This window comes from Ooceraea biroi, chromosome 6 (genome assembly GCF_003672135.1).
Source record: "Ooceraea biroi isolate clonal line C1 chromosome 6, Obir_v5.4, whole genome shotgun sequence".
NCBI lineage: Eukaryota > Metazoa > Arthropoda > Insecta > Hymenoptera > Formicidae > Ooceraea > Ooceraea biroi.
In genome coordinates, this window is record NC_039511.1 from 8,269,603 (window position 1) to 8,341,691 (window position 72,089).

Here is a 72,089-nt window from a genome sequence, read left to right on the forward strand (position 1 = left end):
TTCGGCAGGCAAGTTCGCGCTTTTTTACAACGAGTTTTTGGAACTCGATGGATCGGTCGTAATTCTGCGCCACACTTATGGCCCGCCCGTTCACCTGACCTGAACCCTCTGGACTTTTATTTCTGGGAAGCTCTGAAAGCCATTGTTTATGAGTCAAGCAGAGCTTTAAGGACAGCTTAGGATTTACGAGATCGCATTGAAGAGGCGGTTGCTACTTTAGCACGAAATCGAGCTGTGCTCCGTAGAGTGCGAGATAATTTGGTGGAGAGACTCCAAGCTTGCATTGATAACGGTGGTGGTCACATTGAAGCTGGCAGACAAGCACAACTGCTCAGAGCTATTGGGGCCGATGGGTCAGTCCTGTTTGTTCGTAGGTAGCGTCGACGACGATAAAGTGAGAGGCAAGGGGAACTCACTGTAATCAAGTCACCCCGAGGTGAGAGGCGAGGGGAACTCACTGTAATCAAGTCACCCCGAAGGGAACAGAAATCTACCACGTCCACGTCGTTGTTCCTGGGTAGCGCTAAGAGTAGATTAAGCAGATTTTTGACCTTGAAACCGAATTTTTCAGGGTCATTTTTGGGGGGTGATTTTCGCTAATCATGATCAGGATATTCAGAACATGATTTTAAGAAGAACTTTATAAGCATCAGATTTATTTTCTGACTTCATAAAAATCGATTTTTTTGAAATTTCAGGCAAAGAAACTTCAAACGAAGATTTGTCTATGAAATATTGATTTCCGGCATATGGTCCCTTTGAGACTTTCGTTCAGCTCGACGAGTAGAATCGACTAAGCCAATAAAAAAATTTGACATTGAAAATGACCTTGAAAGTTAATTTTGCGGCACCATGTTTATGATGCAATGTTGGCGATCTCGACGAGTAGAATCGACTGGCGAAAGCTTGACCAATAATTTTTCCCCACCCTGTACAAAAGCAGTCGTTTTTTTGGTATTGTTAAAATATTTACTTGTTTGTCTTGTGGTATACGTTCTCTTAATTGTTCAGGGCAATGTCCCGTCCTTGAATCTAATAGCAACAAGCTAGTTGCTTCAGTATTTCGTAGATATACCTCTTGAAACCAAGTTTTGAAATGTTGAGTTGTCAAATTTCCAGATTTCGAAACTGCTATGTACATAGAAGGACAAAAGAGATTTTTTTCTACTTCTGGTCCAAATGTGCCGGTTGATTCTTTTAAGACTATATATAGAGGTGAAAGAAGATTTCCATCCGCCGATATAATTGGCATAATGGTATAACTGTGAGTCATAGAAGATAAGGATTGGATAGTAGCTTCGACTCTCTTTGCTCCCATATTAGTTAATGTTCTTCCGGAATGTATTTCTAGATTAAAACCGCTTTCATCTGCGTTATAAGGTGAGCCTTCACCGATTACATTAATATGTGATTTTACTTGATTTACAAATTCTTCTGCACTTTGACGTATTAGTGGATCGGCTTGTACATGAGATTGCATTTTAAATGCTGTTATTTTACGCGACGTAATGCGGTGCGCTTTTTTAAAATTCCATATCCACCACTGTCCTGCTTTAAATGAAGTAAAGTTCACTTCCTCTTTAGCTTCTAGCGCTCTCCTTCGTAAATTTATGTCGTGAACGATAGATCCTTTGTCAATAGCTTCTTGGAATTTTATCAGTACATATTCAGCGATATATATAAGTTTATCTCTATTTGTACCTCCACGCATTGCATATCTTTCCCATCTATACAATTGCGTAGAAGATTTTACCTAAAAAGTAAAAACGATTCAATATACTAAAAATTAAATTGAAAAATATTAAAATTGTATGCGAAACGAATTGTTACGTCCAAACCACGTATCTCTCGCGTATGAACGTGAGTCGAGCCGACCGAGTTATCGAGAAGAAGGTCAGCAGCTGAAAGCCACTGTTACGTCCAGAGCTCCGTGAGCTCGAGGAAGGGCGCAACCAGACGCCTCTCGAGGTACGTAGGCACACAACCGCCGTACCTCGTGTGTTCGAGCCGACCGATACGTTTCGATTTTCGGGTCAACGACCAAAGTTGATTTTACCCTTTTATTCGAAACGGTCCCTCGATTTTCGGGTCAACGACCGAAGTCGACTTTACCCTATTATTCGAGATGGTCAACTCGATGGTCCTTTTTAGGTAAGGGAAATGAATCCCTATTACCAAGGATAGGACCTGTACAATCTGTCAAAGAAAGGGATGTTATACGAGGGTAGTTAGAAATAAATGAAACTTGGTTTTGTCTCTTAAAACATTTCCACTAATATATTCTGTCTAATAGTTACATAAATGAAATTAATGAATCGCTACTGATACGTTTGACTATAATTTAGAATTTGGACTACAAATTTATTCATGATTCTATTTCTTATAAATAGCGCAACTGTAATTTTGACTAACTTATAAAATCAAGACAAAAAGATTTGAGATAGTTCTAATTAGAGGGATGATAAATTTCCGAACATCGTTGGTAAGAATACATATATATATATATATATATATATATAACATAATTTAAAGTAACGGATAGAAAACAATAACTTCGAAACGCATAATGGAGGTAATATTAGTTTGTCTATATAATTTTAAAATTCTCAAAATTTAAACTCGCATTTAAACTCTCTATACCATCGATACATATTCGATATTTCAAACTATAATGATAAATAAAATTAATTTACCATATTCATACTTAAATGTCCAAATTAAAAATAAATTCTTTAATATAAATCGCAGGGATTAATACAGGATGAACGTGGTGATGGGTTATGAAGGGTATAAATGTATCGGGACCAGCGTTCTCGACTGCGATCCTGAGAGCAGGAATATTTATAGGTCCTGGTCCGCAGGTTATAGTGTTAGGAGGGAGTGGAAGAGAATAGGTGGGAAAGAAATCTAGGAAGTACTCTGATACTAGGTGGAAAGCGCCCAGCGAAAACTCCCTTAATGTTGGAATGGTAGGGATGGGCAGGCCGGAAAAATCGGGGTTCTCAGGGACTGAAGTTGGTGAGGGAAGGTAGGTACTTAGTTCGGGTGTAGAGGGAGGGATGGCCGAGTTTGGGGTCCACCCGAACTCAGGAGAGGAGATGGGTGAATACCACCGCGGAGACAACTCAGGGAGGGAAAGGGGGGAGTGGCCGGGAGAAGAAGATGGATTCCCGATAACGCTAGATCCAGGTGACGGAATATTTACAAAAAGGGGTGAGTAACGCTCGGTGTTATCGGTTAATTGTGCTGAATTGTTGGTAATTGTCGGTTCGGAGTAAGATGCTCCTTGGCTGCACGTCACAGTTTCTGCCAATGTTTCTGCCGGCGTATTACTGCGTCCGCGATTGAAATTTGACACTTAAATAAAATAAAACGGAATTGATTCTTTGTGCCAGAAACCGAAATGAAACCACGAAGACGGTTGGAGGGGAGTAAAATGAAATTAATAATGAACTTAGACTTACTTTTCTGGTACCGCTTCTTGAATGGAGTTGATCGTCAATGCGTTTGAGGAGGGAGCTAACCTGACCAGAGGTCCCTCGGGTGGAGTCCAACACTGACTCTAAGATTTAAGCTCGATGTTCCGATCACGGGAACGAAACAGTACGATATGCGTTGTAAGCCAACTGAAGATTGAAGAGGACCTCTGACCAAATTGTTCCCTTTATATAGGGCTAAAAGAGTGTAGGTGGGGGTTATTCGTTTCCCAGAAGAAAAGAAAAGTAAAACAAATTCGTTTCTATTGGAGCACTTGTTTTTCCCGAATTGCAGCTGGTATCCGATAGATTTATGATTTTGTTCTTAAAAGTTAAAGTGCGGCACTTGTGAAGACCCCTCCGTTTACCATATTGCAATCCATGCTCATGTTTCCATTAGTCCATTTGCGTCGTATCTTTAGTTTGAATCTCCCCATGTATGGCAGATTTCTCAGTATTTAATTGTGGTGGATTACTTTTATTGCCGTCAGCGGGTACCGCTCCGCTTTTCCAGGTTCTGGAACTGTCTTCGCTAAGTGATTTTAGCTCTTAATTCTGGTTGTTTATTGCCTATCGGACGTTCCGGCCGAGCGCAGTTGGGGTTGGAAAAACTGCGAGCCTTATGGTTGGCGTAACGCTTGTCCACCTGGCCCCCCTGCGCTCGTTCGGTCGTTTTTTCGTTGGTGAGGTTTAGTTCTTATTTGTTACTTTTCCCTATTTCCAAATTTAATATTTTTCCTATGGAAGCGAGGAACCGTGGAGTCTCCTGGACGTAACACCACTATTACGCTTCTTCTGAATGAAGGTCTGCTCGTTGGTCCTTTTTATGTAAAGAAAACAAATCCTTATTACACGGGACAGGACCTCGTGCGATAATTGAGGAAGGGAAGGGGTGAATAAATTAAGTTTACATGAATAAATACGAAATAATTTTATTACAATAATTAAAAGAAAAACTTAATCATTTGAAAGTAAACAGGATTACAACCAACTGACTCAAAATTTAAATGATAATGTAAATGTGGATTTAAATTAACATTAATCGGTCAATCGCTGAGAGTCTTCGGTATCCGTATTGTTGTTCAGAGGTGGAGGAAGGTTTGGTGGTGGATTAGGAAAGAAAGGTGGAAGATGCGAGAATTGTGGGAAGTCAGCAGGGGAAAGATTATGGCTGGGATGATCAGCGAAAATTTCTATTTCCTCCAACAGGATTGGAGAAGGAGTCCGTGAATTAGTACGCACAGGGGAGAGTGGAACTAATTGATCTGATGGGATAGGTGAATATGATGGAAATGAAGGTGGAGGGAAAATGTCGGTATCGGTCAAGAATGCCTCTATTTCTTGCAGAAAATCCTCAACTTCTTCATCGAGGGTCACCTCTGGTTTTAGTTGAGGGGGTGATAAGCAATGCAGCGGAATGTTAGTTTCGCAGGGTGGCACTAAATGAGTCAAAGAGTGGCAATGTGTAAAAAAAAGGAAAGACAAAAGAAGAGGCACAAATAAAAACAATGTCAACCAGTCGCAAAACGAAGGAAACCAATAATATAGATAAAAAAAAACTTACTGCTGAATTTACTGCTGAGTTCGACACCAAGAAATGAATTAGCAGTGCTCGGAAGCTGCTCCAATTCGGGGTGCAACAGGAGTGGTAGTTAGCTAAATCGCACTGACTCGAATTGTTTAACTATGAAGGAGATGCTGATGTATAATCAACGAAATTTCGACTTGCAACTAGTACGTCCGGACGATTAGACTGAAGAATAACGAATGCCCCAGGGCGATTTCTCTGCCCTTTTTATAAGATGTGGAAAATTCGTGTAGGAGGGGATTCTTTTAGAACATTCGATGAGGAAAAACGCCTAAAGTTAGGTAACGGGAAAACACGTATAACTGAAATCGAAGGGCCACCTTTGGACCTTGATAAGTGGTCGAGAGCGTGATCATGGTCATGGTGACGAAATGCACGTGTTCACAGCCAAGGTGACCCAACAGTCGTGGTGATAAGGTAGATGATGCGTTAACGTTCAGGGTTGCTGCAAGAAATGTTTGTTTAATGATCACGCGACGGGCACATGTACTGCGTGCCTTACGGTCCCCGTGAGGTTCTCGCTTGATATCGTGTGTTAAAAAAAATAAAATTCAATTGAAATTGTGCAACAACCGTGTCTTGGCTCAATAATGCATGAATAATAAATAGCACGCGGTAATTGCTAAACGAATATAATTCTATTATCAATTTCTTACGAAAGCAAGGGACCGTGGAGTCTGGACGTAACAGAATGCAAATGAATGTATGATATAAAAAATTGAAACAGTCTAATTTCTTTTCATTATCTCCTATGGATATTTATACATATTTTACATTCATCTGCTTTCGGTTCGTACTATGCTTATTTTTGAATCACAATTTACCTTTTTAAAACGATTCTGTACAGTAGCAACAGATAAACGTCCTCTTTTTCCAAAATTCAACCGCTCTTTTTTTATAATTTAGACCTATACTTCCACCTTCGTTATCTATAATGCAAACTTCATCGTCATCGTAATTATCTTCTTCAGCATCAAAATCATATGAGTCTATAAGTTGTACGTCGTGTGGTTCTGCTGGATTGTTAAAATCAAGTCCCCAGTTGTATTCGATCATAACATCCTCATTTATAGTACTTCTGATTAGATCAGAAATTGTATCGTGAAGCTCTACTTCACGATGATTAACAGGAGTGATAGCGAGATTTGCAATGTGAAATGCCGTGATTAACATATTTATAACGTTTGCCGCATTTATAGATGTTGAGGAGGTTCGCTGTATTTCACATGCGCGACACAAGTAGATCTACCGGATCTAATCGTGTACTATCATAAGCTTTATGATGATTAGCGTTCGCGATTTCCGGAAGAGCGACACGAGGGTTCGCTGCCTGCGAGACAATGCGTGCGTTCCGCGAAGTCGTTCAGTCTTTGTCCAGTCTTTGTCCAGTCTTTGTCTGGTCTTTGTCTGGCCTTGATCGATTACTAAGCTACTCTTGATCGATTGCGTAAGATCGTGGTCCTTTGTTCGTAGATCTCGATTCGGCAATCAAGTGCGGAAGTCGGACATTTATACGTGTGTGTTACGAGGAAAGATAAATAAAAGCTGTGTACTCTTATCGATAATTTCGCTGTGCTATATTTAATAACCATCCCGTCAACAATAGGCAACATTTTAACACAAATACTTCAATAATTACTATTCGGAAACTGTCCACAGAAAGTATTACTGTATGTATATCAAAATAGTGTTCTGTTAAATAATATACGTAAGATTCCGTACGATATTTCGCCACATGAAATATATATATCAAAGAAAGGTAACGATTAAATGTCCTTCTGTCCAAATGACGACTGGTATATAAAATAACCACACACCAACCTACGTGATAATATAAAGGTTTATTTAATTGATACTGTCTTTTCGGATTGAATATACAATCAAACAATATTGTCAAACTAACACAACACAAATCAATAGTCGACTTCTTATTCCGAAGCACTAATGCCGACTGACTGCTTTGATATCCTCACCGTCTTATATCCTCCCCCATTCGTGACGGTGGGAGATGTGCTCTATAAGTCTTTGGAACTTGGAGTTTGGAACCGGACTTGGAAAACTACGCACTTCTAACTTGTTTGTTATGTAATGTTAATTATGTACACGCTTATTACGTAATAAGGCGATAAGTGTGTACGACGATCGGTGAGCAACGTATATTTTATTATCGCACTATTTCGAGTAATGTTTATTTTCGCGCTATTTATATCGCGCTGTTTCATTCTATTATTACAGATGATAATTTATTTTTTGCCTATTTGTGTTTTTGCTATGTACATTAACTATTATTATGTATAAAATGAATGAAACAATATGAAACAATTCTTTAGTTATTTAATTAGATTTACTACGAATACTCGTTTCTTCGTTATCTCCTACTGTGGAAAATCATAATGAAAAAAAGAGACTGTTGCCAAGTAACCAAGTAGCCAAGTAACGAGCCGATAAGATTGGTGCGGACAGCATACGTATATAAGGGTGTCTCCAATTATTTCTCAAAAATATATTTTCGGAAGTTTATAACTTTGTTATATATGGTTGAATTTGGCGTAAAATAAGTTTTACTTTAGTTGCAAAAAGATTTTAAAATTTCCAAAAAAAGGGTGAGTGGTAGGGGTATTTTGAAAAATTTTAAATTTTTGGAAAATCTATATACACAGATATAAAGCGCTTTTGAAGCCATGCAACTTTTATTCGAAACATTTTTTCGTATCTCTCATCCTTTTGACGATTTTCACTTAGAAAGAAAAAAACCGCAATTTTTCGAGGGGGTGTTTCCACCCCTAAAAGTGAATATTAGCCTCAATAGAAAATTGTTTCCCTATGAGGTTCATCTACTCTATATTTATGCAAAGTTTCAGATTTTTTTAATTTCACAGTTGCCGATGTTCCCTTGTTAGTTAATGACCTAATAATTATAATTAATTATAACCAGTAATTCTTTGCATTATTCTTAAATGTAAAAAATGATTATCTATTGAAATTACTTAACTCAATTTAAGTATTGAGTAATTATTGATAGAATATGAAATTCCCAAATTAAAATACTAATATATTTTCATAAAATATAAATATTAAGCGTTCAATATAATATTAGGTGGTTGCATTGAAACCCGCTGTCCGGCTGTAGGTGTCTCTAGATGTTTTATACTTTAGTACGGACAGATGTCGCTTATGTCACCTAGAAAGGTGACCCTGTACCACTAACTTCCAGCCAAAAGATGTCATATTTAGTTGAGACACGTACCTCGAACGAGCAAGGTAAAAATGGATCGTGACAAGTTGTTTTTCCGATGTGTACTTCTACACTACTTCGATTTGAAAAAAAGTGCAGCCGAAATTCACCGATTGCTTACACAGACTTATGGTGAGTCTGCACCATCCGAAACTATGTGTAGAGAATGGTTTCGCCGATTCAAAAGTGGCGATTATGACCCTTATGACAAGCAACGATCAGGTCAGTCGAAAAATTTGAAGATTCCGAATTGCAACGTTTGCTGGATGAAAACTCTTCTCAAACACTTAAAGAATTGGCTGAACAGCTCAATGTTGACAAGTCAACAGTATCCCGACGTTTGCATGCCATGGGGAAGATACAGAAAGAAGGAAAATGGCTGCCACACGAGCTGAGCGAGAACGCTACGAATCAACTAAACATCACCATTTCTTTGCTTGCGAGGCACAGAAAAAAGTTTCTTGTGGCGTATTGTAACTGGGGATGAAAAATAGATTTATTTCAACAACCCTAAACGTAGAAAATCATGGGTTGATCCTGGTCAACCATCAACATCGACGTCAAAACGGAATATCCATAGTCACAAAGCCATGTTGTCTGGTGGGATATGGAGGGGGTAGTGCTTTATGAGTTCTTGAAACCGAAGGAAACGGTCACTGCCGAACGTTACCAACAGCAACTGGAGCATTTGAACGATAATTTAATAGAAAAAAGGCCGTCAGTAGCATCAAATCGCCGAAAGGTGATTCTGCTGCACGACAACGCTCGGCCCCACGTTGCATTGGCGGTGAAAAAAACACTGATGGAACTGGAATGGGAGGAAGGTCCTCCCTCACCCAGCGTATTTTCCGGACCTTGCCTCGAGTGATTATCACTTGTTCCGGTGGTCGATGCAACATGCCTTAGAAGATACACACTTCCGTAATTACGAGGAAGTCCAAAAATGGGTAGATGAGTGGATAGCGTTAAAAGACAGGGCATTCTTTCGGTGTGGGATTCAACTTTTGCCAGAGAGGTGGAAGAAAGTAGTAACATCCGAGGGGAAATACTTTGATTAATGTAACCCAACAAGTGTTTACAAAATAAATGCTTAAAAACGAAAAAAAACAGCGGGTTTCAATGCAACTACCTAATAATATTACTATTTTGGCTGTATTTTATGCTGACATTATACAAATGTGTATCATTATTTAAGAAAAATACATTACAATAAAAAAATGTTCTTTCCTCAAATTTAATGTATTAAATTCGAATTTTTTAACATTTAATACTTTTTTAAAGAATTTGTAACTATCATGGCTTATAAATATAGGAAATTAAGTTAAAAACTTTATATCTAAATATATATAATAAAATTTCACTTTTTATGGCAACGTACAATAAACTAAAAATATACAATTAATTTTACAATAATATTGTAAAAGACAATGTTATACATTTTTATGTTAAAACGAAACTTTGTTATAAATAAATTATTATCGCATTGATAATTCTAATTTCCATCGTACAAACTATTAAATCCTATTTTTCTCACTTATACATAATCGAGTGAAGTTTGCATATTTTGGTGAACTTATTGTGAATTACCTAAGAGTAATATTTATATGATTGAATAAAGTTTGTACACTGTTGACTAAAATTTGCAAAGAAGGTATGAAGGGAAATTTCAGCATTACAACAATATTTGACCTACAAAACTAGAAAATATTTATTACATAAATCATATAACTATATATTTATGATTATAAATATATAGTTTATTTTAGTTTGTTATTATGATTATAAATCACAATGACAAACTAAAATCAACTAAGATTATAATGAATTTTCTTCAAACACATCTTCAAAAAAACTAAAAGTTTAAATTTTTCGTCATAAAAGAAGAATAATACCTGAGTATGTTATATCAGCACCATACATTATTTTCGTTTTAAACTTTCTTGCAAATGAGCGCTAATGTAGAGTATAATTAATAATTTAAATTTTACGCACGCATTACAAAATACTTAAAAAATCCTAAATTTTGTATAAACGTAGACACACAAAATGAGAATATTCAAACATATTCCTTATACACATTATTTAAAACGAATCGTCCATAACTAAGCTAACTGATGAATTTTTACTGTCAGGAGATTGCATAGCTATATAGCGTCTTCGCAAGATCTCCTGCAAATCGTTGCATGGACTATTTTCACGCTTTACCCTTATAGGATGTCCACCTGGAGACCTGTACATCGATACAATAGATATATCAATGATAGATAGATAGATAGATAGATAGATACACATACACATACACATACATACACAAAAGTTGCTTTATATTAAATCACAAATCCTTAACGAATTAAAATAAAAAGAAAAATAAATAGTATTTTGGAATGTCTTGACATTACCTAGGAAATGGAAACAAACATGTATCATCCCATTTAAAAAAATTATGATGACCTTCATGGTGCCACTCAAGGTCAAACTACTTATACACAGTCTTTCCATACCCTGATGCAACTAATACCGAAGAAAATATAATACGTCAATTATTTTTTTTATTTGTTTTTATTCAAAATAGATGCCTGAATCCAAAATCGCGGCTTGGAAGCCCTTTGGATATCTTGAATGAAAACGTAACGCTTTCCTTTCATCGCCAATTAAAGTTTTAGAAATAGCCAAAAGTCACATACGAGAAGCCTAATCAGAGAGATATTCGAGCATTGTGATGCCTTTTTCTGGCCAAGAAATACAATCTTGGAATTTGTGTGAAAGGAGTTAATCGCTTCAACGCGTCAGAGGGAAAGCAGATTGTAGTTATAAGAATAAATTAACAAAGAATAAAGTCTACGTTTTGCATATACGAAAATAACAGTTTATTTGAACTCACAAAAAAGTCACACACAAAAGAACGCTATGCTATGTACAAATTCCGACGTATACGACACGAATGAAAATGGCAATATCGCACTGCGCGGAATGCACTGAGGCGATTACAAGAGAATGAGATGCGACCGAATCATTATAGCTCGAATACTCGCGATACTCTTTGCAAAACAATGATAAAAAAATATCTGAATGTTATGGACTCCGAATGTTACAGACTTTACTATACTGAAGCATGCTAAACTCGAGATGAAACGAGGCGCTTTTGCGCTTCGGGTTTTATAGACTGGCTCTACTAAAAAGTTTCAGTCCACTCGAGAGCAAATGGTAATAACATCGCAATTAAACAACAATCGTTAAAGAATTTTCTAATAAATAGATCTAAAACTTTGTGTTTATTTGTTGCAAACAGCCGTTGCCTCTCTTAATTCAAAAAGATAACGCAAAGCTCGCGTGTTTCAATTCGCTGCCAGTCAAATTCCGGCCGGTGCAGCCTAGAGCTCTCGATTGTTTACGTGTTTTAATATTCACGTGTACACGTAACTCGTGTACATGGATTTCGAAATCTTCATTCACGTGTACCCGTGTATACACGTGTACACGTGTACCCGTGTATACACGAGGACACGTATATACGTGTACACGTGTACCCATGTATACGTGTATGTGAAGTGACACATCGGTTGCCAGGTTCACACCGGTGAGTCTTCAGTCAGACGTAAATAACCTGTGTTACATTCACAATAAATATGAAACATCGCAAAAGTTGGGTTTGGCAATACGCTACCTGTAAAGGAGATAAAGCATATTGCGAGCTATGCGATAACACAGCAACAATGAATTCTCCTGTACTGGCGGTACTACCGGATCTTTGGGAAGACATCTGATGACAGTACATGATGTTCATAGGGAAAGTAACACAACGCCCAGTGAACAACAGTATGTTCCTTCCTAAATAATTATTATCATTTTATACCGTAAAAGAAAAATGAAAATTTGCTACTTGATGAAGAAACACACACACATACATATACACTGCAGGTTAAAAGTTTTCGGACACTTTCAAAATTAACTTATTAATATTAATTAAAATAAATGTGTAATTGTTTAAATTAAAAATACGAATATTCAATGTATTTTAATAAAAATTAACTTAATACAGCGATATTAAGCAGCGATAAATTACAGGCACGATCTATCAGATCATGAAGAAAACGCGAGCGTTGAAGAAGAACAAAATAATATTGGAGAAATTGAACAAAATTAGATAGCTGTTCTGTCCCAATCAAGTTCTTCAAGATCTTCTGAATCTAATTCGAAACGCCGACGGAAGCGCAATATACAAACCAACATTGTTTGCAGTGTAGAGCGGAAGGAATTAATACACCAAGCATTGGCTAAAATGATTGCAATTAACCAAATGCCAATCTCTTTCTGCTCTAGCGAGGGCTTCCGGCAATTTATGATCGCGGTGGAGCCAGGCTATTCTCCATGTAAAGACGAAGCTCTAAAGAAAAGATTGCATTTATTTAAGAACAATATTGAAGAGACAATTAAAATCGCGCTGAAAGATTCTGTCGCTGTTTCATGCACTACCGATTGCTGGTCTTCTTTATCACAGGATTCTTACGTCACTCTCCCCGTTCAACCGCTCACATGTTGGATGAGAATTGGATTCCTAAATGCTTTACTCTTGGAGTATACGAAATGGAAGAACGTCACACAGCAGCCAATTTAGCCAGTCGAATGGAGAAATTATTCATGAATTGGAACATTAACGAGAAAGTTATGGCAGTAGTCACTGATAATGCTACAAATATTGTAAACGCCATTCATTTACTCCAGCAAATTACAGAAAAGTCTGGTCTCACTTGTGCTGCCCATAGTCTCCAGCTAGCGGTTAACAAAGCTCTCGTTGGAGATAATATTGAAAAATTGCTTGTGAAATCCGGCAAAATTGTTTCACATTTTAAACATTCCAATGTGGCGAAATATGCGCTTCAAGAGAAACAAGAACAACTTGGTCTACCTACGATGAGTCTTTTACAGAGTTGCAAGACAAGATGGAACTCATCATACTTAATGCTCGAGCGACTTCTTCAAAATCGAATCTCTGTCATGAATGTATTGACAGATCGTCGTAGTACTACAACTTCTGTAGCCGAAAGCTTAGAAATAAGTGAGAGAGAATGGTCACTCATAGAAGCGCTTGTGACATTGTTGAAACCTCTGCAAATGGCAACTACAGTTCTATGTGGCGACAATAGTTCTCCTACATCCATGGTTCGTCCTGTCCTACAAAAGGCACTTCAGAATCACATGCAAATTCGCAATGAGGATGACATAATGATACAAAACGCCAAGAAAATAATCGCAAATGAGATTACACAACGTGTCGATTTAACGCGGACCTCCAACATTACGGCGAGACAGATTGCTTCAATGTTGGATCCAAGGTTTAAAGACTTAGATCATGAACCTTTTGAGGCGAGGTTTGAAATTAGAGCTCACGTGAAACATATGCTAGAGGCAGTAGCTCCTTCCGAAAGCACGAGCTCCAAAGTTACCACGAGAAATAGTGCTTTGGAGTTCCTTTATCAGCAAGAGATCAATAGTAATGACATTGACACGCAGTAGCAACGCTATTTGTCTGAGCCGCAACTTAGATTTGATTTGGATCCATTTGAATGGTGGAATGTTCGGAAGGATAAATTTTCTGCTATTGCATACCTTGCTAGAAAATATTTGAGTATACCGGCATCTTCTGCAAGCTCAGAGCGATGTTTCTCAACGGCTGGTAACATAATTACTTCAAAAAGAAGCTCTTTGCTGCCAGAAAATGTCGACATGTTAGTTTTCTTATATCAAAATAGAAGTCTACTTTCTTAGATGCAATCTTCTACATTTTCTAAATTTATAACGAGTTAATAAAGGAAAATATGAATAAACATTAACCGAATTTGTTATTTGTTTATTAATAAACATAATATTTTCGTAATACACGCGCGCGCACATACGCGACTTCACATACACGTATACGTTCACATACATTTTTATTATAATATGTGATATAGATTACGAAAATATTATGCAGTGCTTTATTTTGGCGTCTGTTTGATATTCCATCAATATATGCGCTACGAAGCATGTTTTTTCGATGAGCATCAATAAGATATTATCTCTTTTAATATAAAAACTAATAACGCAGGCATGATAGTGCCTCGAAATTTTGAGTAATCATAGCTAATGTCAAGCTTCATGATGGAACCACTCATCAAAAGATGGCACTACAGAAAAAATTTAAAAAGATTAATCGTGAGTAGACGAATAGAAGAGAATACGTAACAAAGAGAAAGGGGTTAATTATTCATATTTTCTGTGCTATTATATGGACTTTCACAGAAAAAAAGTTATCAGCTTAATATCAAGGTTAAAAAGGGACTGAAATTTTAGTTGTCAGCTCTTTATAAATGTTTAGCGTGAGACATTAATATGTATATACCGAGCCTTACATGAGAAGCCTTACCGGTTGGAGGCCATGTACTCTCGCCGGCTTATGAGAATACAAGAGACAATATACGTGACTTCATTTTGAGTAAGTTTGAGAGGTCAATTGTTCCGATTTCCCCGAAAATCTGCAATGGATATCAAAACAGAGTTTAGTGGATTGGAAAGGAAAAGAAGCCATTCAACTACGGACGAAGAAACTCCTAAGAAATCACTAAAAGAAAAGACTCAAAGCAGGAAGAAGAGAATACATTCGTTAAGTAAAAAAGTGGAAGGGAACCTAGCAGCCGATCACATTCAAAGGTTCATGACAAGGAAAATCAAATAAAACCAAGTAACCGACACAGAGGACAAAAGAAATATGATGCGTTCACACGAGCTCCATACGTTTTACATGTTGACTACAAACGGATACAACAAATATTGGGTCGTCCGGAAAGTTCGTGCCGATTTTTAATAGATGGCATTGGAACATGTCTGAATATATCAATGTTATTGAAAACATACGATTTATATACATATGCTTAAAGGTGACATTTCAACGCATCTTTAGGAAAAAAGTTGTTTGAGATAAATTGATTCGTGTCAGTTTTGTACTCTTTTGAAGATGGAAGAAAACAAAGAACATTTTAGACACTTGATGCTTTTCTATTACCGGAAAGGCAAAACTGCCTCACAAGCAACAAATTCGATATGTTCTGTTTACGGAGAAGGCGCTTTAGCTGAAAGAACCGTACGTAAGTGGTTCGCTAAGTTTAGAGCTGGTGATTTTAACCTTAAAGACCAAGAACGCTCGGGTAGACCCTCTACTACTGATGATGACCAAATCAAGATACTGATCGAGAATAACCCGCGCTACACGACACGTGAATTAGCAGAGATACTGAAAATTATCGAAAACCACTGTCCGCGATCATGTAGTGAAGCTTGGTTACGTAAGTCGCTATGATGTATGGGTTCCGCATAATTTGGCCGAAAAAATTTAATGGATCGCATTTCCATCTGCGACTCGCTGTACAAACGCAACGAAAACGTACCATTTTTTAAGCAATTAGTGACGGGTGACGAAAAATGGATCATTTACAACAATGTAGAACGAAAAAGATCCTGGGGTAAGCGAAATGAACCAGCATTAACCACTCCGAAAGCCGGCCTTCATCCAAAAAAAGTCATGCTCTGTATCTGGTGGGATTGGAAAGGAATCTTATATTATGAGCTCCTACCACACAACCAAACGATAAATGCAGATAAGTACTGCTCGTAACTGGACGAATTAAAGATAGCGATTCAGGAAAAACGTCCAGAATTAGCCAATAGGAAGGGCGTCGTGTTCCATCAGGACAATGCCAGACCTCATGTTTCTTTGACTACCCGACAAAAATTGTTGGAGTTTGGCTGGGATGTGCTACCTCACCCACCGTATTCACCAGACATTGCACCTTCAGACTTTCACTTATTTAGGTCTTTGCAAAATTCTCTTAGCAGCAACAACTTCAACTCTTTGATCGACATAAAAAACCACCTTGAGGAGTTTTTCGCCGAGAAACCTAAGTTCTGGGAGAATGGAATCTTCCAGTTGCGTGAAAGATGGACAAAGGTTGTGAAACAAAACGGTGCATACATAAGTCAATAAATATTTATCGACATAAAAACATGTTGCCTTTGAATTTTCCTTCAAAATCAGCACGAACTTTTCGGACGACCCAATAGTAATAAAAGAAGTACTTCTTATTGTAACGGCGAAGAAATTAAACTCAGCTAATGTCAATTATACACATATTACGAGAAATACATTTGATACGGAGAGTAACTTTATAGTCGAAAATATTGACAAATGCAGCTTTGTCTAACGATATGCTACAAATTTGATTGCATTCATCCCACGCTTTAAATTAAGGAAGGGCGTGATTAATGAAATCCCTGAAGCTATATCATTGGAGGAACTTAGAGGCCAAATTGAAGCCAAAAACTTCAATTTGTTGGTTATGAAAATTTATCAATTAAAAAGAAATAACAAAGGAAATGACAAAAAAAGATAGATTTGCAGAGTATTTGTCTGGAGTTTCGTGAAGAAGCCTTACTAGATTCAATATCTATCCTAAGGACAATTAATCCAGTGAAATTTTATATTCCTGCAGTACATCTGTGTTACAGATGTGGATAGATAAGATATACAGGGTGTCCCATTTTAAAGTTTCCCCTAAAATATTTCAGAAACACTGCGTTAAATCGAAAAATGTTTCAAACAAAAGTTTTGTGACTTCGAGGGGGACATAAGACGGTACTATTGGTTTGACCTTGGCGTTGTCAAGGTCATATGGAGTTCAACTTTGTTTTTTTAAACGGAACTCCATACTTTTTATTGCAGATTCTGATTCTTCGTCGAAAAGTAAGTAACTTTTGTCCGAAACAGTTTTTTAAAAACGCCCTCCTTATCCCGAAAACTCAGGTTCAACCTTTAGCGGACCAATGATAATACTCGCTTTATAACAGACACTAAAATTTTTTTTAGTATTTTACTGTTTACCATCAGCATGTGCGTGCGTGCGTATGCGTGTGTTTATATCCAGCCAACTAAGGCAAGATCGATCACAGATCCGGCCAGTTAAGGCAAGATCGATCACTGATCCAGCCAGTTAGGGCAAGATCGTGCTTTGATCCAGCCAGTTAAGGCAAGGTCGTGGTCTGATCCAGCCAGTTAAGGCAAGATCATGCCGTTATGTAGTCAATTAAGGCCAAGTAAGGTAATCGTAAATTAGATTTGTAGGTCGTCTCTCTGCTCATCTGATGAGATGTTCAAACGTAGCTCCGTTGACTTATTGACAATATTGAATCCGTGTCTCGAAGTTTGTAACAGTACGTAAGAGAACATCACGTGGAATAATGTTACACGCTGCTCGGATCCTCTCCATTGTGTTTTCTCTTGTCGTTGGTCTCTCCCGATAGATTACATCTTTCAGGTAACCCCATAAATAAAAATCTGGAGAAGTTAAATCTGGTGATCTTGCTGGCCACCTTACTCGACTACCTCTTCCAATCCATACATCACGGAAGGTTTCGTTCAGATAATCTCTGACGATATTGGCATAGTGAGGACCTGCACCATCATGTTGGAACCACATTCTTCTCCGTGTATTAAGGTCAATATCTTCAAGAAGTATTGGAAGAATATCTCTTAGAAATTGTAAATAGTTCTGAGCATTAACCATACCATCACAAAAGTAGGGGCCAATTACATTGCCATTGACGATTCCGCACCAGACAGTGAGACTCCATCGATGCTGATTGTCTATTTGTTGCATCCAACGAGGATTAACTGGAGCCCAATAGTGTCAATTATGACGATTCAACGTTCCATGACTATGAAAAGTAGCTTCATCGCTGAACAAAACGTACTTAAAAAAAATCGCCATCGTGCAGAAGTTGCTGTGTTGCCCAACGACAAAATAATAACCGTTCTCGATGATCATTCTCAGTCAAGGCTTGATTTAGTGTAATTTGATAAGGGTGGTACTTTGCAGCCTTCAAGTATCTAGAAGCAGTCGATCTTGAAATCCCCACTGTACGCTCAATTTCACGTAATGATACATGAGGGTTCAAATGAACCATCGCCAGAGTTACGAGGAAACGAGCATTCAGCGCGTAATCATCTACGTTGTAACATCTTCGTCGACAGAGATTCCCTCTCCGAATCCTTATTTCAATTTTACGTATTGCAGTATGACTCGGATGTTGTCGTAGAGGAAATCTTCTTTGGTACAATGCTGCTGCTCTTTTGTAATTACGTCGACATTTTCTTAGGATGAGAAGAATGTCGGTCAACTCGTTCGATGTGTAATCGGGCATTGTTTTTGCTTGGACAACAATGGAATTTTAGAAACAAAAAAAATTTGAAAATCATTCACGACTGACGTGACGAGTTAAAGAGGAAGTGTCGAGAACAGAAAACTTTATGCTAATTGCTCAAGGACTCATACAAATTGAGAAAGACACCAGCTGTCAATCGATAAGTCAACTTTCAATGAGATGTATCGAATCCTGCAGTAAATAAGAATAACCAATAGTGTTTAATATTGAGATGGGAAAGTAATAGTACAATAATTCTCAAACTCTCAAGTCGATTAAAGCAAAGACCATTTCTGAATGTTCCACTCTTGGCTTTGAAATAATAATTCGGAACTACTTACTGTTTGACCTTGAAATTATGTAACCAACAACATGGAGTCTGAAAATTTGTCGATCTTTCCTATTCTACAGTCAAAGTTAATTTCACCATTGAGAATATTCACATGACCTTAGAAATTGATGCCAAGGAAATTGATCCGCGTGGTACAACTTGAGTAATGGGTATTGTAACTTTCAAGCCTTATAACTCGAAAAGTACTTAATGAAAAAATACTTCATTATAGTGTTTTGAAAAGCTCTCGAGGTAAGCTATGAGAATATGCAATGAAAAATTGGGGGTTCCATTTAAAAAATTCGAAGTGACCTTGCCCTGACCTTAACAACGTCACCCAAGGTCAAACCAATAGTACCGTCTTAACTGGCTGGATCAGAGCACGATCTTGCCTTAACTGGCTGGATCAGTGATCAATCTTGCCTTAACTGGCCGGATCTGTGATCGATCTTGCCTTAACTGGCCGGATCTGTGATTGATCTTGCCTTAGTTGGCTGGATATAAACACACGCATACGCACGAACGCACATGCTGATGGTAAACAGTAAAATACTAAAAAAAACTTTAGTGTCTGTTATAAAGCGAGTATTATCATTGGTCCGCTAAAGGTTGAACCTGAGTTTTCGGGATAAGGAGGGCGTTTTTAAAAAACTGTTTCGGACAAAAGTTACTTACTTTTCGACGAAGAATCAGAATCTGCAATAAAAAGTATGGAGTTCTGTTTAAAAAAATAAAGTTGAACTCCAAATGACCTTGACAACGCCACACAAGGTCAAACCAATAGTACCGTCTTATGTCCCCCTCGAAGTCACAAAACTTTTGTTTGAAACATTTTTCGATTTAACGCAGTGTTTCTAAAATATTTTAGGGGAAACTTTAAAATGGGACACCCTGTATAAGTAAATTCTGCGAGAAACAAAAGAGATGTTTGATTTATGCAGATGTTTAGCAAAGATGTTTAGAGAATCTACAGAGCGGCGCAGAAATGTATGAACTCTAGTGAGAACCATTAAACGATTGAGAGAAAATGCTCCATCTTCACAAAGTTTGTGGAAATTCCGAAGATGGCATTTGATAATCTTCTGTTCTTGGGAACACGTCGCCAGATGGAAAAAAAATGAAAGGATAGAAACACGGATTCTGTATAAGACGAAAAATAATTTCTTAAGCAGGAAAGAGGAGTAATCAGGATTTGGAGAAAGACGGGAGAGAGTTCTCTCGAATCGCTCGATACCCCATGAACAAAAGAAGGGACAACAAAATTCAGAAAGAACCAATTCCAAGATATCTTAGAAACTGCATTAACAGCTCTTGAGACACTTCTGACGAGAATTAGAAGAACGATCGTGCTTTTACACTTAGCAAATCTCTCCAAAAAACTGAATAACAATAATAAGAAAACGAAATCTTTTTGTATACTTCAATGGAGTGCGAAGACTATTAACCATAAGGTAGTTGAATTATCAAATCACTGTTCTAATGCGATATTAATTTCAGAGACATGAGTCTCGCCAAATTATTCATTTATAGTAAAAGGATTTGACCCATTGAGGAAAGATCGGATAAACCGGAAGATCATAATCCTAATAAATTCATCTTGTAAATATAGAAAAATGGATATGAAAGAGGATTGTGAAAGAAAAATTAAAGCATAAAGGTAACTACGCGAAGTAAACCTGATATCTTGGTAGCTCGTTACCGTCCTCCTAATTCAATGACAGTTACTAGGAATGAATGAAGCAACTTTCTAGCTCAATTTAAAACTAAAACTACATTTTATGGCGGTTTTAATATTCACTAGTACAACACAGGCGCGCGCTATTTTATTTTTCAATACTAATAATGTTTTCGAATAATAATATTCATCTCTTATTTATTATATGCACAATTATCACACTCTATCAAATTGTTAACCTCCACGCGAAGACATTTAACACGGATTTTTAAGAGTGAATTTGGCATATTGCGAAGAGTTTTCGACGATTGAAAATCCTTTAAATACACAAATGAAAAAGTTCTAGCTATATAAATTTTTTCTTTTTCCGAGGAGTTCTGGGGCATCTATATTATTATTTGGCATATTGCCTAGAGTTCTCGAAAATTTAAAGTTTGTTAAATCAATAAATGAAAAAGTTATAGCCCTAAAAATTTTTTCTTTTTCTGAGCAGTTCTGGCATGATAATATTATTAATTGGCATATTGCCTAGAGTTCTCAACCAATGAAAATCCTTTAAATACACAAATGAAAACGTTCTAGCCGTTGAAAATTTTTTCTTTTTCCGAGCAGTTCTGCCATGATAATATTATTAATTGACATATTGCCTAGAGTTCTCGACTATTGAAAATCCTTTAAATACACAAATGAAAAAGTTCTAGCTGTTGAAAATTTTTTCTTTTTCCGAACAGTTCTGCCATGATAATATTATTAATTGGAATATTGCCTAGAGTTCTTGACTATTGAAAATCTTTTAAATACACAAATGAAAAAGTTCTAGCCATAAACATTTTTTTCTTTTTCCAAGGAGTTCTGTGCTATTTATATTGTTATTTGGCATATTGCCTAGAGTTCTCGATGATTTAAAATTCGTTAAAACAATAAATGAAAAAGTTCTAGGTATTAAAATTTTTTTCTTTTTCCGAGGAGTTCTGGGATATTTATGTTGTTACCAGTACAACACAGGCGCGCGCTATTTTATCTTTCAATATTAATAATGTTTTCGAATAATAATATTCATCTATTATTTATTATATGCACAATTATCACACTCTACCAAATTGTTAACCTCCACGCGAATACAGCCGCGTGATGGTAATCTAAACTGAACATAACGCACAACGCGAATCGAGATAACCAATCAGCATCGCGGAAAAGAGGCAACAATGATTTCGATTTTATTTAACACGGCTTTTTTTAAAGTGGATAATACCAGTTGGAATTCGGTTCATACATACATGTCAGTCAAGAGAGAATCTTTTGGAAGACTGAACGATGGTCGTCCACTTTTCACAGTACAATTTATCATTTTAACTCAGTGATGGACCTGTCGCTTGTCCACAGATCGTTGACGCTGGATCTCAACTGAAGGATAGGTGATGACTCATAGAGAAGATCATTTCCCAATATCTATTCAAACGTACACATGTAGACTTGAGACAGACTTGAGAAAAGCGAATAGATTTATTAATAGGTATATTCTATTTAAACAGATTGAAACAGATTTTTCGGTCCACTATAGAGTCTGAAATCAAAAGATCTTCAGAGTTATGGGAAGTTCGTATGGAGATGGAAATGTTCTATATTTTCTTCATAGGTATTATTGAAGAAGCCCTAGTTAAAACCAACTCCAGAATTCAATAAAGAGAAACGGGAATCTCTTGTAATAAAATATTTCAACCACCCTGTTTGTGGTGGACAGAAGAATGCAACAGATTACGTTTCAGAAAGGCAACTCTCTTGAAATTTAAGCAGAGGGAATTATCAAAATTTTATAGAATATAAAAAAGCGGTAACCAATGTGATGTGAACTTAAACGGATCAAGAGAATTTTCAAACCTTTTTTTCTAGCCTTCGTAGAGAATCTAGTTTTTCTTATGTTTGAAATACTGTTAAAAGAGTTAAAGTCAAATGGAACAGATCTAACAACAACAATGAGTTTAATGCATTAAGAAGGTAAAATTCGAGACTGTCGAAACTGTATTCTCTTTAGGCCGAGATAGAAGAGCCTCGTTTTGAAAAGTTGAATCTTGGAGAATGAGGAGAGATGAATCTTAAATACCTCTTTTTCATAATTAGAATTGAACAAAGTCTTAGAATCTACTAAAATGAAATCACGTTCAGGTTTAGACAATATCGACTACCATCTAATTAAAATTTTTTCTCAAGTTTGGAAAATATTACTAAGAACTTACAATTTGGTGTTACAGATGGGCTCTTTTCCAAGTCATATTCAATGATTTTTATTCCAAAAGATGAAAACATAAAATTTAGACCGATTTCATTAACGTCATATATGTATGTGCAAAATCATGGAGTATATGATAATGAAAAGAAAGATCATGACAATGACAACCTTGAAGTTTCATGCATTGTAATAAAATTATAGTGACTGCCGTGTTCTGAGAAAAACTCGAAGAACAATACACGATCTTCTTAAATATACAGACAGCGTGTGACAATGTATTATGTGATCAATTATAGTACAAATTGATGGCGTTGAAAATTCTCATGAGGACACGTCGATTCATATATAATTTAATTGTTATAATTTAGACAGATACATGTAGACAAGAGGAAATTGAGGTCTTCTGGACGTTTAAAGTAATGCCCAGACTAACGTTTTTAGTCCTTTCCTCTATAGCTGCTATATCGCTGAACTAGATAATATAAGGATAATATCTGCACAATGTAGAATTTTTCAATATGTGGATATGTGTGCGTATCCGTTGGCTGCTTCGCTAAATACAGGATTACGAGAACTGAAGAAAAATAAGTAAGATTAGACTTGCTTGGTCTAACATTATCGGTTAAGAAAACTAGACTGTGTATACTTAGTCATAATGACAGAGCATTAAAATCGCCGATGCAATTAGGAAATAGAATAGTATATATGTACTACATTCCATAAAGAAGAAAAATATATCGAAATCCATAGAAATAAAATCAAAAACTGTAGTATAGTGAGGTTTTTAGGTCTTACCTTACAATCTAATTTAGGGTGGCTAGCACAACTAAAACAAATTAAGAGAAATTACCCCAACTCGCTCAGAATAATCAATTCTTTAGAAAATACGAAGTGGAGAGCGGATCCATGAATTCTCTTGATAATACGTAGAGCGTAGAGCTGGTACAATCAAGACTTGAATATGGCATCTTTCTGATACATAATTTGAATAGCACCCTCAGAATTCGACTGAATAAGATTTAGTAAAGGACTTAGAATTGCCATGAGATATAGAATGACCACTCCGCTCAATATATACATAAGGAATCAAAAGAACCGCCTCTGTTTCTAAAGATACAACTCTTGGAGAAAACTTCTTCGGAATTTTCACGCGACTGGACCATCCATTCATAACGTTTTTGGAAGAGATAACAACAATTGCCAACTATCCGGGGTACAATAAATATCAAGGAGTTTCTATTGGTCAAAGATGGTGGAATGAAAAACACACTTGCTGGCAGTTAGCAGTGTATCCCAGCGTGGCCAGAAATGGCACTCTTGCAGCACGCGTAGTATGTGGTGGGGATGGAGTGAGGATGGTTTCGCGACGATCACGCGACGCTCCAACAGTCCGTCGCGCGTTTGTCGCAAAACTATCTCCATTCCATCCCCACCACATACTACGCGTGCTGCAAGAGTGCCATTTCTGGCCACGCTGGGATACACTGCTAACTGCCAGCAAGTGTGTTTTTCATTCCACCATCTTTGACCAATAGAAACTCCTTGATATTTATTGTACCCCGGATAGTTGGCAATTGTTGTTATCTCTTCCAAAAACGTTATGAATGGATGGTCCAGTCGCGTGAAAATTCCGAAGAAGTTTTCTCCAAGAGTTGTATCTTTAGAAACAGAGGCGGTTCTTTTGATTCCTTATGTATATATTGAGCGGAGTGGTCATTCTATATCTCATGGCAATTCTAAGTCCTTTACTAAATCTTATTCAGTCGAATTCTGAGGGTGCTATTCAAATTATGTATCAGAAAGATGCCATATTCAAGTCTTGATTGTACCAGCTCTACGCTCTACGTATTATCAAGAGAATTCATGGATCCGCTCTCCACTTCGTATTTTCTAAAGAATTGATTATTCTGAGCGAGTTGGGGTAATTTCTCTTAATTTGTTGCCATTTCTGGCCACACTGATGTATCCCTTAATCTTTAGCAGAATTGTATTTCTTTATACAGGGTGCAGCATCTAAAACAGGCCACCTGAATATCTCGGCTATTATTGATGATAGAAAAAAATGTGTCAGACCAAACTTGCATGGTTTCGAGGGACACATAATTTGTTCTAAATAGTTTTTCATTAGGTGGACGCGTAGAGGTCATATGAAGGTCAACATCGTTTTTTTAAATGGTATATGTTTTTTTACGTACCATCTAGTAGAGCGTTTGAAGATGCGCACATTGATCTACGAGTCAAAATCATTCAAGGTCACTGAAGGCCAACTGCAAGGGAAAATAATTTACTTCATGTGAGCGATCGAATACTTTATTTATGTAATGCATACTCAAAAAACTAAACTATTTCTGGGTACAGAATACAGAATACAAGTTGTATCGCTCACATAATAAAGTTTAATGTAATTTCTCTGGTTAGTAATGTCGCGATAATACGAATCGTCGAATGTAAACAAACACTCAGTTGTACACACGTTGTAACCTGTAGGAATAGTTTAGTTTGTGATATTCTAACGATCTAATTGTAAGTGCGATTTGTAGCTTCCAAAATGCGTTATACAAAGGCGGAGAAAGTAGATATGATCTACATTTATGGCGAATGTCACCAAATTATGAGAGAAGCAGTGCATTTGTATGCAGAAAGATTTCCTGAACGTGCTAAACCCTCGCGGTCTGTTTATACAAACGTTATAAAGACTTTTGAAGAAACTGGGAGTGTTGATAATAAACCACGCAAAAGATCTAAAACAGCAATTAATAATAGAAATACAGAAGAAAACATTTTAGCAGCTGTAAGACAAAATCCGCAGCTTAGTACAAGACAGCTAGCATGTGAAAGTGGTATCAGCCAACGGAGTGTTTTGCGAATATTACATTTAAATAAATTTCATCCTTTTCATGTTTCGTTTCATCAAGAACTACACGGGAATGATTTCCGAAATCGTTTAAACTTCTGCGAATGGGGTTTACAGAAAGTACAAGATGATGATACTTTTTTGACCAAAATTTTGTTTACGGATGAGGCGACATTTACAAACTGTGGTCATGTCAATCGTCATAATATGCATTACTGGTCAATAGAAAATCCACGGTGGCTGCGAGAGGTAGACAAACAAACACCATGGTCTATAACTGTCTGGTGCGGACTTCTTGACAATAAAATAATTAATTGGTCGCTATTTTATTGATGACATATTAAACAGTCGGAAATATGAGCAAATTTTAACAGAAATTTTGCCACAACTGCTAGAAGATATTCCACTCCACACACGACAATCCATGTGGTTCCAGCAAGATGGATGCCCTGCTCATTCGGTAAGAAATATTACACAGATTCTGAATAGGAACTTTGGAGATCGTTGGATTGGTCGGACAGGAAATCACAAACGGCCCGCACGTTCGCCAGACTTAACACCCTTGGATTTTAATTTATGGGGAAACTTAAAGCAGCAAGTATACAATGAAATACCGACAACCAAAGAAGAGATGAAAGAGCGTATAACAAGAGCTTGCACCGCGATTAATCCGAACGAAATTTGACATGCTGTGATATCTCTCTCGCAACGCTTTAGAGCATGCATCGATGCTCAAGGTCACCACTTTGAACATTTAATAAAGTAGCAGTGTATGGTACATAATAAATCGCCATTACATAAATAAAGTATTCGATCGCTCACATAAAGTAAATTATTTTCCCTTGCAGTTGGCCTTCAGTGACCTTGAATGATTTTGACCCGTAGATTGTGCGCATCTTCAAACGCTCTACTAGATGGTACGTAAAAAACCATATACCATTTAAAAAAACGAAGTTGACCTTCATATGACCTCTACGCGTCCACCTAATAAAAAACTATTTAGAACAAATTATGTGTCCCTCAAAATCATGCAAGTTTGGTCTGACACATTTTTTTCTATCACCAATAACAGCCGAGATATTCAGGTAGCCTGTTTTAGGTGCCTCACCCTGTATATAGTTCAGAGGTTAATTTAATGGAAGGGATTTACCTTCTTTTTTCCAACTCTGTAGCAAGGGACTTTGATAACATTTCTGGTTCGAAATTTGGTTTTCTACATATTTATTTACGGATGGTTCTCAGAAAGAGGATACTCCACTTATGGCTTTGCGGTGATCTCATATAATGAAGACAGTCGGAAACAATAGAAGGCAGTAGGTCTTTTGTGGTCTTTTGTCATCATTTTGCGCGAAAACGATGACAAAACGCTCAGACTAGCCAAGATTCAAGATTGCTTTCCGTATATGATCTAAGATTTAAGATCGGTACTTTCATTGTCTGGGCACTTCTCCAATCGAAACTCATATTATCCTCTTCTCATTATCCCCCAAATAACATTAGAGCTGAAAACGTTGGATGATAAGAGGAAAAAATGCCAACTAATATGGATACCAAGCCATATAAGCATATCTGATAATGAAAGGGCAGAAGAGAGCTTGTTAGCTAAAGAGGCAATCAGAGTGGACATAAAATTCTAAATTGGTCAGAGAACTCATAAATGTGTGGAAGAAAAAGATGTACGATGAACTCCAATGATGATGTCGGGAACATAGACATAATAAGAATAGATCGAGCGTGAGGCGCGAAACCTGAAGATCACATGAAGGCCTAGAAAGACGAAAAGTAGTTGTCGTATATCTTTCTCTCTCTAACAAAAAAAGAATGTAACAGAAAGAGAAAGATACACGGCACCTACTTTCCGTCTCTTTCTACCTGCTCTTCAGGTTTCGCGTCTTACGCTCGGTCTATTCTTATTATGTCTATAATTCTTACTAAGACTATGGTCAAGAAGAAGGAAACAAACGAGGATTTATTGCAATATTGTTGCAATATTTTTTAATAAAACAAACGAAAGTCATGCTTTTACGAAACAGGAGAATGGTGACAACGATAAACAGGTTGAAGACACACTTTTTTAAACGACAGTTTATATAAAATAGACTCATAGTTGTATACATAGACATATAGAGATAGACCGACCCTCACCATAGAAAGCAGCGCGGCAACATCACGGTGCAGACATTAGCCTGTGGAGTAGACCCCTCCTTCTCTTTTAGCGCTGGTGCGAGAAGGAGGAGTCTACTCCACAGGCTATTGTCTGCACCGTGATATTGCCGCGCTGCTTTCTACGGTGAGGGCCGGTCTATCTCTATAAGTCTATGGTTGTATGAGACTAGATGAGATTGTAGATCTCATATTTTCTGGACAAGCTCAAAATTTAAAAGAGCAAAGAAAAGAATTAAGCACAGCCTTAGTTAAAGTAAGAAGCTTGCTTTCTCACTTTGTTAAATACCCACTGGCTACAATTGACAAAAATATCATACAGATGTATGTATGTATATTATTATGTGTGTATATTAAGAATGTATATTATGTATAATGTATATATTATGTATAATGTATTATACATACTTAACCCTTTCAGGGGCACAATTAGACGGCTCGGTGGATTTTTGTGAAAATATGTAGTTCTATGTTTTTCTGATCGCTAATTACAAATCTGAAGTCAGATTTGAAAAATTCAATATGGAGGATCCAATATGACCGCCGTTTTCTTACTTTTTGAGCATGTTTTTTTAAAACGTGACGTGATGGAACATTTCTATTTTCGGATTCGTAATCTACGGAAAAAATACTATTGAAATGATCTATTACACTTTCAGAAGCAAGATAAAAGATTCCAAACGTTTTACATTGTTATATATATATTCTTGTATTATACAATATTTATCTCAATATATTATATATATTATTTATCTTGTATTATATTTATCTCAATATATATATTATTTATATGTATCATGATTTTGAAAATAAAAACCTCAACTTGCAATATTTTTTCAATATATATTTTGAGCAAAAGGTCTCATTTCTCGTTTATTTCGCAAAAATATATAATTGTTAATAATTGTTTATTTATTTATAAAAAATTGAACCTGCGAAAAAATTTGCAAACCTTATATATGATAGTAGGAGGTATCAAGTATATTCAGTAATTTGTTTAGCTTTCCATCTTCATTTGTGTCGTCAAGGACGAATTAAAATGAAAAACGCTATTTTTTCAACTTTATTTGTTCATAATAATTGTTAATTATTATATAATAAATAAAAATATTAATAAAACTTGAAGAATAAGTATTTAGAAGTCAGAAAAATAAAAAAGTACGATTATTATGACCAAATTGTAAGAGCAATAATAATAAAACTGCGGCAATGTAAGTGGTACATACAGAGTGAGCCCTTTTAATCAATACACACAAATATCTCGTAAAGTAAGCAAGATGGAAACAAATGTTTTATACAAAAGTTATAGGGTTCAAAAGAGGACACCTGATGATCACCTTGACTCTGACCTTGGAGTCAAATTTAGGGGTCATTTTAAGGTCAACGTGATTTTGTTAAATGGAACCACCAATGTCTCATATCATATGCTTGTAACTGGCGTCAAGACCTTTTCAAAACACTATAATAAAATATTTTTTCATAAAGTATTTTTTGAGTTCTGAGACTTGAAAAATCGTATACTGCGTGTAACACGGCAGATGTGAGGCACCAGACAGCAAATACCACCAGCAGTTCAATGGCGCTACCGCTACACGGCGCAACATACAATCCTTTTCTCGTATGCAAAATTCAGCTTGGAGGTTATAATTATGACATTCCCAATCAAACTGACTTCTCTAAAATTACGTTTTATGTTAATTTTATGTGAATTTATGATCACATATTAATTTAAATAAGAAAGTCGATGCTTAATTGATTCCAGCACTAAAGAAAGACGTTTTTCAGCAACACACTCATAGGGCATCTCAAGGCATTCGTTTTTAATTCTCGAAAGCGGTAAACTGTCTAATTTTACTTTTTGAAAACTGACTCCCTTTTTGAAAATTGATATCGCGCTCAATTACATCGCGATATTCCTAATTGTTACAAAGCAACTTTTGTTTCTAAACTATTGTATCAGATTTTAGACGTGGCATTATTTTAGACATGGCGGATTATACTCCTTTAGAAATCGTCGATATTTTACTACTAGTTTTGGGAGAATCTTTTGGTAGTTACCGTGAAACTGCGAGACTGTACCAAAATCGGTACCCAAACAGACGACATCCGAATGTTTCCGTCATTCGGACGCTTAAAATTAGAGTCCAACAGAGCTCGTCAGTTGACTCGTCGTCGCGCTAAACGTGATTATGATGATGATGTACGTGTTCTGGCTGTCTTAGCGGCTGTCAACATTAATCCTCATATTAGTACTCGTGAAATAGCAAGACAAACAGGTATATCTCAGAGAACGGTTGTGAGAATTGTGAAGAACAAATCGTATCATCCATATCATATCACATTAACGCCGTTTTTAACTCCAAATGATATCCGACAGCGTGTACTGTTTTGGCAATGGGCCGAACGGATGATTGTGCATGATGTACATTTTTTCAAATACGTTCTATTCTCTGATGAATCGACATTTAAAAATACCGGAGAATTGAGTACTCATAATTGTCATTATTGGTCAGATGTAAATCCTTATTGGTATAGGCAAGTAGATAATCAACACCGTTGGAGTGTAATAGTTTGGTGTGGAATCGTCAACGGTTATTTAATTGGTCCATATTTTTTTCAAGAAAATGTGAACAGATATAACTTTCTGGAGTTCTTCAGAGATCACTTACCCGTTTTACTCGAAGAAGTCAATTTAGAGACAAGGCAAAGAATGTGGTTTCAACTGGATGGTGCAGCACCACATTATGCACGAATTGTAAGAAATTTTCTGAATCAACAATTCAACGGCAGGTGGATCGGACGCGGTGGTCCAATTACATGGCCTGCCCGCTCACCAGATTAACCCCTCCTAATTTTTATTTGTGGGGATACATAAAAATGTCGTATTCGAGCGGGAACCGACGACAAGAGACGACATGATCGAATGGATTCGAATGGCATGTAGGGCAATACCAAGAGCTGTCTTACTTAGAACAGTCAGACATTTCGCAGAGAGGATCAGGTTATGCATTCGAGTCGAAGGGAATAACTTTGAACAGTTTCTGCGATAAATGTTGAAAGAATGCTAATCAAGCATCCCGAATCGTGAGAGGCAAGAGGACTCACGTTAATAAAGCACCCCGAATCGTGAGAGGCAAGGGGACTCACGTTAATGAAGCACTCCGAATCGTGAGAGATAAGGGGACTCATGTAAATCAAGCACCTCAAAGGGATGAAAGCCCCGCCACGTCCATGTCGTTCATCCTGGATAATGCTAAGCACGAGGGAATGCGTCTCAATGGATCTGGAGCTGGTGAGCATCAAATAGAAGACCAGATAATGGAGAGAAACAATACACGCACGCGCGCACACACACACACAAAGAGGTGGAAGGCGGTTTGGCGTCACAAAGTACGCACACTGTATAAGCGTGGAAGCTTTTCACTTACATTATAAACTTTAAAGCACTGTAACTCAGTGAATAATGATCCAATTTCAAAAAATAAAAAACCGTTGTATTCCTCTCATTGTCAGCTACAACTTTTATTTGGAGAAAAATATTGACTTCTATTTAAAAAATGGCCGCCATGATGAAATCTCTAAAGTGGCGCCATCTACCATTAAACTAATATTACCATCATCTTTCCCCCTCGAGGCTATAAAACTTTTGTCTGAAACATTTTTTTGAATAACTTCTTTTCGAGTTATTTACTGTATTGATGTGTATTGATTAAAATGGCTCACCCTGTATATGTACCAGTGCTCCTGAAAGGATTAATGTATGTATATTAAGAATTACTATCAACATGTATAACTGTATTTTTAAAGACTTTTTACTACTTTGTAATAATGCATTCAAATAGGTTCCTGCGAACATTATTGGGTAATTATGTACTTTAACGGACCCAGCCCCGATGACCTTAACCTTGACATATGTTGTCAAGGTCACCCTCCTGAGTGACCTTGAAGAAGTTTTAGCCGTCGCTCGTTGTTTGTTAAAGTTATAAACAAAGAAAGTTTAATGATTTCGCACGAATTTTTAGCTGTCCACGTGAAGCAAGAACATGATACTGACATATATTACAAAGGTTACCCTCCCGAATAACCCGCACTAGGTTTTAGTCGTCGATCGTTGTTTATGAAAAAGTTATTAACAAAAGAAATTTCGAAAATATAGTAGGTATTGCGAAAAAATATTGAATATTGAAAGATATAAACGACGAATATGTGTATGAACGAAGAAAGGAAAGTCATTTAAAGCAGTGAATTGTTAATATATAGAATAGTTTCTTTTAATATAAGTACAAAGTATTCTTCACTTTAACCAAAAGCACAAACAGTTAAATACAAAGTATTCTCTGCTTTAACTTAACCTAACCTGGTTAGGTTATATTTTCCGAAATTGGAGCCCCGGACACACGCTCGTTTTCAGCCCGCTTCGCGGGAGGGCGGGGAGAGGGGCTTGGTCCCTCCCCCCCCCCCACCGGGGCCAGTGTAACAGATTTCACCGTGCAGATTTTGATCACCTGGTACACGCCACGGATTCCGGCGTGACCTATATGGTATGTGACATATATGGTATCGTAAAATTATGCTTTATTCATTAAACATTTTTGTTAATAACTTTTTAACAAACAACAATCGACGACTAAAACCTAGTGCGGGTTATTCGGGAAGGTAACCTTTGTAATATATGTCAGTATCATGTTCTTGTTTCACGTGGACAGCTAAAAATTCGTGCGAATCATTAAACTTTCTTTGTTTATAACTTTTTAACAAACAACGAGCGACGGCTAAAACTTCTTCAAGGTCACTCAGGAGGGTTACCTTGACAATATATGTCAAGGTCAAGGTCATTGGAGCTGGGTCCGTTAAAGTACATAATTACCCATTATTGTATATTTTCTAAAAAAAGAAAAAAAAGATTAATCCAGTTCCTGGTACAGACCATGTATAATTGTCCTTAATATAAAGCAACTTTTGTCTAAAACACTTTTTCGTAAAATGCACAGGAAATTAGAAGACATTAAGAGGGCATACACCTTTCTCGGGTTGAAAAAATCGATTTTGTTTGCATATTTTGAATGTTTAATGTCTTAAGAATGAAATCCTAAAGCCGTTGTTTGAAATTCGAACTGTAGAAGATACAGCGCTTTTTACTGTGCGATGCACAGGCATACGGTAGCTTTAGTGGAGCGGCGCGCCCCTGTAAAACCTTTTTTTTTTAATCTATTCCAAATGTAGCATAACGTACATATTACAGAAACGTTACTAATTGTAAATCGTTGTCTTGGCGGGTTTATACAAAATAACAACGAAAGTTACAATAATTTAATGTTTTTGGAGAATGGCCCATTGCCAAAAGTCAATTGGAAGAAGATAATTCAGCTAAGGAGAACTCATTTTATAGGTATAGATGATTTTATGTAAGTTACAAAAAATCAATTTTATTACAGTGTAAACCTGTTGTAAAACTTTAGAAGCGTTTTTTCGAAACTATGTTTTCAAAATCGGTACCAGCCAAAACTCGAAAACGGCTCAACCGATTTAAAAGCGGTTTTAAGCAAGTATATAAAATTGTCCAGTCCCTATCGAATACTTTTTGCAATTTTTTAATTATTTCTATTTTTTTAAGAAACAAAATAAAAATTTCGCCCAAAAGTCGATGTCTTCTTCGTTTGAACATCCGCTATTTTGTTAAAAATCAAAATTTTAAAAATCGCATCCGATAGGAACTAAAAAATATCATACATTTTAAGACCCTTTTCGATTTTTGTATTTCAGATGAACCAGGTCAGAAATTTCGCTGGTACCGCAAACCGCTGTATGACATGCAGGACTTAAGGCGAGGAGCTGTAGGGAAAACACTTCCAATTATAAATAATAAATAAAAAACAGAATAGAAAACATAAGCTAAAATGTGTACTTTCATGTATGAAAAACCTGATCCTCGTAACTTTTATATTTTCGCCCGAAAAAAATCATAAAATATATTAATTTTTTGCTCCGAAAAAGATATATGCCCCCTTAAGATGGCCATATTTTTTTGTTCTCATACAATACTACTTATTGATAAATTCCAAAAACTCTATTATTAATTTCCTATCCTACTTGTATTAATAAACAAAGATGTAATATTTATACGAAAATGTAACTATTATGTGATTAGAAGAAATCTGACAATTGAATCAAAGTTGATAATTATTTTTTAATCTATTAAATGCAAAAATGTTTCTACTAAAGAACTCTACACATATAGACATTTTGTCACCAATTTTATCCTTTGTAATCTACAAATTACGATATATAAAAAATATCTACATTCATATACAGGGTGTCTCACATAAAGCTAAAAACCTTTCGTCCACGAGTAGATCTCGTCAAATTGAATTAAAAAGTCCTGTACTATTTTGCAAACAACCACGTAAAATTTGGAGTTATTAATAAAAGAGGATTAGTGAATCAGTATACGCAATACAGTGAGACGTGTCTTGTAGGCACAACTTTTAGACGAGTTACTAGGGACACGTAGCAACAGACACTCGCGACGGTATTGATAGGTAATGTGGGTTTTCCAGCACGTTACACAGATGACACAGTGTAACACTGTGTCCAACGGAATGTTCCAACTGTGACACAGTGTTACACTACTCGACACAGTAACAAGTTAAGTACAAGCGTGTAAAATGTCTGTGTTATCAATATTTTAAGAAATCTTATATTTAATATTTAAATGGTGGTTTTCAAAATTTGTACAAAAAAAATAAAGAACCGTAATATACTCTTTTGAGATTTTTAGAAAACTGTATTACTCTCTATTGAGATTTTCAGAAATTAAACCTACACTACCTTCACCGTTCCAAGAATTTTACACGGTGTAACAGAGTGCAATTTTCTGTGTCCTAACTGGAAAACAGCCAATAACATTGTTCAACAAAAAATGACTTTTTTTCGAACACCAGAACGATTTTCAACATTTTGGATTCCTATTCAGTATCATGAAAGACATCTATACATTAATTTTTGTAACAATCTAAACATTTTTTTTAATTTAACATCCGTCAATTTCTAGCTTGACAATTTTGACATTTGATTCGTATTCAGCGACCTAAAAAACTCTTAAGTTTCACAAAACATAATTGAAAGATAAATTGTCAGTGACCTAAGTCACAGTTAACTTCCGTAACAATACACCTCATATTTAACCATCGATATCTTATGAACCATAACCGACACCAAAAATTCCTTTTGAGGCTTGAAAGTCCTAATAACATACTTTATTTTGATTGCAATTAAACTTCTCCAGCACGTCACATTTTGTAGCTATAGTATGATGAAGTTCGTCAAAATAGCCCTTTTTGCAACTTTAATTACAAATTTCTCGAAATTGTGACGTGATGGAGCAATTTGGAAACCGGATTCGTGTTCAGCGTCATAACTCGAAGTGGTTGTTTGCAAATTAGTACAGGACTTTTTAATTCGACTTTTCAATTTGGCGAGATCTACTTGTAGGCGAAAGGTTTTGTCAAACATCCTGTATAGTGCAAGAACAGAATCCTGAATTTTCTTGCTTTTAACATTATAAACCAGTGCAACTGCAGAAAGAAAGACTAGATATTTTGTCGAATAATAATAATAGATTACCTTGCAATTGGCTTCAATTTTACATTGTCAATATCTTTAAGCATATCACCCGTCGAGTTTTGTACACTCAGTGAAATCCTCATACGATCTTCAATTTTGTGATCTTGTAAACTAGCCCTCCTGGCGATATGCGGCGTAGGTGGCGGAAGCGGAGGTGGTGGCGGTACTGACAAAGGTTCTCCATCGTCAACTTTATTGGACAAAGATGCAATAGATGCATCTATAAAACAAACGTAAATCTTTAAACTTTCACAAATTTTCTTAGTTCCTTGAGCATGAGGAGATACATATTTGAAATTTTTATACGCACGTTTAGACAGTTTATTATTTTTCACAATTGTTGAAATTTGTTCCCTAAGTTCTTGCAATTCTTGTTCCAGTGCAAGCAATCGTACTTCAGATCCAAAACTAATAGGTTCTAATAGGTCTGGCCTACTGCTGAAAAGTCTATCATCAGATATGACTTTAAAAATAGTATCTTAAACGTACATGCATATTTGATATTATAAATTGATAGAATTAATTATTAACCTTGAAGAATCATATCCATTTGCGTCAGCATAATTGCTAGTGGATTCTTCGTTAATCATTGAACTTGTCATTGAATGCAATGGTGTTACGCTGACATATATTTTCGGTAGTGGTTTCAGTGGTAAAAAGGACCCAATTCTCCTTACGATGCTTCTCCTTTTTCCGTAATATTTTATATCACCCATCTGTAAAAACAATTAAATACTCACTGAGTTTAATAAAAAAACAATTATTTGAAATATTTCATCGAAAAGTTAAAAAAAAATGAGTTTGAGGAATGTCATGCCAGTACTTTGTCACAAGCTATGATAAATAAAAGTATAATTTTTGTGCAAGAAAGCAATGAACATTTATTTTCTAAATTATATAGTTATTATAATTATATATTTCTAAATTACTTCTAAATTTAAAATAGTGTCAAAAATGTTGAAGTGATATCTAACATAATAATAGATTTTGCATAATTATGTTTGGTAAATATTGTTTCCCCTAAACAATTGTTTTATTATAAAACAATAATATGTATATATTAAAATTTCATATATGTATAATATAATGTTATGAAGTACATAAAATAGAAAATAAAGTATAATATAAAGTATAAAATAATATAAAATAAATTATATACACAAAGTTTCAATAGATTTAAATTCATTAATGACACGTGTTAAATATACTATCTTTTCATTATTTGCATTTGGTAAATAGAATAGTTTACCTTTACGATTAATTATTGCCGATTCACGTCGCAAGAATAACAACACAAAATGGCACAACACAAAAAATGTTCAGTAACATACATCAGAGTCATAGAAGAAATTTGAACTTAAAACAGCTCCGTTACATTTACGTATAACGAACGCAAATCATGTTAAATCGTTCAAAATATTACGTAAATTCACCTTGAAATTTCAACAGTTTTTTATCGTTCAACTGCAATTATCGTTTCGAGCTTTTTCTTACTTGCACTTCGATTTCGCAATTACACAACCAATTACTCTTATCCACTTTCATCCATATGTAATAACGATTGACGTATTATCTTATCCGTTTTTCGCTCATTCTACAGAAAACAGGTTAGGAACAGATGTAATCAAATGTTATCTGCTAGCTACCAGATGTTCACGATCGATCATACTTCCTCGTTTAAAGTTGTTTAGTGATTGATCAAATAAAAAAGAATGCCCATGCGAGCACTCCCGATAGAATCATTTTTTCCTTTATTATATAAATCATCGGAAAGCTTTGGGCAGGCTGTTTATAAATTTAGCACACTTCGGGCGGTATCATAGTCCATTCTCGTAATAAGATGTGTCAGCGAGACCACGTTTTTTAGCGCATGCGTAGTGAACACAACAATGAAGTGTCTAAGGCCGGATCTGCAATGGGTACTTTCCAGTAGAGATCCTATAACAGAGATCGGACACGGGGTGAACGAATCCTGATTGGCTCGCGCGCGTGGAGTATAACTGGAAATGTGAGAGAGAAAAATATATATATCTAACAAAGACATATTAGCCGACTTAACCATAACTGTCTTTCAAAACGAGTCAAAATAACGTTTAAACGCAGAATAAGATATGTATTTCACTTCATATTATCAATACTTTAATGTAACTTATTAGTTAATGTAAGCTCAAAAGTAAGTCCAATACTTTTTTGTTTCAAATCAAATAGATACAAAAGGCTCAACAAAACCATCATATCCGGTTTTACCCCATGGCGGCACGTTGTCCGATCTCTGTTATAGGATCTCTACTTTCCAGCAAGGAGACACAGAGGGACACTAGTGCATCCGTTTAGCTGAGTGAGAAAAAGTATGTATGAATGAAGGAAGACCCGGGCGGGGAATCCGAACGCTGCCAAGGAAGACATCCCAGATAGCACAAAGGTGAATAGAAGTTCATAATGAATTCATTTTAAAGAGTACCTACAGAAATAGAGAGATGAATATCTGGAGAATTCTTTAGGAATTGCTCACAATCAAATTCATCTAGAAGTATACATAAGTATTCATTATAAGTTCATGATAATAAATACTTCACGATTCAGTACGCGAATACTCTAAGAATTCGTGAGGAATATCCTAAATGGAGAATTACATGATTTTGAAAACGTGTAGTTGAAAATTGTAGAAGTAATTCTGATTATAATGATACGGCATCCGCGGAGTCGTAGTGAAGTGTTACGTTATATTTACGTGTGTGCATTATTTGTCATATATTGACGAGATATTTGCAACGAGAAACCAAATCTACAGTTATAAATTATAAATTATAAATGAGTATATATATGATTGGACGTAATTAATTATATTTATACAAATTTCTGCTACTTCTAACCTATTTAATCTAACGTTTTACATTATTTGCATTGAAACAATTTAGTTTGCAAAAATGAAACGTCGAGTAAAACTATTCAATGAATTATCGAGATGGCAAAAAAATCGACGTAATTATTATATACAACATTAGTGAAATTATATGTTGTACACGTTTACACGTCACTTTTAATCAGGTTTAATACATTCGTAGTTCTAAAGCTGACCAAATACAGCCATTCCATTCTTCAGAAGGTGGCTGTAAAAGTACGGCTGTTATTAGACCTGATTAAAGGTGATGTGTAAACGTAATCATTGTTTTTAGTGCATATTTTTAAGTTCTTTCTCTGTTCTCAAACACTGTTCCTTTTGAATTCATAAAGTATACATCTGTTGATGAGGAGTACTTCGAAATGAATACTCTAAGAAGTTATCAGGAAGTCCAATTATGGTGCATGTAACTTCCTGATACATTCTTAAAGTATACTCCTATGTATTCTTAAGGAATTACAATTCAAAAAAAAGAAAACTTCTGGAATACGTTAGGAATCCATTGTGCTATCTGGGATGAAAGTGCGGTTGGTAATATTATTGTTTTAGTTCGGTCGTTAATAATAACCTATAAGTTTTTAACCTATAAGTTTTATTATGAATGATTATGAATGACCGGCAGAGATGCTGTTGGTATATCCGTGTGACTCACACATAACGATCATATGTAGAGACTCTACATTAGAAAACTTTAACTTATCGACCCGATCGTCATGTGTAAGTCACACGGATATACGGACAGCATCTCCGCCGGTCGGTGTACGACAAGTGTACGACGCGATGTAGTGCAAGAAGTTGGAGTGAGAAAAGATATATTTGCGAGAGAACGACTGAGTGAGAGAGCGAGAGAGCGAGTGAATGAGAGAGCGAGAGGACGTGAGTGAGAGGACCACGTCGACGACGACGACGACGACGATGACGACGACGACGATGACGACGACGTTGCACCACGTCGACAACACCCATACAGCACAGAAGCTTGCACCAACATTGCAGCAACGTTGCAAATTGCAATGCAACAGTACAAAGACATTGCAGAGATATATATCCGCAAAATACCAGCACACTTGTAGCAACATGACATTAATATTTCGGAAACATTGCACAATCAAAATTTGTAATTAATTAATATTAATAATTCATTTTATTAAAACGTTGGAGTCTTCCTATCCTAACGAGATTCGTCCAAATCTATTCGACCAATGATGTGTGTGATGACCAGAATCTGAGCTCGGTAATATACGCATGCGGTGTTTGTCTCTTTCGACTATCTAAAGAACATGGTGGTTGTACGACGCGAGCATCATTCTAAAAGAAAGTAGTTACGTAAAAGAAAAAGGTAAGTACTTTTTTATAATATAATTATGTCTAATTATAGCACTTGTGTGCTGTTAAAATCTTGTATCTATTAATTATAATAGAGAATCACTCTATTTGCCTATCTCACGGTTTATATCACTATAACCTCAAAATTATGGAAATTCATTAGAAAACTGCATATTAATAGTTGTAATATTTTTAATAACTTTTTCTGTTATAGAAGCTGTTCGTGAAATACACAATCATGCCACTGATGCAGAAATTGCTGAATGCATTTCCAAGTGGCTCGCTCAAGCTCTGGTTAGGATTGAGGGATCAAAGTATGTCATTTTACATATAATTCTATACATACTTGCAGTATGTATATTTTTATGTAATTTTATGCTAATATATGAATTTTAATTCCTATTTTATTTTTACAGGCAACATACAAACAAAAACGAAGAAAATTCAATTATTTAATTAAAGAAAAAATATTTTAACATAATTAAAGGAAAAATAATATCTCAAGAAGAGGATTTTTAAGTTTTTTTTTATAAAGAACAGTTACTTTTTTTATAACAAAAATAGAGAAAATGTTTATTTCATTTTTTATTACTATTGTTATATTACATATAATTGTCTATTTATGTTAATAAATAAAAATATTGAAGTTATATAAATAAAAATATTTAAAGTATATAAATAAAAATATTTAAAGTATATAATAATGAATAATTATAATTATTGCAAATTCATTACATTGCAATATTATTATGACGTTTCGTTGCAATGTTCCGAAAAGCGGACATTGTCACATTCCTGCAATCCCATAACAATGCTGCAGAAACATTTCGCAGTGAATTTGCAATGTTGCTACGTTGCGGTGGAAGATTCCTGCAATATATATGCAATCTTTGCGTGCTGTATGGGCAACGACGACGACGTTACACCACGTCGACAACATACATCACACTACAAAATGTATAAAATCACAACAAAATTACCTTTTTAAAAAAAGGTATAAAAAAACGCCAAGTATACGCGCCTGAAGTTCTTTCAAAAAAAGACTCTACAAAACTAATGATATGAACAAATTGCGCCAACTACAATGGGTATTTATGCAAACCAGAAAATCTATTACTTTATTATTACTCTTTAGCCGATTTCATTGTTGATTCTGATTTAAGACCATCTTAAGTACAATCATAAGATATTTGAAACCAATCACACAGTCGTATTAGCATCTTAAGACATTACTTCAGATCGTCTGAAAATAAGAATGGACTATGAATACTAGTCTTTGATATTAAAAAATAAAGGACATAATAATATTAAGCAGATATTTTTATACGAATAAATATTTTAATACATAGAAATATATTTATTAATACAAATAAGTGTTTTTTTCAAAATACTTGGTGGTGCTAAACCGAATCATTATGTTAATTGCCTCATTCTCTTTCTTTCTCTCTTGTGAATGCGTGCATGTGTGTGTATGTGTGCGACATTAGAATTAAGCATAGAATAAATTTAACTATATTTGTATATATATGTATTTCAGCGAGTTGTTATGTAATTTAGAGTTTAAGGAAATTATTGTAATCTTTAGTTTATTTAAATACTAAGACAATTTTTGATTCGGTTTAGCAGTGCCATGTATTTTGAAAAAAACACTTATTTGTATTAATAAATATATTTCTATGTATTAAAATATTTATTCGTATAAAAATATCTGCTTAATATTATTATGTCCTTTATTTTTTAATATCAAAGGCTAGTATTCATAGTCCGTTCTTATTTCCAGACGATCTGAAGTAATGTCTTAAGATGCTAATACGACTGTGTAATTGGTTTTAAATATCTTATGATTGTACTTAAGATGGTCTTAAATCAGAATCAACAATGAATATCGGCCAAAGAGTAATAATAAAGTAAGCCCGGGTCTACAATAGGTGTAGTAAGCCTCAAGTCGTAAGAACTTGATCAATCACAGTCGATCTTTCTCCTCATATTCCACTGAGATTGGTCAATTTCTTACGGCTTAAAGCTTACTACACCTATTGTAGATCCGACCTAATAGATTTTCTGGTTTGCATAAATACCCATTGTAGTTGGCGCAATTTGTTCATATCATTAGTTTTGTAGAGTCCTGTTTTGTAGAGAATGAAGAAATAATTAAGATATTTATAATAACTTTGCTAGCTGCAACACTGTAAACGCGTTTGTTTTAATATTTCCAAATAAAACGATTTATTGAAGATTATACCTGAAGACAGTACAAATTTACAAGAATACATGTATGCACAATACGACCCGGGCATGCCAAGTACTTCAGTGTCGTTATGCGATAAGAAAGCATGCATGGGAAATATTTAGATAAAATACTCAAACTGAATTGCTTTTTGGCTAGTTACAATTAATTTTATGTTTAGTTTTGATTTTTGTAATAAATATTTTTTAAACTTTTTGTTGCGTATAAGTTGAAATTTTTTATGTACTTGGCGTAGTTTTTTCACCTTTGTAAGGTTTTTTTAGTGGGATATATATCAACATATCGTTTCAAGTATAAGATATTATTATAAGATTATTAAATATTAAATTATATAAATATTAAATGGAATTAAATATTAAATTAAATATTAAAATATATCATAATCATTTTTTATTAGAACACTCTTATTAAAAACAGTTTCTACAAAAATAACGATCACAAAATGCCGCCAACTGTAAATACAAATTTTCTTATTAAATTTTGTGATGTTATTATTTTTGTAGAAACCGTTTTTAATACGGTAAATGTATCACAATTATGAATTTGTGAATCAAGATAACTTATTTCGTATCGTATGTTTTGTATGAAAATTTGTTTCAAAAATTCACAGTTGACCGTATTTTGTGATATCGTTATTTTGTGTAGAAACTGTTTTTAATAAGAGTGTCCTAATAAAATATAATTACATGTTATATTTCTATATATTTTATTTATCTTAATATAATACCTTATAATCGAAACAATGTGTGATGTATGATATAACCTTTTAAAACGATGTTATATTATACTTTTTCCATAAAACCAAGCAATGCGTGCACTTGGCGTCTTTTTCAGTTTTTTTTGAAAAACTAAGTTTTGTACACGCGCGCGCATGGTCTTCTATTTTATTTTTATAAATAACTTAATAAGTTTATATAATTTAAAAGCATGCAAGTTTAAGTACTAAAATCTGTTATATTTAACATTTTAACATATTTATTAATTATACCTTTATACCTTTATAAAATTAGGGAACTTGTAATAAGGGAAAAAGAATGAGGAAAGGAATATTGATAGAAAGTATAAAACTATATATCACGCTATATAGTTATATTACAATGACGCAGCAAGTTATATTTCTGCTATATAACTGTTATATAACATTTTAATTACTTGTTATATTTATATTATATTACTGTAATAATCCATGAGTGGGAAATTACAACTAACGTATACGTTACATGTAACGTATACGTTATATTACCTGTTACATTTCGTTATATAGTGGCAATATAATAGTTATATATCTGTGTTTGCTGGGTATAATTGTAAGAAAGAAGCGTGATCATATAAAAATATAAGTTACACATTTATTTATATAAAAGTTCAATGAAATTATTTTTGTTAAAGTTCTTGTAATGAATGTAAAAAGCATGTATTTTATTTGAACAGTAATATCATTAATATTTTTTAAAAACGTTTAGCAGCTTATATGGATTATAATTGCATTTAATAAGATAAATACTTCTATTTTTTCGTTAATGTTACGCATTATAATAATATATATTTTTTTTAATTATAAAGCCCATTCTACAATGGCAGTAAGCAGTAGGAAGTGACCAATCGAAATCGATTATTTCAAAAACTGACCAATGGGAACTCTTACTTCTTACTGCTTACTGCCATTGTAGAATAGGCTTAATATGTACATATAAGAACTTTTTATTGTAGAAATTATAAAAATATAAATGTAATTAAAAGGTAAAACATTATTTTTATTTCAACCTACTATGGCCAGATTTACGTCGAAGTTACAATATTGATATTATAACAACTAACGTTAAATGCCGTGTAAACAGTACTTTACGCAGGAGTTATTATACCGGTGTTAATAACTCCGGCGTAAAACATTGTTTATACGGCATTTAACGTTAGTTGTTATAACATCAATGTTATAATTTCGGCGTAAATCTGGCCGTGTAAATGTAGTCTATGTGATATATGGAAAATATAGCACGACATAATAATCATTATTTATTATACACACATACAACACATGCCCCCCCCTCTCTCTCTCTTTCTTCTCAATTTTTAAAATCATAAATATTTTCATAATTGTTTAGTACTAAATAAATCATATATTTATAGATAAATAATTGTTTTTAAATATATATCACTCTCTTGCATTTTATAACATCCAATTTACATGTACTAGCAACATAGGCGCGCGCTATGCGCGCTATATTATTTTTCAATATTAATAATGTTTTCGAATAATAATATTTATCACAAATTCTGTCAAATTTGTATTGATGAAACACGATTCATCAATACAAATTTGACAGAATTGACAGCTGCCGTTTTCACGTTCCTAAGAAATAATAAATTAATATAACCGCACTGACAGCCACTATATGACATTCTGACATTCGCAACATGAAGTTCAAGTCACACGAAGTTCGAGCCAAGCGAGAGAACCAATCAGCGTCGCGGAAAAGAGGCCTCAATATTCGATAAAAAAGAACTTCACGATCATGTTAACACGCCTTTTTTAGAATAGGATAATATTGGATTAACTAGAAAATCTGCACTTTCTGGACTTTCGTTCAACCCAGTACATAATCTACATAATTTACATAAAAGAAGTCCGTAATATATAAATGATATGTAAACTACTCATATAGATATAATTGTGAAATCTACGATATAACCCTGGTAATTTTGAAATCTATCACAATCCCGATAAGGCAGTCGGTCAAATCTTCAGTTACCTTCAGTGCAACTAAAACTGATCGATAATGTCACACTGCTTTAATTTAGAGATGTCGATATCGAAAAAAAGTATATCGAGTATGAATATATTCGTCAATTTTAAAAGTATTTATGTTAATATCGAATGATAGTCGATATATCGAATAAAATATCGAATAATCAATATCTTTTTATAAAACCTATAAAAACTCTATTATGATACTTTTATCTTTTTATAATAAATAAAAAGTGTAGGGAAGAAATATTTTATTCTATTAAAATTAATAAAGAAATTAAAATAGAAAAATTTTGGAATATTTATTATGAAGCCTATAATTGGAAATATTCAATCTTAATTAACTCTTCGTCTCTTTTTAATGTGTCCTTTAGAAAGAGACGAAAGGTGAGTTAAGCTACGATTAAAGTTAGCGACGTTGGTACAATCTTGGTGCAATCGGGCCTAAATATTAAGTTTTATGCCTTAAAATATCATTGTAAATGACGCCTTATGCAAATATGTAAGTTTGTTTGAATACACCTTATCGATATAGATTTATTGACTAGCTTCCAAAAAGATTCATTTATGTGACTCGTTTAAATTCTTCAAAAGTATTGATTCGATATTTTATTCATATTTTTTTTGTATTCGATATTTTCATATTGAAGTTTTAAAAAATTCAAATAATCGATAATATCGAACATCGATAAACATCTCTACTTCAATTATCTCCGAGCCGGACCAGGCCCCAAAAGTGGTCATGTCAACTCCCGAATAGGTATTGGCCTCTAATAGTACGTCATTGGTGGAAATCTAAATCATCGGAGTGGTCTTACACACGCATATACTTTCTTCTGTCTGCTTCGCCCGATGTGTACGATAGTAAAAGACGTCTCGGAATATCGAGCAATGGTCATTGCGCACCAAAGCATGTGGACGAACGAGCGTGAGCAGATGCGATATCAGCAACGATCGGTATTATTTTATCACGCGCATACGGCGTACAGGTTTGCGGATAACGCTGACTGAATGACAACCGTGATATCAAGTAATAATATCGTGGCGGCGGCGGCGTGCTGGTGTGGTGGCGGTTGCGGCGGTTGTGTTTTGCACTTACACTCGCCGCTTCCGTGCTGTGTTCCGAGAGTGATCGAGAGCCTTCTCTCTTCCTGCGTTATTGTTTTTCGGCGGCCCGTGGTGACGGATTCGTGTTTACCGCGGGAAAAAAAGAATGTCCGGATACCGCAAAGTCAACTACTACGAACTGTGCAGACTGTGTACTAGTAGCGAGGGCAGCAAAATGAACATATTCCGCGAGGAGGGACGTAGACGACAATTGCAGACGAAAATACAGACGTATCTGCCGATACAGGTGAGCGAGGACGCCTTTCCCGGCTCTCATGACGCGTCTCCTCGGCGATGCCTTCGGGACGTACAATCTCGCTTGTTAACCCCACTTGTCGATTCAAGTAACAACAGAAGAAATAGAATTTAGTAGATTTGCGTTGCTCGAATTGTGCTAGGAAACACAAATTTCAATCTACTCTGGCTGAAACCACTCTCGAGCGAGAATCTACGGGAACGAACAGTGGAATAACAATTAATTTTCCATCGAGTAACTTCTTTTATTGTAACACTATGGCTACATATAGTTATGGGTTCCTATCAAATGGAAAAGCCGTGTATTATCACATATTTGTTGTTAGAATGATGATAATTGAGGTATTCACATACCATGAAAAGATTTAAAATTAGTAAAATTTATGATAACAATAATAATTAATGTACTTATTGTGTGTAAATTTGTTGTTGTTTGTAGCTTGTTGACAGCATACAAATAATCTGATAGTGTCAAAAGCTTCGTGAAAGTAACATTGAAATATAATCTAACCTATTCTTAAAAAGCTGTCAAATTATAAAGTTGCAAAGTAATATGAATGATCAATGTATTGTACATTATAATCTCCGCAATTAGTTTTGGAAATATAGGAATTTTGAACTTTAGATCGTGAGCAGATTCTTTTCTTTGATTTGTTCATCTAGCAATAATGTATTTATTTTGTTTTATATAAATTAATCTATAGATATAAGACTAACATGTTACAGATTATGTATGTATGTGTGTCGTGCACATAAATCTCTATTTTTTATATTGTTGATGCAACATCTGAGTGCTCTTTTTATTTATAAACATGTTAGCTTTCCACTTTACATTTAGATCATTTTTATGCAAAAATTCTTCAATATTTTCAAATAACAGAATGTAAAAACTCCATTTTATTATTTGTACAACCTGTCAAATCAAAATACAATTATTGACGATCCAGAAGATTAATTTACATTGTTATATAAATTTAAAGTTGATATAAATTTTGAATTGACTTGAAAGTTTTTATATTGTTTATTGTTATCAATTTAATTACCAAAGGGAAATTAAGATTGAATAAAATGTTGCATAAACAAATAAATATCATGTTTCTGTTTAAGATTACAAAATATAAATAAACTGCACTTGTTAATTTAAAGGTTATGGAAGAGGATTCGTTACCAAAAATTGTATGTCACGAGTGTGTCAAAAAGCTGGAAAGCTTTATAGAATTTCGAGAAACTGTAGTAAATGCCGAGGGTATGTTGGAGTCCTATTTTACCTCGCTTCGTTTTTCCGAAGACTTTCTGAAAGAAGGAAAAGTTTATGTGAAGAATACCGAGAAGGAGAGACCATCTACACCTGAAGACGAGGTCCTAAAGTCGATAGAAAAAGTGCCAATATCAGCAGCGGGTCAAATAGTAAACACTGATCAACAAATACAGCAACCTGTTGTAGTTAGTAATATAAATGCGTCTAACATACAAATCATCAGTGGAGTTCAAGCTAGAGTGCAGCAATACAAATGCGCCATGCAGGTCAGTAATAAATAAATAATAATATTTTTGACTTTAAACGTAACAAATTTTATTTGCATAATAAGTATAACGAATTATTCCTTGAATTTAGATGCAACCAGGTGGCATGGCGGCAGCTGTAGTCGAAGCTACGGCAGAGACTCACTACACTTATCAACAACAAACGTCTCAAGTATCGTCGCAACAATCAAACGAAGCGCAAAATCAAATCAGTGATCAGCAAAATCAGTCTCCTACGATGCAACAGCAGATGCAAAATCAAATACAAAATCATAGTCAAATAAATCAGCCAGTACAATCCCAAAGGACAATCTCCCAGCAGCTGAATCAGTCGGGCCAGTTACCTCAACAGCAAAATCAAAGCGAAGTTAATCAACAAGCGCAATCGCAGATATCGCAGCAGCTTCAACAATTGCAGAGGCAGCAGCGCGAATTTGAGAAGCAGCACAGGCAACTTCAGCATCTCGAGAAACAGCAGGTGCAAATTGTGACGCAGCAAGAATTTTCTGTGAAGCAGGAGACACCAGTCGTACATCAAAATGATAATAACATAGTTCTCAAAACTGAAGCGGATTTGGAGCCGAATCAGCAGATCATACACAAGATACAGTCCGAGACTCAACAGAAGGATGAGTCCTCCAATCCAGGTGTACAAACTTACACGACAGTACAAACACCAGAGGTATTTCTGAATTTGGGTTTTAAGGAGAGTCCATTGACGACTCCGATAGTCCGAGATGACGCGAAAGACTTCAAGGAATTTACGAAACCGACCGAGGAAGGTATGTCCCGTAACTCGATCGAGCAGATCAGAGAATTTTTGAGGCTCAGATCAGGACCGGAACCGACTTCTCTGATCACCGTAAATCCGCAAGTGCTCTCGCAGGCCACGAGAAATAACATCTGCCGCGATTGTGGCAAATGTTTTTCCTCGTTAAATCAAATGAATAATCATAACTGTAATAACGTCGAGACTCTCATAAACGAATCGTCAGATACTGGGGGCAAGGATGACCCTCTACAAACCAATGTCAACTCCTTCAGCTGTGACATTTGCAGCAAACCGTTCAAACGGAAAGAACATCTCTTTCAACATCGAAAATTGCATACTGGTGAGCGACCGTACGTGTGCACAACGTGTGCAAAAGCGTTCAGTCGTAAGGAACACTTGGTTAGGCACTCGGTGTCTCACACCGGACAAAAGATGCATGAATGTGAAATGTGTGGTAAAAGTTTCTCGCGCAAAGACAATTTGCACAAGCATCGAAAGACACATGGTGTATCTGGTCCTTACATCTGCGAGACTTGCGGCAAATCGTTCGTGGTGAAGCATTATTACGTGATGCATTTAGCTACTCACGCAACAACAGTCACGGACGGTGTAAACTGTCCGGATCCATTGCCGTATAAATGCGACATATGTCACAAAGCATTCTCCGTGAAACAATATCTCACTACGCATAAACTTCGACACAGATCGAAAAACAATAATAGTTCTGCGCAAAATACCTTAACTGAGCATCAACAACAATCGCAGCAAGTTGATACTACGAGTAACGTGAACGTAGTGACGAGTAATATCGGTAATGTTGGGAATTTAAATAACAGTAATGGACAATCTAGCAATGAATCGACTGTTGAAATGCAGAGTGTTATTGAACGAAATGAACACGCTAATGGGTCATTTCCTAACAACCCATATCACGCTAATATGCAAGATTTTCAATGAGACAAGGAAAAGCGTGTCTATTATGTTCTCTTGCCGAATGGTCTCAATCATAAAATTGTGGTTGTGTAAGCAAGAGAAATTTTATGACGCGCCAAGGTATTTTCTTATATGATTATGTTTTTCATTGAACATTTTTGTATTTTAATATTACATACAATCAAAATGGCTATTGTGACAGATTAGATATTTTTGGTGTACACATTGAGTGGGAAAGTCTGTCGAATGATTTAAGAGCTCATTGCATATGATGTAAATATATTTTACCAAGAAAGCATTAGCTACGTGGAATGCATGTTGTAGTTTCGGAATGAATGCTCTTGTAATCGACATTTGAAAAATATTACTGACATTTATACATGATTTATCACCGAAATAATTCACGAGATAATTTTTTGAAAACGCATCCAATGTGTCAATGTTTAACATTAAATCTGCAGTCTGATTTCAATTTTAAAACCATGAATAAAAAACAAACATTTTACTGAATATACATGTTGTAGCACAAAGAGTTTCAACAACGGAATGAAATTTTATGCATCAATTTCACTTATACACTAATAACTATGAAAAATTTTTTTAATTGTACGAATTTTAAAGTTTTATATTGAATATGAACTTTTCGATAAGACGAATTTTTTTGTTTTTGAAAGAACAAGAAATGTCTGAACAAAACTCATTCGGAATTCTTTGTTAATTATAGTTTTCTCACACCTTTTAAACAAGTATACAAATACACATTCAGGTTTTCAGAAAAAAAGAAACATAGAAATATAAAAAAGATAAGTAGAATAGAAATGTATACTAACAATAGAAGGCTATCTAGAACAAATATATGAAAAGAATTTTATCTCGTCAACGCTCCGAAGTAATGTAAGATTTAATGCGTCATCAATTTCATGACATTGACAATTGGATTGCAATCTTGATGTTCAAGATTTTACAAAATTTAGTTTTATAATTTTTTATGTGATGAATCGGTATGGAAAGACATAGTCAGGAGATTGTTCTAATTTTTTATAAAAATAAGTATTATTATTTATGACATTAAAAAATAACTGATATAAAGAATTATACAATTTAAGTAATGCCTAATGATCCGTATCAAGTTTTTCATTTTCTGTCGGATATGTATAAAAATTCTTAACAACTTGATATAAAGCCTATATTCATTGGATTATTAATTGAAATTAATTATAAACCATTAAAACCTGTTTAAAAATTATTTAAGATAATTGAATAATTTGAACAATTCATGACTATTTTCAGGAATTCTAGAAACATGATTCTTATATATACTTAAAATATAGAAAACAAAAACTAAGACCAAAGAAAAATTTATATATAGAAAATATATATAGTATATATAAAAAGTAAGAAAACTTATATGGAGAGGTGAAAATAAGGTGGGACCGGAGGTGCGAATTAGCTATATATATGTTTCGGATATATGTGTATACATATGTGTATGTGTATGCATGTGCGCGCATATATAAGGCTTCATGTGTGGTAACTTATTCATTTTTAATTTACGAGTTTTAATTAACAAACGAATGTGCCATAGTAAACTCCGGGAAAAAAGAATATATATGTAAAATTATAAATATATAATTTATTAGAGTTTTAGTCACTGACCAAAAGCATTGGGTGTATACCATTCATTGCATTTCTTCGATCATATTTTTTATGGAATATTGTTTATGTATTATGACTAAGCAATACTTCGTGTTATGTCTTCTCGCTCACTCCTCTTTTTTTCTTTTCCTCTTTTTAATTTACATTTCCTAAATATAATAAATACTTATTCGCACACAGAAAATAAGATTAAAGGTAAACAGTAAATATACCTTTCTGTGAAAAAAATCATACATTATATAATTTTTAGGTTCTACATAAATATATTTGAAAATATTTTATATTTAAGTTATGTTTTAGTATTATATGTTTACATACAAAATGAATTTTTAAATCTGCCGGGTATATTCACATATTCACATTTAGTAGAATGTGAGTATTTGATAAAAAGGTTCGATTATAAATTGGAAAGTGTAAGATTATACTCGACGTAACAGACAAAAAACCGTATCCAAAACAAAGTTTCAAATATTGCCATTTAGCAATAAAAAGGCTTATATATTAAGCATTAATTATTTCTACATTACATGTATTTGCATAAACATTAAAATTGTATTTTATATAGGAAAAATCAATTTTACAAATTTGGTTGTAAGCGAGCTTTATTTAAATAAGTCGATGAAAATTTGTGTAATAATTTATGTGAAAATAGTAATATCTTTATATATTATTTATGCGACTCTATACGGGTATTAATTTTTTTTTGTTAATGCGCTTTTTACTTTTAAATAAGTTCTACATTTTTTATAGCGATTATATAATATATCTAAAAGAGTATAGAATTTAAAGTTTTCAACTACAGTACAAAAACTCGATTAATTTTATTTAGTGTTCAAGTTTTTTGTTACAATACGGTCCTTGTACATATTAAAACAAAAGTGATGATTTCAAGGCTGTATGTCTATATCACCTAGATTTAGGTGTGTGTTGGAAGTATATAAATATAATAATATATATTGTATATAATACGATCAAGTATATAAAACGAAAAAGCTGTTAATATATTGTTTGTAACATGATGGTATTTTCTGCAAAGCACGGAAAACTGTCCCTCTTCCCTAGTCTCTCCCTCCAATCCAGCAACGCGGTAGCGTCGCGACACCAAGTACATAAAAATCAAAAATAAGGTTCTGAACAATGAGAGTCACTGCATAAACATCGAGCGTTACCAAGTTCAATGCATAGACGTCGAGCGCTACCGTATAGCTTATCTGGAATTCATATCATTTGACAGGTCACATAAACTTGTGATTAAAATATTTCAGGAAATAAAGCCGTTATCAAAAATCTAACGGCACTTTTATTATTTAATATGGGTACAAGCTTTCGATTGCGACTAATTTGATCAAGATTGATGCAGTCAATCCTGAGTCTATTGTAATCGTATATTATAACTATGACGTTCCGTTTTCCATTTTCAGGTTCAGACTCACGTACATGTGTTGGCACATGCAAAGCGATTTTGTCCCTCAAGCATGTGTTTACACATGCGTTTATACATGCACGATTTAAGTTATTCTGAATTAAAAATACATGGAAAATGTTTTATCTTACGATAAAGATATAAATCGCAAAAACTATAAAAAACGTAAATTTACTTGTTTCAAATGAAATCATTGTAATAGCGTCGCAATGATAATTAAATAATTCTTCTAATTGTGAAATATTAATTATGACACTTTAGGATATAATTTGGAACATTTTATACTCATAGAACGAAACCGAGAAAGAAAGAGAGAGAGAGAAAATTTTTAATTGTCACAATTTAAATTTGACAATTAGAAAAATTAAGAAGATTTGCACTATTAGATAAATCTTTATTATCCAATATTTTTATGTTGGATGAGATCTCACAGCAGAAATAAAATGACATATTATTGCGGCAATACAAAAATACATAAAAACATTAAAAATTAATGATACTAAAATAATTAAAATGATAGATTTAAAAATTAAAGCTGTACCTGGAAAAGATATATATTGGCGAATATATATATAGTTCTTAGAAAAAATTTTTATTAATAATTAATACAATATAATTTTTCACGCTGGAATAATGTTGAAAAAATACTAATTGTGGTGCTATTTCTATACTTGAAAAGATTAACATAATAATAACAGGAAGTATTATTCATCTTATAGTTATTGTTATTTACAATTACTGATACAAAAATTATTAAAATAACGGATTTAAAAATTAAAAGTGTACCTACGGAAAAGATTTCTATTAGTGCGAATATATATAAAATTATTAGTGGAATTTTTCATCAAGGTGAAAGTACAATTGACGAACATTATACAAACATAGTACGTGCTAAAGGTACCGAATGGCAATTAATAAATGATTCAAAAGTGCTAAAGTGCAGTTGGCCTCGAAATGCTAAAAATGCATATATATTATTTGCAGAAAAAATAAAAAATTTTTACAAAAAGTAATGAGATCCCTCTAAAAAAACTTTACAAAGGTAAAAAATACGCCAAGTACATAAAAAATTAAATATGATGAAATCCATAGTTAACTAGCCAAGTACCTAGAAGCAATTCAGTTTGAGGATTTGTAATTTGAAATAATACTTGGCGTGCCCGGGTCGCATTAAAACGTACGTCCAATAATTTGTGTAAACTCTGTTTAAATTCCGTGTAAACTCTGTGTAATTTGTATTGAGTGAGTAATGAAAAGGGATATTTATAATCACTTTGCTAATGTGCAAAACTGTAAACGTATTTGTTTTAAAATTACCAAATACAAAGATTTATAAGTCATTAGTGAAAATACTCACGGCAGTACAAATTTAGAAGAATACATGTCCACGGCGACCCAGGCACGTCAAGTATTATTTCAAATTACAAATCCTCAAACTGAATTGCTTCTAGGTACTTGGCTAGTTAACTATGGATTTCATCATATTTAGTTTTTTATGTACTTGGCGTATTTTTTACCTTTGTAAGGTTTTTTTAGAGGGATATTATAGAGGAATACTTACGACATTTATTTTGTCATGTCTATTAAAATATGTATAATAATGGATAATGGGACGTCTTGTAATAGCTTCACCTGGTAGGTGGCTTATCTTTCTAGGACTTTTACTCAGAAAGAACTCATCAGGTAAGATATCGATATAAAAATATTGTTTAGGGTTTGTTACATTATTACAACAAAATACTGAAATAATATGTTTACTTCTAAAAGAAAAATGAAAATATAGAAAAGGTATGATTGATCTAAATTGAAAGTAGTCTTACTATTTTGGCTGTCAACTTAAAAAACATCGCTTTTCCATCACGTCAGCAAAAAAATAACCAAATGGTATTATTAAATCACAGCGTATGCCAAGTCTTCTGGCAACACTCTAGAATACAATCGTCAACAAGACAATATCACCAACTTTTTCTTCCAAACCCTATCACAATTTATAAGACAAAGATATTAACATTTAGGAGAAATAATAGATACGAAGTTATGCTTACAACATTATGCGATCGTAACCCAGGCAGCACATGTTAACCTAATATATGTTTCTTAAACGTATCTAATGTCTAAGAAACATAAAGTACCATTTGAGAAACGGTTTAAATAGAAACCGTTTCTAGACCTAAATTTCAAAAACGTATTTTTCACGTTTCCACAGAAACGAAAAATTTATTTTATTAAATTGATTCGAAATTATATAATTAATATAGAAAGAATAATAATTTCTTAAGTTCTTCTTAATTTGTGAGTATTAATTATTTCTTTTTAATTTGTGAGTATTAATTAGTTTACATCGTTTCAATGTACTCGATTATGGAATAAGAGACAAAAATCAACACAAGTGTGTGTGTGCTTAAGTATACATAATTTTACACTTTTGAAATGCAGAGATTAATTTCAATAATTATATGAATTTTATCTTGGCAAATTTCAAAAAGTGTTGGATATATGGAGATTTTGTTTGTTATAATTACGTAAAAGCTATTTAAAAAATGTTTTCATTGAAAATGATTTATGTATCATATGTCCTTTTATGTGATTATTATATGTCGTGTCCATTTATGTGATGTGATGATTCTTTTGTAAGTGAAACAAAAAAAGTTGTACCTATTTTATTTTTAAATTTATGTTTTTATTTATACATTTACATTTCGCGGAAAAATAACATAATTATTGCGCGCGCCGGCATCGAGCGCGCGTTCGTATGATCGGTAGATAAGAGATAGAAAAGGCTATATATTGTTTTCTTCGCTCAGTTGGCGAATAACGCCCATACGCCAGCACTAGAGGCAAGCACGTTTAATCCCAGGCAAGCACGTCGACGCAGCGCAGCACCTCTCCACGCACATCGCGTGCGCCATCTCGAATCAACCGCAGCGACTCGACGCTGGTGCACTCCCATGAATAGCGGTCATTTACTCCACCCCACTGCGGGCGCCGTCGGTACTGCAGAGGTGGTGTCGAATCATCGACAGTCGTATATCATGTCATCGACTCAAAGATTAAGACCAGCTCGCTGCACAAATCGAAGTAACGCTTTATACGCCAAAATATTCTGCGAAAAGGCAATTTGATAAATGTCGTATAGCGGTGAAAAGCCGTTATGAAATAGATCCATGATAAGTGTCACAGAGTGCTGAGCGAGTAATGGGCAATTAAAGAAAATATGATTAGCATCCTGATATTGACCGCAATCGCATGTGGCAGAAAGAGTAATTCCCTTATCGGTTAAATGCGATAAAATACTAAAATGATGAGTTCGAATACGGGAAATCAAACATATAGCGTCACGAGGCAAAAACCCTCCAAGGCATCGAAACCAAGGCTTCGCAAGAACCGGCTCAACCTTCCTATCAAAATAACGCTTCCCCTTATTCACACAATCCCGAATAATATGGCGATAAGCCCGACGCCTCACCGACTCACGAAATGAAGAGAAAAAGGACCTATAATGACAAGACTGCACGGATGCATCCGTCAAAGAAAGAGCGGCCTTGGCGAGTCCGTCCGCACGCTCGTTACCAACGATTCCAGAGTGGCCCGGAACCCACAGCAGGCGGACGGGCATCTCCCTTTCCAAAAGCAATGACTTAAAAGAATTCTTGATTGAATATATGACCGGTGGGTGCCCACCACAACCATCAGGCATCCATAAAGCAGATATGACGCTCAACGAGTCAGACGCAATCAGTGCTCTAGAACACGAGGGGCCGGTCAGAAGAAGATCCGTGGCCCGAAGGATAGCGGCGGCTTCCGCGTCAAAGATGGATTGGTGGTCATGCAATCTTCGGGATATCGATATGCGGGGTTGATCTCCGAAGATACCATAGCCTACCCTGTAAGTATCCCTGACAAGCTGCCGAGACCCGTCAGTAAAAAGGACGCGTTGGAAGTCTCCGCTCCGAATGTATTGAGCTAGAAGGAAAGAAGGATTAGAGTCCGAGCGCAAATCCCGCCCAGCCGAAACATCCGCATCACACACAAAGTGTCCGATCTCTAAAGGGAAACCCAAAAAGCCCGGCAGGTCGAACCGCTCGATTTGAGGAAGCAAATGCCTCATTCTCGAAAAAACTGAAAAAAGCCCATATATGTTAATACGCAGCGGATCGTCCGCATCAGCACCACGCTGCAAGAGGCAGTTCAGAGGGTGACTCAAGCGTGCCACCGCTTTGCAGACAAACTTTCTTTGTAGTAAATTCCAACTGTCCTCCATAGGAAGTTCGCCGGAAATATCAAGAAGAACATTAGTGGGGGTCGTTCTCATAAGGCCCAGAATCGTGAGAATCGCAGCGTACTGAATGCGCTGCATCTTAAGGAGATCGCAGTCCCGCAAAGGATGAAAAACCTGGCATCCCCAGTTCACAACAGAGCAAATAAAACCCTTATAAACAGTGGAAAGAACCGAGGGGTGAGACCCCCACCTTATACCCGCCATAGTCTTCAATATATTCAACTGGGAGCCAGTCCTCCTAGTAGTCTCCCGAACATGCGACGACCAGGAGAGGGCATAGTCAATATAGATACCCAAATATCGCGTGGTCCACTGCAGCCGAAGCCTACACTCACGAAGGGAAATCGTGATGCGCTCCTCGCGAATGAGACGTTTAATATTCGTCAGCGAGGTCAAAGAGAAAAAACAGTAAGAAGTCTTGGCAGGCTCGATAGAGAGGTTCAAAGTGCGTAATAGATCATCCAATTTAGCTAAGGCATTCTGCAAGAGTGAGGCTACGTTACGCAGGATCCTATGTGAACAGAAAATTGCCAAGTCATCTGCATACATAAAAATCGAAACAGGCAAAGGAAGACACACATCCAAAAAAGAAACATAAAGCGCAAAAAGCAAGGGACTCAAAACTGACCCCTGTGGAAGGCCCAGATAGGCCGTGCGCGCTTCCATAAATGTGCCCCTCCATGTATCCGTGCAGCTCACGAGACACCAAAAGGAACTCAAGAAAACAGAGAACCTTCTCAGGCACTCCCATCTTCCGCAGAATAACTATCAGAACGTGAGGTAGAACGTGATCGAAAGCACCGGCAATGTCCAAGAAGACAACCCCCGAGTACAGTCTGTTAGCATTAGCCAAATTAATATTAGCAACGAGAGTGGCAACGTTATCCACACAAGACAACCCTCGCCGAAAACCGAACTGGTAAATCGGGAGAAGATGGTTATTTTCCACCTACCATTCAAGGCGTCTACTAATTAATTTCTCAAATATCTTAAACAGATTATTAGCAAGAGAAATAGGACGTAAGTCACCCTTTTTCCCCGGTTTAGGAATAAAAATTACAAAGTATTCTTTCCACTGTAAAGGATAACGTCCTTTATGAAACATTAAGTTAAAATGCTTAAGTATAAGTGCATGCAATTCATGCGGGAACTTAGATATAATCCTGTTATTAATGCGATCAGGGCCTGAGGCCGATTTCTTTTTAAAAGAGGTAATCACTGACCAATATTCATCAAAAGTAAACGGGTGCAACAACTCGAGAGGGAGCCCACGCAAGCGAGGAAACTGAACATCCTCCAGAAAATCAGGAGGGGGTTGGTTAGTCGGAGCAATTTTGTCAAAAGCGCTATAAAATATATCACGATCTGTATGATTATTATTGCCCTCATCCCGTTTACATTGATTATTGCGCGAAAAAGAACGAACCGTGTTCCAAGCATTGGTGGTATCCAACGAAAAGGAAAGGGACTCGCAAAAAGCACGGAAAGCGCGACGTCTCTTTTTTTTAACAAAATTGGAAAATTCGCGACATGCAGAAATATAACGTCCCTGATTTTCAATATTCCGATGTAACTTGAAAGAATGATAAAGAGACTGCTTCTTCCTCAGGTCAGACGTACATTCGTCGTCCCATCAGACGGCAGGCGGTTTACGCTTTACTGATATATTATCTCGAGACACAGCTCCCGCGCGAGATAACTCCCGAAAAATTCCCTCGAGCAAAATCGCGTAGGACTGCTCGATGGATCGACCGTACAAAACAAAGTCCCCACAGAGCCGCGAGCAACCCGTTTTAAATTTAATCCAGTCTATATTATAAAGAGAAAAATTTGGACGACAAGGAATAAAAGCTCCTATAGACGAACGGAATGCAATATAGACATCGACAGGGAAATGATCGCTCCCATAAGTAGAATCAAAAGTTCTCCACCGACACAGAGGGGCCCAGCGAGCAGACACCAGAGTAATATCAAGGGCGGAGTTGGAAAGCAGATCCGCCGACGTCCATGTTGGGTCGCCATTATTGAGGCAGACTAGAGCAGATGCGGTGATAGCCTCAGCAATCTTTCGGCCCTCGGCATCAGAGGTCTGCACCGCCGAGGACCACAGCGGGTCTTTGCCGTTAAAATCTCCACGCACAACGACCGACTCAAATGAGACGTAGACGTCAAGGAACTGCGACCAAAACCGCTGGTCAGTGAACGACCGGGATATGCGTGGAGGATTATAAAGAGACACAACAGTAAGCACCTCTGAGGGAAGAAAAAGCTTAACGACGACATGTTCCACCCGGTTACGAGAACAAAGATCCATAAGGACATCGTTGCGAACAATCTGATACTTTATGCGTTTATCAATCAAAACCGCCACACCACCACCATGACGGTTGCGGTCCTGTGAAACAATTTCATAGTTAGTAAATGATAATCTAAGTTTCTCATCTAAATGGGTCTCGCATAGAGCAACCGCATGGTATTTATGCTCTTGAAGTAATTGACAGAGCTCCGCATACCGACGCAGGAGAGAGCGACAATTCCACTGCAATAGACGAAACCCAGACTGATCCATATACCCTAAACTAAGCTATAATAGACTTATAAGATGCGAAAAGTAAAGTTTCAAGTTCCTTAACGGTGAGAGTCTTGGCCAAGTGAAAGTTCAAGCTCTGAAGAGTTTTTCGAAAATTACTTACGGATTCCTGAGTTAGAGAGCAGAGACCGCCAGAACGCCTTGACGGCCCGAAAGAAAAAGTGCCCTTGACTCTCGAGGAAGTAGTAGTAGAAGAACCAGGGCCCAGATCCGTGCCCCCTGAGGCCCCCCTGTGTGGTAAAGGCTGCGTCAAAGGCGTGTTCACAAGAGTCACGGATGTCCCTGCAGTCCCGGACTCACGAGGGCTTCCCCTCACATGTAAAGGCGGGAAAGGCCTAGAAATGATAGAGATATTAGACGGGGAAGTAGCGCGCAAAGGAGAGGGGGCACGGGAGCGAGACGGAAACAGTGGAAAGAATTCCCCCAGGGAGGGGAGCGGCATGGAGGAGGACGGGGCAGGGAGAGCCGAACCCCAACGGAGACCAGCCCTCGCGCCGCTACCCGACCCACGCTCATCCCCAGAATCCACGATTCGCGCAGCCTCCCGCGGCGAGACATCCCGAACAGCCATAACTCTGTTTATATTCTTCTGTCTCAAAAAAGACGGACAATGTGCATCGGATACCCAATGGTTGGTCGTGCTCACCCCGGCGCGGACACAGTTCATGCACGCGACCCGCAAGCTAGTACAATCAGGGTGGGAGTGTCCCTTGTCACCACATTTAGCACAGAAAATAGAGCCAGCAGCCGCAGACCTGCAATTAGATGAAACATGGTCGAAACGCTGACAGTTCGTGCAGCGGCGGACTTTATAGACGTATGGGTTGAAGAATACCCTCTTTCCCATATAAATTGCCGATCGGGGCAGTACTGGTTCTCGAAATTTGACTTCATAAAGTTTAGTAGGAATGAGCTTAAAACCGGATACTTCCGATTCGCAAGAAACGCGTCGCTGAATCCTTGAACATTCAATTGGAGTCGACCAAGTTTCGGACCAGCCCGGAGAGGGTTTAAGGAATTTAAAAATATCATCCGTAGATTCGTCCTCATCATCAATACCTTTAAGAGTAAAACGAAAAATGACCCTAAAATTCGGGACGTAGGTAAACCAACTGCCCGAGGGGGAGATTTTATAAGCGATCTTGTTAAATTGGGCGATGAACGAATTCGCCTGCGAACCGATGGGAAAAAAAATAGAGAATCTATCCCTCCCCTTCTGCCTCAAATCATATGCTGATTTAAATTCCGCGGGAACAAGAGAATTTAGTCGCTTACCCAGACCCAAGGGGCTTATGCCCTTGACTGCGCTCTCACCCTCGACAGGCGTATAGTCCATATAAACAATAAAAGGACCGCGAGATTTGAGCTGATATAAATTTTCCTCCAGTCGATCGTGACTATGATTACGATACTTAGCAGTTGACGCAGCGGGCGTAGCCGCTTGAGAGTTGTGACCGGGATCAACAGCCGAAATGTGTCTCTTTTTTCTGACTTGAATGTCAACAGCGGATTCCAACGGATTAGCACTCGCTCCAAGGTTGCGCTTGCACACAATCTTCGGTGACGTTGCTGGAGGCGGCGATGTTCTTTGATCCATGATCTCCGATCTTTGATCCAGAGTGTTCGAATCCGGAGTATACTCCACGTCGACAGGTCCGTCATCGTCCGAAACGGGCGACTCATGATTAGGTTGAGAATCAATCGAAATGTCGCACATCGCGTGTCACACAAAGGACACGTACGCAATGAGATGGAAATGGTAGACAGGCCGGCACGTGCCTGTCCCCTGCGTAGCCCGTAAATTCGCTCGCACTCGTAGGTGCGAACGGTCAAAAACGCAAAACAATAGATAAATACTTTAACACTATAACACTGTAAAGATTAATCCGAAAATACTAGAATATATATCACAGCAAGGCGCAAAGTTACATTGGATAGATGATCACAGAGCTAAATACGGATGCCCAGTCCTTTCTTCTACGCTAAACATTCGAACGTCGAAGCATCGGCCTGTTGATTGTCGAGCGCAGTGGAACGCACATGTCTGTACACGTTCGTGTATTATGCAGTCGGGTTTTCTTTTGTGTGTGCCTAGGCTATCTTGCGAGTATCGGCGCTTTGGTTAATTGAATTATTAACCTCCCAGTAAGCAAACTGTCAGCAGTATGTCGACAGATTGGCAGCAGATTCAATCAGAATAATGCAACAGATCCGGTACCATCTGTGTCCGCATTAAGATTGTGTTCTGCCAGCAGATCCTGCTAACATGATCTGACAGCAGATTGGCGACAGAAACCGAGTAGAGCCTGCCAACATAACCTGGCGGCAGATTGGCGGCAGAAATAGAGCAGGATTTGCGCAGTGTAGTTGGCAGCAGATTGGGAGCAGAAACCGAGCAGGTTCTGCGAAAAAGTGCCGTAGTAGTACAAATTATTGGAGCAATATTGGTTAACAATATAAATCTAATTTTTTATGTGGGGTATGAATTAATTTCTTATATTGGTCCACTATTGTAAAGTAATCTCTTTTTTTAATCAATACTTAATTTGATTAAATGGGCAAATTTAATGCCTTCAGATTGCTTGCGGCGTGTGTGGACGTTGTCCATGAGAACCTCTGTGCCGCAAGTGCAAAAATTCTTAGAAAAATTAATATTATTATGTCAAGACGCGTATATTAACTTATATAACTGTCAGGCTAAATCTTAACGTCGAGTAAGAACTCAACATGTTCACCACCTAGCGGTGCGGAGCGAAAACGCATATTCCTAGCCGTGTAAATTTAAATAGTGTCAAAAGCTGCAGATCCTGTTCGGTTTCTGCCGCCAACCTGGCGCCAGGTTATGTCGGCAGGCTCTGTTCGGTTTCTGTCGCCAATCTGCTGCCAACTACACTGCACAGATCCTGCTCTATTTCTGCCGCCAGGTTATGTCGGCAGGCTCTGTTCAGTTTCTGCCGCCAATCTGTTGTCAGATCATGTTATAAACAGGATCTGCTGGCAGAACACAAGCTTAATGCGGACACAGATGGTACCGGATCTGTTGCATTATTTTGCTTCATATCTGCTGCCAGTCTGTCGGCATACTGCTGACAGTGTGCTTACTGGGTGGATTTTGTACCCAATCTGTGGCCTCTCTGCTCACATATTTTGTCGAAAAGATTTTGCCAATGTCTGTTCTTCGCAGGTTTGGCTGACTGGGTCTATATTATATCCACGAAACATCTATGGATACGTCTAATGGAGGTTGTATGGACGTTTCAAATGCGGAACTATGGATGTCTAGTAGATATTTACTGGATGTTATGTAGACGTCTAATGGAGGTTTCGAATCTCCATGATGGACGTCTAGTAGACGTCCATTGGAGGTTTTTGTTCCGTGTTGGATAAGACTTATATATAATTATATTGGGTTGGCAAATAAGTTGGTTCGGTTTTTTAAGGTGGAATAAAATACAATTTTTTTGATACACGAAATAAATTTTAATTAATTATATATTGACCATTTTTACTGATGACTTCTTGCCATCTTTCCACCAACTTCATTATGCCGTGTTCGTAAAACATCTGAGGCTTATCGGCGAAAAACTAATCCAGGTGTCTTTTGACGTTCTCTTCATCCTTGAAGATTTTTCCGTTCAAAGAGTTCTGCAACGACCGGAATAAATAATAATCGGAAGGGGCCAGGTCCGGTGAATACGCAGGATGAGGCAAAACATCCCAGCCAAGACTGAGTAATTTGTTCCGAGTTGTCAATGATGTGTGAGGTCTGGCATTATTGTGGTGGAAGACAACACCTTTTCGATTTATCAATTCTAGACGTTTTTTGCGGAGTGCTTGGCCCAATTTTGTTAACTGCGAGCAGTATGTGGTTGAATCAATCGTTTTGCTTGACGGTAACAGCTCGTAGTAAATGACACCTTTGAAATCCCACCATACGGATAGCATGATCTTCTTCGGATGCAATCCTGCCTTCGAGGTTGTTTGTGGTGGCTCGCTGCTGTGTCCCCATGATCTTTTCCGCGTTACATTCTCATAGACGACCCATTTTTCATCTCCTATCACTAACCGCTTCAAAAATGGATCGTTTTCTTGACGTTTCCGCAGCAAATCGCAGATGGATATGCGAGTGGCCAAGTTGGCCTCGGTTAATTCATGCGGCACCCACACATTGAGCCGAGAAACGTATTCCAGTTGGCGCAAATTGTTTTCTACGCTTGTATGAGATATATTAAGTGCTGTAGCAATCTCTCGCACCGATTGGGATGGATTTTTATCGATGATAGCTTTGACATTACTTGAATTAATCTCGATCGGGCGACCGGAGCGAGGCGCATCATTGACGTCAAAATCTCCAGAACGGAATTTGGCGAACCACTTTTGACATACGCGTTCTGTTAAGGCATCATCTCCATAAACACGGCATATCTTTTTATGAGCCTTTGCAGCTCGTTTGCTCTTCTTGAAATAATAGAGCAAAATATGACGATAATGCACGTTATTTACTTTCATTTTTACAGCTACGCAGCACACACAATATTGATGTTAGTCAAACCAAAATTTACAGAAAGGTTATGTGAAACATGTACTTTCAAATGCACTCTGAAGTTGCGCGATAGTGTCGAGAAAAACAAGAGTGAATTGGAAAGAAGTTGCACCGAAGCAAAAACCGAACGAACTTATTTGCCAACCTAATATATTAGACAAATACAGATCCATATATAATTATATATAAAACATTGTAACGTTATATATATAAGTATGCAAAGTGCGTATCTTATATGTAGCAGTTATTGCATTTATATATAAATATATATAACGTTCTATACTTTGTCATTTCTAATTATATATTTTCTGCACAGATTATGTCCCTAACAGCACATGATATCATACGAATATTCTATACTCATACTATATGTACTGTGATCATACGGGATATACAGAATATACTGAGAATATTTGTATAACATCTTTGTGGTACGTTATTTATCGTATATCCTCAGGATATGCTCAGTATATATTGAATCGATGAATATATATTGAAACCAAGTTTCAAAGACTGAAATGTACTGCAGAACATATTCGGAATATAGAAATTGAACTCTAGTGGCCACGTCTTAGAACATATACTAGTATATGTTCTAAGGGCCACGTACGCCATACTGGATACGTAATTTTCGGTGTTATGTGATGACAGGCCTCTTGCTTCTTGACGACGTATGGGTCCTCGCTTGCGGACATGAATTTAATCCGAGGTAATCTTTAATGCTTTTTGTATATTAATTATAAAAATCAAGAAATACATTTCCTGAAGATATTTGTGTATGTATATCTCATCATATTTCTTGTACATATTTCATAACTAACAAGAAAATTGTGTTTATAAAGTTGAGGTTATGTTGTCCCGATAGGGTCAATCAGTGAACGTGATTATGCTCTGTACACGGAAGCACTTCTATATCACCAATGTCGCCTAGTTTCCTAGAGCAGAAAGAGACCAGTTTATATTATATCAAAATAAATGTGATGCAATTGCCGGTAGGGTCAAAATAACCTCAACTTTATAAACACTATTTTCTTGTTAGTTCTTCTTTCTTGTTTCGTCTACCGACTATTGCATGTTCTTGTATTGTACATGTAACTTTAATAAGTGGGCATAATTGAATATTGTTTTTCTTCTTATAGATTTATAAAGAGATATTTTGCGACGCATTCACAAATCAAGAGAATTTTAGTCTACGTAAGGATTGGTTAAGCGAAGCACTGTTTCTCAATTCAGGTAATTATTTCTTTCACGTAGAAATAGAAATTAGTTATTGCATTTCTATAATATTATAAAAATTATAAAATACATTTTGTAAAGATTTCTTGCATATATTTTTCATAATATTTTGTGTACACATTTCGTAGTTAATAAGAAAACAGTTTGCAAATAATTGGAGATTACCTTTTTTCAATAAGTTAAAAATGATTAGTTAATGCCAGAACAGTAACAATAATAAAAAGTACTCTTTTGAAACAACTCAACTGGCAAGATTTAATATGAGTCAATGACAAGACGTTTCAACTATGTTTATGGTCCTTATCAAGTGTCAAAAATTTGTCAAAATTAAGTATGAAGTTAATTTCTAAAATAAGACGAAAAAATGTCAACAGAACAAATCGAACATTAAAAAACATGATAAGTGATCATTCTGTGGTTAGCAAATATATATATATTTTACAAAATACTTATGCATATAAAATTGTTATACTAATATTCAAAGTAATTGTATTTTACAACATTTGAGAGGACAACATTTTTCGACGTTATACTATCCCATATATATATATATAATGCAAAATGTTTATAACAACTTTTTATACTAATTTTCAGATCAAACAACTGCGTCGTGTTACATGCAAAGATTTAAAGTCTTCATGTATACAATTAATGAGGAACATATTTTCAAACGCTGTGGCAGTTCAGTACAGCTGGTATGGAGCAAAGAAAAAAGGAAATTTTTCACAACTACAAATTTGTAAAGTAATTATGCGTAAGTAGAAGAAATTCAAATGTAATATTGGTTTCTTTTATTTCTAATTCTTTTATTTAATTAAGGAACAAGAAAGTATAGTAATCTATGTGTGTTTGAGATTTTTTAATATTCCTTTTTATATACAGTGAAACTCACACAAATATACAAATGTTTCTTAATCTCTCTAAATTAAAAACTTTATATTAAAATGTATTAATACATTAGTAATAAATAAATTTGATTATTATGAAATAAATTTATTAACTTAAAATCAAATTAAACATTTGCCTTAAAAGTTGTTAATAAGTCTAGTAATAAACTGTTATTATTATAATTACTAATAAATTATTAATAAATTTTAAGACAAACTTTCTAATCTCATTTAGAAGCATTAGAAAATGCTTATATATTTGCTTTTTACTGTATATATTATGCAGTAAAAATCAAATATGCAAACATTTTTTATTTATAGTGTGTGATAAAAAGAAATGTTTAACAATCTCAACTGCATACATACACATTAGTGTACCTCATTAATAAATAAATTTATTTATGGAAAAGTAAATAATTTCTAAAAATCTATTATTTTTTTAGGTGTAATCAGAAAACTACATCCAAATACGACCGATAAAAACATATCGGCTCCAATAAAAATATGGCTGGCGCATGCAAAAGAACGTATGGGGAGAGAAAAGGAGCAAAATAGCACAGCAGAGCTGGAATGAATGTTGTGTGAAAATATATATTTTGTTTTTTTGTTCTTGTTATTACGTTATGTTATTGTTATTATGTTGCTTTTCAAACGGTTTATGTAAAGAACTATATAGACTGGTCTACAGTTACTGTAGACCTATTACAACATGTTAGAGTATTATTACGTGCATGTACGTATAACATATATATTTAATGTTCATCTAAGAAATTTATATTTTTTTATATATTTTATGCCTTTTTTCATGTAAAACACATACTTGTATGCATTTTAATATATTTTATGTTGTGTCAGGCATCTTTTTGTAATAACAAAACTATAATTCTAGAAGTTTATAAGAAAGTAATAATAAAAATATTTATTGTAAACATAAATAAAAATAGAGTACAAATTCATTTAATCTCAATATAACCTAATCTAATACGTATGCATGATATATCGGTGACATACTGGAAATATACTATTAACGTTCTACAGATATTCTTAGTATATATCGGGTGCGGTCCAGCGGACCTTACCGACACTTCCCGTCGCTTTCATTCCTAACGCTTCCACAAGATCGGTCCATGAGCACTATCAAGGTTGCCAATGCTATTTCAATGGACCGGTTTGAAGCATTGGTAGGATAAATGTTTATGGTCGTCAGTAGCAGACTAACCAACTAGCAGACTTACATTATATTTGCTTTTGTGAATTAATTTGGTGGATCTGTACGATTGTGCAACTATATAATCTGAAAAATAATATAATCTAAAAAAGTGGCATTGTGATTATTAAAAAAATGGAAAATAAAATTGCAATATTTTATGCTATAAACTTTTTCAAACCGCCTGCTGATTTGTACAGTGATATTGACGACGATATTGACATTATAATAAACACCATACTTTCAAAATCTTCAGTTCGTGTACCTAAACTTGAAGGATACGTGGAAAATATAATACCATTGTTCAGCAGTGAACAATTTAAATCGCATTTTCGGTATGTGTTGTATTTTGTAACTAAATTATATATTTTGTCATATGATTATATTGTAAATTGAAATTCTGGAAACTTGTTTATATAATTCCATTTCAATATTATTATTTAGTGTAACCCCTTCAACGTTTGAATTTATTTTAAATGAGATTGGAGAGAAACTTCATCGTGTTACTGGTGGAAGAGAAGTTATATCTGCAGAAAAGCAACTTTTAATAACTTTATGGCGTTATGCAACACCAGACTCGTATAGGTAAGTATATAATTATTCTAATCATACTTGTATTTCAAAACAGTTATATAAAACAATATCCTTTTTCTTTTCCAGATCAATAATTCAAAAATTTAATGTTGGGAAAGGTACAGCAATAAGAATTGTTCGCCGTGTCACTAAAGCACTATGCGACATATCAGAAAGATGTATAGTATGGCTAAAAAGAAATATAATACAAGACATTGTACTTGGTTTCTCTCGCACAAAAAGCTTCCCTGGCGTTATCAGAGCCACAGACGGAACGCACATTGTTATTCCTGCACCCAAAGAAAATTCAGAGGCCTATATTAATCGAAAAGGTCGTCACTCTATTCAACTCCAAGTAATGTTCTAATAATTTCATATATCTTAATTAATATCTCTTTTTCATTAAAAATTCTTTAATACTTGCTATTTGTTAGAGTGGTAAACTTAATGTAAATTGAGCGCCCCCGTTGTGTTTGTTGATTGGGCCGTGAGCCCGCCATCTTTTGTAACAATCCCGCTAAAAGTGTTCACAATAAAATTTACTTTCGTTCGTTTGCTACGTTAGCTTCGAGTGTTCGCATTATTAATCCTGCGCTAAAATACTGCTATAACACTATTTAATAATAAGTTAGTAATTAATTATCGTTAATGTAATTTGTTATATTTTTTCACAGGCTGTTTGTGATCACAGAATGCGATTTACACATATTTTTGTTGGTAATGTGGGTTCAGTTCACGACTCGAGAGTTTTCCGGTTATCATCATTGCAACAATACATCAATGATCCATCTAGATTTCCAGATAATACGCATATTATCGGAGATGCTGCTTATAAATTACATAAACATCTTTTGGTTCCTTATTCTGACAACGGCCATTTGACAGAACGGCAGAAAAATTATAATTCGTGTCATTCTTCCACGAGAATGGTTATTGAAAGAGCATTTGCTTATTTGAAAGGACGATGGAGAAGTCTTCTACATGTTCTGTCAGTAACTGATACAAAATTTGCTCCTTCTCAAATATTTGCATGCTGTGTGCTGCATAATATTTGTTTGCTACAACATGATGAAATGAATGAGTTAATAAATGCTGCTCAACATGAAAATGAACCAGAAATAGGAGAAAAAGATTTATTGAATGCATAAATAGAACTGTTGCAATAAACAAAAGAAATACTATATGTGAAAGTCTGTAATGTAAGAAACGTCTTAAAAATAATATAAACAACTATTACTTGATAAATATTACTTGATAAACTGATATAAACAAATTAATCATAAGTTACTGTTATATTTATGGCATGTTATTTACATATATATACAGGGTGTCCCGGGTTTTAACCGACAAACTGCGGGAGCATATTCTACTAGTGGAAGTAAGAAAAAATTCTTATATCGAGTTTGCTTAGAAATGCTTTATTACAAAGTTATAAACCAATATTGAAAAGAAATATGAGATAAGTAACAACGGAACATAGTGTAGAATTTGGAAGGTCAAAGATGTTTATGTTATGTGCCCATTTGCAATTACGTAATTTGGGTTCATTTCGACCTATGAATAAATATGATGATGTTCGTTCAGCTCTAAGACACCGACGACGCTCGGAAAGAATCTTAAATCTTTTTGATAATACTCCTACACAAAGTGTTCGACGTGCTTCAGCTCAACTGCAGATATCACGAAACACTATTTGGAGAACATTGCGTGCTGATGACAGATTCGCATATCATTACACACCTGTACAAGAATTACTTCCAATCGATTATCAGAAACGAGTCGAATTTTGTAACTGGTATGTGAATGCAGTAGAAAAGGACAATCTTTTCTCATCAATGATATTATGGACAGATGAAGCGACCTTTACAAGACGAGGCATATTCAATTCTCATAATAGCCATGTATGGGCTCATAATAATCCACATACTACTAGACAAAGAAACTTTCAACACGAATTTCGATGTAATGTTTGGATGGGTATGCTTCATGGACTGGCTTATTGGTCCGTTCTTTTTACCTGACCGATTGAACGGAGAATCTTTTCGAAGATTCCTATCAAATGATTTACCAATTTTGATGGAAAATGTGCCACTGCAGTTTCGCCAAAACAGCTGGATACAGTTAGACGGTTGTCCATCGCACTATGCTAGACAAGTTAGAAACTGGTTAGATGAACATTACGCTCATAGGTGGATTGGTCGAGGAGGACCGGTTTTCTGGCCTCCAAGATCGCCCGATTTAACGCCTCTTGATTTTTATTTATGGGGAACTTTAAAAAATAAAGTTTACAGTACAGAAGTAATCTCGCTTGAAGATTTAAAGCAACGAATTACTAATTCAGTTACTGAGATGCAACAAAATTTTCAGGAATGTCGTACTGTAACAAATTCTGTACTACGTCGATGTCTAGCTTGTATCGATGTGCAAGGACAACATTTTGAAATGCGTCACTAAATCATTGCGTAGATAATTTTTATTTTTGTGAAAAAATCCGTTGTTACTTATCTCATATTTCTTTTCAATATTGGTTTATAACTTTGTAATAAAGCATTTCTAAGCAAACTCGATATAAGAATTTTTTCTTATTTCCACTAGTAGAATATGCTCCCGCAGTTTGTCGGTTAAAACCCGGGACACCCTGTATATATACAGGGTGGCCCATTTTAATTTATACAGTCGATTTTTTAAAAAACTAAAAGAGATACGAAAAAATGTTTCAGACAGACACGTCACGATTTCGAGGGGGACATAAGATGATACCATTGGTTTGACCTTGAATAGTCGTTTGAAGGTCACGCGAAGATCACCTTCAATTTCTTAAATTAAAACCCCAACTTTTTATTGCAGATTCTTATTCTCCATCGAAAAGTAAGTAACTTTTGTCTGAAACATTTTTCCGAAAAATGTCATCTTATGTCCTTAAAATGTCCTCAAAACTCATCTTGAAGATCATTTTAAGGACATAAGATGACATTTTTCGGAAAAATGTTTCAGACAAAAGTTGCATGTTTTCTCGCGTAGAATCCGAATCCGTAATAAAAAATGCCATGTCTCATTAAAAAAAAATTTCAGACCGGAAGTTAGAATTCTGAAATTTTTTTTTAATGAGACATGGCATTTTTTATTACGGATTCGGATTCTACGCGAGAAAACATGCAACTTTTGTCTGAAACATTTTTCCGAAAAATGTCATCTTATGTCCTTAAAATGATCTTCAAGATGAGTTTTGAGGACATTTTAAGGACATAAGATGACATTTTTCGGAAAAATGTTTCAGACAAAAGTTACTTACTTTTCGATGGAGAATAAGAATCTGCAATAAAAAGTTGGGGTTTTAATTTAAGAAATTGAAGGTGATCTTCGCATGACCTTCAAACGACTATTCAAGGTCAAACCAATGGTATCATCTTATGTCCCCCTCGAAATCGTGACATGTCTGTCTGAAACATTTTTTCGTATCTCTTTTAGTTTTTAAAAAATCGACTGTATAAATTAAAATGGGCCACCCTGTATATATATATAATATATTCATAACAAATGTGTGCTACTCAAATATTTTAAAATAAAACATTCTTTATTTTTATTGTACATGCTCTTTTACATTGCATTACTGTTCTTGTTAGTATATAATATAAAATATAGTATAAAATACAAAAAAATATTTTACTATTTCTAGATATAAACAATCAGTCTTTCTGTCGATATTAAAGAACATAATAAATTCAATCTTTTCGAAAGTACTATAACTTTAAACTAACAAATACTTTACACAGTAATATAAATTCACTCACAGCACAGGTATTTTTATCATATAATACTTTGTACTTATACTTTATAAAATCTTTTACATCATAAAATAACAAAAATCTTCTATTCATAGCATAACAGTTATAATAATATTTTTCATTCAACCAGTAAATTAATATAAATAAGTTTAATAATAAAAAATAATTAAAGAACTGTACTATTTTTTAAGAAACTGTTGTAAAAGTTCGAGCATTTTATCTTGCCTTGCCATTGCTTCCTCGTGCAGCCTCCTTCGTTCACTTATATTTTTTTCTAATATTTCTTCCATAACATTTTTTTTATTCCCTATAAATTCACAATGTATAAACATGCTATAGTTGTGTTATATATACTATATACTGATATATACTGAATTATATTAATATTATTAAAGTGAGACGAGTTTTAGCCCATTTCTAGAAAACTTTGAATTAAGTTTAGGTGATGGAAACTTAATTTATGATATATCTTATTATCTACGATATAAACTCAATATTTTGTTAAATTAATTATACATTCATTTTACTATTAAAATATATTTACGTTTAGCAGGTAATTTATGTGCATTAGGCAGTGATTGTCCAACTGTCACATCTTCTTCAAACAGTTCAATAGGATTGCCACTATCCAATGTAAGATTTGGGTTTACCCATGGCTTTTTGTTAAATATGTCGTCCATAATCTACAATATCAA

The 72,089-nt window shown here is 35.4% G+C and overlaps 3 protein-coding genes and 1 long non-coding RNA gene across 15 annotated transcripts; 3 read left to right on the forward strand and 1 right to left on the reverse strand.

Annotated features, from left to right (window-relative positions):
- Positions 1-9,861: 9,861 nt before the first annotated feature.
- Positions 9,862-37,251, reverse strand: LOC105276556 (mitochondrial fission regulator 2). 11 transcript variants are annotated; one of them, XR_893414.3, is made up of 7 exons: positions 37,049-37,251; positions 35,934-36,118; positions 35,713-35,849; positions 35,403-35,622; positions 14,703-14,811; positions 13,907-14,005; positions 10,419-10,529 (listed from the first exon to the last, which is right to left on the reverse strand). XR_893414.3 is itself a non-coding variant. In XM_011334271.3 (5 exons), the coding sequence occupies exons 1-5, from the start codon at positions 37,067-37,069 to the stop codon at positions 10,382-10,384; spliced, it is 711 nt and encodes a 236-aa protein (XP_011332573.1). In that variant the 5' UTR covers positions 37,070-37,248; the 3' UTR covers positions 9,862-10,381. The 11 variants fall into 11 exon arrangements, 5 of the variants coding, with proteins under 5 accessions (XP_011332573.1, XP_026825834.1, XP_011332580.1 ...); XR_003406601.1 differs by having other exon boundaries at positions 14,689-14,811; XR_893416.3 differs by lacking the exon at positions 13,907-14,005 and having other exon boundaries at positions 10,456-10,529.
- Positions 37,252-39,582: 2,331 nt separating this feature from the next.
- Positions 39,583-40,068, forward strand: LOC105287155. Its single transcript, XR_895406.2, has 3 exons — positions 39,583-39,643; positions 39,845-39,944; positions 40,047-40,068. It is a non-coding gene; the product is annotated as an uncharacterized LOC105287155 (long non-coding RNA).
- Positions 40,069-45,420: 5,352 nt separating this feature from the next.
- LOC105286553 (zinc finger protein 585B) lies at positions 45,421-50,573 on the forward strand. Its single transcript, XM_011351579.3, has 3 exons — positions 45,421-45,978; positions 47,133-47,510; positions 47,602-50,573. The coding sequence occupies exons 1-3, from the start codon at positions 45,838-45,840 to the stop codon at positions 49,237-49,239; spliced, it is 2,157 nt and encodes a 718-aa protein (XP_011349881.1). The 5' UTR covers positions 45,421-45,837; the 3' UTR covers positions 49,240-50,573.
- A 13,546-nt stretch (positions 50,574-64,119) lies between these two features.
- Positions 64,120-68,854, forward strand: LOC105286552 (protein ANTAGONIST OF LIKE HETEROCHROMATIN PROTEIN 1-like). 2 transcript variants are annotated; one of them, XM_026970449.1, is made up of 7 exons: positions 64,120-64,482; positions 64,846-64,939; positions 65,537-65,696; positions 66,273-67,371; positions 67,481-67,621; positions 67,697-67,964; positions 68,284-68,854. In XM_026970449.1, exons 4-7 carry the CDS (start codon positions 67,172-67,174, stop codon positions 68,755-68,757), a joined length of 1,083 nt encoding a protein of 360 aa, XP_026826250.1. In that variant the 5' UTR covers positions 64,120-64,482; positions 64,846-64,939; positions 65,537-65,696; positions 66,273-67,171; the 3' UTR covers positions 68,758-68,854. The 2 variants fall into 2 exon arrangements, with proteins under 2 accessions (XP_026826250.1, XP_026826249.1); XM_026970448.1 differs by having other exon boundaries at positions 64,132-64,415.
- The last annotated feature ends 3,235 nt before the right edge of the window (positions 68,855-72,089 follow it).

Coding starts and splice junctions, on each gene's coding strand:
- LOC105286553 (XM_011351579.3), top strand. CDS start 45,838: ATGTCCGGATACCGCAAAGTCAACTACTACGAACTGTGCAGACTGTGT. Junction 45,979..47,132: donor AGACGTATCTGCCGATACAG/GTGAGCGAGGAC, acceptor GTTAATTTAAAG/GTTATGGAAGAGGATTCGTT. Junction 47,511..47,601: donor AATACAAATGCGCCATGCAG/GTCAGTAATAAA, acceptor CCTTGAATTTAG/ATGCAACCAGGTGGCATGGC.
- LOC105286552 (XM_026970449.1), top strand. CDS start 67,172: ATGGAAAATAAAATTGCAATATTTTATGCTATAAACTTTTTCAAACCG. Junction 67,372..67,480: donor CAATTTAAATCGCATTTTCG/GTATGTGTTGTA, acceptor ATTATTATTTAG/TGTAACCCCTTCAACGTTTG. Junction 67,622..67,696: donor GCAACACCAGACTCGTATAG/GTAAGTATATAA, acceptor TTTCTTTTCCAG/ATCAATAATTCAAAAATTTA.
- LOC105276556 (XM_011334271.3), bottom strand. CDS start 37,069: ATGATCGATCGTGAACATCTG. Junction 36,119..37,048: donor TGATCGATCGTGAACATCTG/GTAGCTAGCAGA, acceptor TTGTTTTTACAG/ATGGGTGATATAAAATATTA. Junction 10,530..35,402: donor AAATTGAAGCCAATTGCAAG/GTAATCTATTAT, acceptor ATCGATGTACAG/GTCTCCAGGTGGACATCCTA.